Here is a 72,089-nt window from a genome sequence, read left to right on the forward strand (position 1 = left end):
CTTTTGAATTCTATTTGGTAACTGTGCCCTTCAAAAAACAAGGCTTAATGAGGAGTTGTTCTAAGTCGGGGGGGTGTCAAACGCGATTTCATTGAGGGCTGCTTCAGGGTTGTGTGTGACCTCGGGGGGGTTGGGGGGCATGGGCAGGATGGGTTTGGGCAGCTTGACATCACTTGTGTTGGGGGCGCCTGTGGAGGCCCGAGTGCTCTGCCAGCAAAAATGGGCTCCCAAGCTCTGTTTTCGGTTGGGACAACCTCCTGCAACCCTCTGCCAGTGAAAACAGAGCTCAGGAGGACCTCACGCTGCCCTCACGAGCTCCATTTTCTCTGGCAGAGGTAGTGAGGGACAGTCTTTTGCTGTTTCCAGGGTAGCCCTGCAGGCCAGATCTAAGCACCCAGCTTGCAGGCCTTGAGTTTGACACCCCTGTTCTAAATAGAATCCCCTTTTGTTTACTAAAGATTGACAGTATATGGTTAACAATTAGAGATATACTGATAGAAGAGAGTATTTGTAGCTCAGGGTTGAACTGTGGTGTTTTTGATGCTCTCTGAATCTGTTAACATGATGTCACCTCGTTTGATAATGAAACATCTGCAACAAAACCTCCAAGCTCAGAGAGCACCCAGGACCGCAAAGTCAGAGATGTGGTTAACAATTAGAGATGAAGGTTAAAAGTTTTATGCCCAAAAGCAAGCATGGTGATTCCCTATCTGTTTAAGTGTGATTCTTCTTTGCAGTTGTGAAATAACACAATGAAAAATTTATAATAGATTCACTGCCACTTTTCATGGTGATTGAGATAACTATAGAATACCTTGTTACGAGGCATCATAGCCCCACTTAGTTCATAATCCCACAAATATGGCCATCCTATGTGTTATCCTCTATTGCCATAAAAACTATAGTAAATGGAAGAAAAAGAAGAGATGACATATTTATTTTTAAAAACAAAAGCTGAGGGTTTTTTAATATAAACGTTGACCATGCAAAATAGTATTTCCATTACTTTGATAAAAGAATAGCTCATAAGCAGAGAGTGATTACTTTTTATCCATAGAAGGCAGTAAATCTTGGTGAGGTGCTAGTGCTTTCATTGTAAAGAGAAATCTTTTTTCTTTTACCTCAGTGCTGAATTAATTCTTCATATACAGAATAATAGAGTTGGAAGGCACTTTGGAGATCTTCTAGTCCAACTCCCTGCTCAAACAGAAAACCCTATACTATTCCAGACAAATGATTGTCCAATCTGTTCTTTAAAATCTCCAGTATTGAAACACCTACAACTTCTGGAGGCAAGTTGTTCCACTGGTTATTCGTTCTGTCAAGAAATTTCTCCTTAATTCTAGGTTGGTTCTCTCCTTGATTAATTTCCATCTATTGCTTCTTGTCCTGCCTTCAGATGCTTTGGAGAATAGCTTTCCCCCCTCTTCTAAAAATAGAAAAATCCTGATGCCTATTCTTTGTTTTGATCATTTTAATAGTAGAGATACTACTGTTATTACTTGCTTGTTGTTTCAGTCAGGAGGCCAATAAATGAATGGATTTTAGCAGGCCCAAAGTAGATAATGAATACAATATAATTATTCAAACAGTGAATCACCATTTTAAAAGATTGTGTCTTTCTTTTACCACTACAAATTTTGAAGACATATTAATCAGTTTTGAAGTTGAGATTATAATTTATATTTGCTTCCTTTCTTTCAGGGTGATTGAGAATGATAATAGAATGTTTCCATACTAGCTAGATATAAAACAATTTGTGCATAATATTTTAACACTGAAGAAAATTTAGACTTCAGGATAAGTTTTGCCCTTGATCTTTTATGCAAGTTATAAGTAGTGATTAATAATATTACATCTTTTCATTTGAAAAGACTTACATCCTAATACATGGTATTTTTAATAGGCTGAATGTTTTCGCAAATTTCATGTTTCACTCTTCTTGACATCTTCATAATTCCAAAGCTTGCTATGCTGCCAGTGCAGCTTGTTCAATAAAAGATAATGCACCATGGTGTTTTTCACAGCTTTTGATTCAATCAATTTCAATATGACAAATTTCACTCTGGATATGAGAAATTATCCCTTTATATCTGTATAGAATTAACTCCCATGCAGAACATGACTAATGTTCTTGAAGAGATCTGTACATTAAATTCCTTTCACAAAACATCAGAATTTTATCTCAGATCATTAATAAACAGAAATGCAACTTGCTAGCAGCATTCTGAATTAAATTTTAAATCTTAAGCCAATCTCAAATATGTGAGTTATGTTCTGACATTCGCTCACAGAAGTAGATTTATAGGGTGAGGCCTCCCCACATGCTCATATATCTCACTCTTACATATGTGAGCAAAGTTTGATAAATATGTACTTGAATAGTTGAGGCCCAGATTCTGAGAAGCTGGGAGAATAGCTTCTAACACTGAATATTCTTGCCAGATCACTCACTGGTTCATAGCCCTGCCAAGCACTATAGATAACAGATGCTGACAAAGCCTACATTTGCACAAAACTTACACAACTTTGGTTTCTTTAGCTGGCTAAAGCCTTTTTCAGGCTTCCGTGTTTTGCAACATTTTCAAAAATGTTGAAAATGGATAGCATCTACATATATGCAGGCTGCATGTAACCACATGCTCCTTATTTATACATTTGACCATAAATTTTGTTGCACAGTAATATTACCAGTATCAGCAAAAGTCCAATTTTGGGGGGGACTTTTAGTTGGGATCATATTCAAGCTGATTATCCAGCTTCCTGCTTCCACCCAGAGCATCACTAATCATTAAGACAGAAAATAATGTTGAATTGTTGTACTTCCTTCCAAAGATATTTGTTGCATTGCCTTCCATCAACCATAGAATTAGAATAGTAGTCAAACTCTACAGCTGAATTCCAGTTTGAATCAGAAGATTCACAGCAGCCATGGAGTGGAGTTATATATCAGGAGTATGTTGTTCTAGAACAGGGGTGTCAAACTCGATTTCATTGAAGGCCGCATCAGGATTGTATTTTACCTCGGAGGGCCAGAGTGGGCGTGGCCAGAGTGGGTGTGGTCGGCTCAACATCACTCATGTCAGGGGTGCCTGTGGTGGCCCAAACCCTCTGCCAGAGAAAACAGGCTCCTGAACTCTGTTTTCGGCTGCAATGGCCTCCTGTAAGTAACCCTCTGCCAATTAAAACAGAGCTCAAGAGGGCTGTGTGCAGCCCACCCGAGTTCTGTTTTTGCTGGCAGAGGCATCGCAGGCCAGTCTTTCACCATTTCCAGGGTGCAGGCCAGATCTAATCACCCCGCGGGCCGGACCTGGCCCCTGGCCCTTGAGTTTAACACCCTTGTTCTAGAATATGTTGGAAATAAGCCATGTAGCAAGAGTGATTTTTGTTGCAAACTAAGCTTATGCATACTCTATCTATTGTGTGGCCTTTTATGCTGTACAAGAACAAAGGTCTCTGCTCCAATAAGTTTATAATCCAAAATAGGGTTCATTAACCTGATTTGAACTTTGAGTAGCCAAAGAATCTGTGTTTGTATTATTTGCTACAGAATTAGACTAAAATTTGTTTTGAAAGTTTTGAAAGCAGACATACCAAAACACAACCAAATTGATAGGGTAGTTACTAGCTGCTATGGCCAGTTGACTAAAAGGTTAAGCAAGAATTACCTAAAAATATGCATATTAATATGCAACTTGTCTTCTTTTTTGAATATGAGATCCAGGAGCCCTGTTCAAAGTCCTCCATGGTCCTCCAGTGAAAAACTGTCCAGTCCAAATGTGATTGGAAGATAAAGAATCATAAAATGGTAAGCAAGGAGCTGAAGTATTCCATTATCAGGCAGTACTTGGAACAGCAGATAAAGCAATCATATAAGGCTCATCCCATATCCCTCTAACTTCAGCACAAAGATGCCTATGTCACCTCATTGTGGATGGTTGATGATGCAGTCAAGCTGGCATCTGCCTAGCTGTCATTGGCCACTTCAAACTATATGGGTATATCCACCCCCTCCACTTGCTCAGCAATACCTTCCATGGTCATTTTGATTTGGGCATAAAGACAGGATACCAGTTGTGAGGAAAGTAGTGTGTGGAAGAGAAGTTTTGAAATAATTCCTTTAGGAAACGGCAAGTTCACTGAAAGCTCCTCCTCATCTTCTTTCATTGCAACTCAACCCATCTTTTCTTGAATCCAGGTTCCAACCTCTGGCCACAGTGTCTTTCCTTTTCTAGCAAAGAACTTTCTTCCATGGACACTGTCTCCTTCAGCACCTATTACCATCAGGACCTGCTGATGAACTTCAATAATTCCTGCCAAAATTAATATTTTTTTCTTTATTTCTGTTGCTTGTCTTCCCAGAGATTTATTTTAAACATTGGTTTATAGCTATTTCAGAATAGAATGAATGGCTAAATCAGCCATTCCAGCCTCCATCAAAACCAACCTAGGAGTGGTTGGTTAGTCGATGTTTTCCTTGCTTGTTGATGATAACTAATGAAAGAGCAAATGACCCCGGGAGTGCCAATCAATAGCTTTCTTTAACTTGTTCAGGTCATTAAAAGACACACCCTGCTCTCTAGATTCATTCAGTAATGTGGGCAGTACAAAGTATGCTGGCTTAATGTTCTGCTGAACAAGGCATAGAAAAAGCATTTTAACATAGGTGTGGGGAAAATGGAGTTCAGCAGATCACAAACACCTACTATGTTCTAATGTGTTTCTATTTAAATGACATAATGCAATATATCTATTTGTCAATCAATAATTTGGCACATGGAAATATAAATCATCTCTTGCTGGTGCATTTTTTTAATCTTTTAGCAATTGTTAGATTGTAGGATTCTCTGGGGAATTGCTGCAAGATTAAAATCAGATCTCCAATATATATTCACATTCATTCATATTTTTGTACATTGAACAGAATTTATCAATGTATGCTGGCTAAGATGTGGAGTCCAATTCCCATCAAAGTTTTTGCCCATTGCTTATCTCTACACCAGGAAAAGCTTATGCTGGTACATTTAAGCTACTTAAATATATGACATAAAGAGACATATCCTACCAAATATGGTAATAATAAGACATCTTGTGAAAGTGTCTTGAACCTTTTATGTTGCACAGAAAATGAAATTCCAGCCTGAGGACTTTCTTATATTATAAGAAGGCCCTGAAGACTGATATACAATATATATAATTGTAAAATGAAGTTTTAAGAACATCTTATATTCACTGCCAAGTACATGCTAAATAAGTAGGTACTATTAAAATAAATCTGTGGCACAATAAATACAGTGTGTAAAAATATTTCATTTTTTCTTACTTAAATGATTCAGTCAAATATTTATTCAATAATACATTAATGGAATTTAGTTCCAAGCATGTGTGCTCCATTGAACTCTCTGCTCTGCTGCATCTTAAAAAAAAACCTGTACATCCTGACACTAGAAGACATGAAATCCATTCTGCCACAGTTAAAGCCTACTATTTTCAAAGCTAGAAATGTAGCCTTATGTTTAAAGCTCTTATTAAGGACCACTCAAGACAGAAGCACTAAAATTGTCTCCTTTTACCCATCCCATTTTCTGCTGTACTTATGTAGTTACTTGCTATAGCCTTTGTTTCATGTTACTTCTATTGCATTTTACATTATATTTTAAGGTATACTCAATGATTTTCCAACAGTAATGTTGATGACACAGCAGAGCAAAGGTGGAAAGATTTTTTTGTACATTGACTCAGTGTAATCATAAATGAAGCAATTCTTGTACAAAAGTTTAAGACAGGCACAAACAACATTTGGACTCAAAAGCTGCACTTTCCTTTTTTTTAATGGTCTCTGAAAACTACATTGCTGATGATACAATGATGTCATTAGGCTGAACTGACATATTGAAGACTGGGGATTCTGAAGAGGTTTCATTACAGGTATTTTTAACCATATACAGGAGGCAAAAGGACACTATGGACAACTGGTATTTTACTCCAGGATTTTGGCAGAACATAAGACAGGATGCAGATTTCTCAGAAGGAGGTTGAGGCTGGAGGCAGCTTACAGATCATGGGTTGGCCTTCCTGCTTTAAAAATGACATATCAATTTGTGAATGTCTCATGTTTTGAGTTTTAATTCTGTTTTTCTAAAAGTCTTAGAAAAGAAATAAACTTAAAAATGAATGCTCCTCAGACTATCAGATTTAAAAGCAGAATTAACAACCCTGTTGGATTTAACAAAATTAATTTAGGCCTTTCTACATGTTCTCCATTCTCATCATTGAAGAGGAATATCTGCAGAAAAGAGGCAAAGAATGAAAAATCAAAATGACAGCCTTGATGGTGGCTGCCATCTAGTCTTTTTTTAAATCCCTCCTGCAGACATTCCTGCTCCCAAGCCCTCAGGACTGCCCATGTGACACACCATCCTCATCATTATTGCCCACAAGAAAGCAAAGCTACTCCCTGTCCCAATGTTTCTCAACCTTGACAACTTTAAGTTGTGTGGACTTTCATTCCCAGAATTCTCCAGCCAGCATGCTGTGAATTGAAGTGCACACAACTCAGCCACAATTCTTGCTTCACCCCACTTGTTTGGCAGGGAGGAAAAGCAATCATGATCCAGGACAGCAGCAAAACTACTTCTACTAAGCGATCATGGAGACAGAACAGCAAAATCCCACGACCCTTTGACTTCAGGAGGGAACCCCAAAAGAAGGAAAGTGGGAAATAGGGCATTCTTGCCTTCCAAAGTCAACAGGTTGGCCAGATGTTCATGCTGGCTCCCAAATGCCAACCAGTAGGAAGGCAAAAGAACTCCGGATTTCTCAATCCATCATCCAGTATCTGAATTTGCAAGATCGAGTGAACCTAACAGTCCTGATTAATGGCTCTTAACAAGGGGGACAGGCCTTGATGTGCTGTTCCAGGTGCCGATCAGCCTTGCTTATTCAGTTTTGTTCTTACAGCACTTTTTCTGATCCCATTTGCAATTTATTTTTACTGTTTTTTCATTCTTTCAAAGCCCACCCACTGTTTTGCTTTGCTTTGCAGATATTTGAGCAAAAGAGTACCTGAGTTTTTCTCCAAACTCTGGAATTTTAGAGGAAAATAAACTCATATTCTATTAATATGCTGGTAGATTGCATCAACAGTAATTAAGATAGTGGTGTGGATAGAATTCCTCTGCAAATAAGTAAAATATAGATAGTTCTCAACTTACAACAGTTCGCTTAGTGACCGCTCAAAGTTACGGCACTGAAAAAAATGACTTCTAACCATTTTTCACACTTATGACTGTTGCAGCATCCCCATGGTCATGTGATTTATATATGGATTCTTGACAACTGATTCATGTTTATAACTGTTGCAGTGTCCTGGGGGGGGGGGTGTCATGTGATCACCTTTTGCAACCTTCTGACAAGCAAAGTCAACGGGGAAACTAGATTCACTTGCAATGAATGAATGAGCAGGAAGGGACCTTGGAGGTCTCTAGTCAAGCGAGAGAACCTATACCATTTCAGACAAGTGACTATCTCTAGACTCTCCTTAAAAACCTCCAGTGATGGAGTGCCCATGATTTCTGGAGGCAATGCCCCATCTCTCTATAGCATGCTCAACCAGATAACAGATAATCAGAGTTGGAAGGGACCTTGTAGGTCATCTAGTCCAACCCCCCACCCAAGCAGGAGACCCTACACCATTTCTGACAAATGGCACTCCAAGTTCTTCTTGAAAGTCTCAAGTGATGACGCTCCCACAACTTCCAAGGACAAGCTGTTCCATTGGGTAATTGTTCTCACTGTCAGAAAGTTTCTCCTTATTTCCAGGTTAAATCTTTCCTTGTTCAGTTTCCATCCATTATTCCTTGTCTGGCCTTTGGGTGCTTTAGAAAATAGCTTGACCCCTTCCTCTCTGTGGCAGCCTCTTAAATATTGGAAGACTGCTGTCATGTCTCCCTGGCCTTTCTCTTCACTAGACTAGCCATGCCCAATTCCTGTAACCGTTCTTTGTATGTTTTAGTCTCCAGCCCCCTAATCATCCTGGTTGCTCTTCTCTGTACTTTTTCTAGAGTCTCAACATCTTTTTTATAATGTGGTGACCAAAACTGGATGCGGTACTCCAGGTGTGGTCTTACTAAGACTTTATAGAGTGGTATTAGTATCTCCCTTGATCTCGATTGTAACCCTCTGTTAATGCAACTTGGGATTGCATTAGCTTTTTTGGCGGCGGCTGCACACTGCTGGCTCATGTTTAGCTGGTTGTCCACTAAGACTCCAAGATCCCTCTCACAATTATTGCTATTGAGCCTGGTTTCATTTAACAACCATTTTATTAATTTAACAACTGCAGCATTTCACTTAACAAATGTGGTCACAAAAGTCACAAAATGGGGCAAAACTCATTTAAGAGCTGTGGTGGTACAGTCGTTAAGAGTGCAGTATTGCAGGCTGACTTCCAGCAGTTTGAGTCCAATTGCTTCAAGGTTGAACTCAGCCTTCCATCCTTCCGAGGTCGGTAAAATGAGGACACAGATTGTTGGGGAAAATTTGCTCACTCTGTAAACCGCTTAGAGAGGGCTGCAGAGCACTGTGAAGCGGTATATAAGTCTAAGAGCTACTGCTATTGCTATTAACAAATTTCTCCCTTGGCAATATAAAATTTTGGGCACAATGGTGAGGACTAGCTGTACTTTCCTTATGTGAAGGTCTGATTGAGAGAGATTAAAGATCAGGAATGCCATTTCCTCTCTTTGTTTTAAAACAAAAGTAAAAAAAAACCTTGCAGGTAGCAAGCATGCAAATATTAAAATATGATTTCGTTCCTTTGCAAAGCCCAGGATATCATTCCACCTCTAACCCGTTACCAAATTCTCGACAGAAAGGGTTAACTCCGAAGAAGATCGGTAGGGGGCGTTAAACGGATGCTGACGGTAGCTGAAACTTTTAAAGTCGGTCCAAAACATCGAGGAGGGAGGGAAAGCGGGGGCGGCGGGGGAGAGCCCGCCGTGACTCGAGGAGCCGGGCGAAGGCGCGGGGTTAACCTGCAACTGCGCCTCTTCTGGAGGGAGTTGCTGCCGCTCGCTCTCCCGAGCCGCCTCCCTTGGCAGCTCTGCCTGCACGGGAAGGGAATCCCTTCGCCACCTCGCCGCACGCCCGTTGTTGGAGCGACGCAGGTAAGACGCTCCAGATTCTCCTTTTCTCACCAGCCCTTGCGGTAACGCGGTGGGAGAAGAAAGCAAAGCAACGCGGCGCGGTGCAATGTTTTACAGGTTGCACGGGCTGCTCCCCGCTCGTGCGAACGCGTGGGATGATCTTTCAGGAGGTCGCGTCGCGGGAGTGGTTTGCACGCGTGCGGTTTTCATATTTATTTATTTTTTAAATTTTCGGGTGTGCGTGGAATGGCTTGGAGGAATTGTATTGATGGCTTGCCGATCTTCGTTCAGGGAGAATAAAAGAAATGTAGGACCATCCAAGGAAGAGTAAATGCAGAGGATGCAGATTTAGAGGGGGAAATGTGCATTTTTAATAGCGTTGGGCAACTCTGCCGATGCGCCCTTCAACCGGGAAGTTACCGGTTGCAAAACTAACCAAGTCCGCTGAAGTGAATCCCTTTGAAATTAGCAAGTCTTCCTTTCTGACCCGGTGTGGGCAGCCTAGGAACAGGTTTCTGGGATACAGAAGATGGGACAGAAAGGATGCAGAAAATTGGTTGTTTATATGCCAGTTCGGTGGGGTTTCTTGTCCCTACATACAAAATAGGTAAAATCATTACTCGCGTTTTGGGAGTTGAAGGCAACTCTGCCACCTTTATTCTGAGCTCATCCATTTCTGCTGCCAGAGAGAAGTGGTCCAGTTGAGCCAAGTATTGGCTATTTTGAGCCTGGCAGCAGTCCTCCAGTTCTTTGGAGAATTCTTGCCCAATTTTGTTATTTGAGATCCTCTTAAAGGGAGATTTAGTCAAGGAGGTTGCCTTAGATCAAGCTGTTTGGAGTATCTCCTCTGATGGCATACAGGAGATTTGCACATTACTTAGTGCTTTTAACTGAAGAGGTCACAACTTGAACATACATGGCCAGCCTGCAGATATTTCTAGGACAGTCCTGCTTACACAGTCTAGTCTGCTCTGGCCAATGGTCAGATAAGAAGACTATTAAGGAACACAATTTCTGCTATCCTGAATTTCTTCACAAGAAAAAAAGTGGGAAGCAAACAAAAATAAAAAAATAAACACAAACAGGATTAAAAATCTCAAGGCACTTAATTACCACCAGTAGTAATTGAGTCCTCCCAGTCATCCAATAGGCAAGCAAGAAGGAACTGGGAAGAGGCAGTTGGATATTTTTAGATATAAAACTGGTTGGTTGGTTGGTTGGTTGGTTGACTTCAAGACAGCCATGATTCCTGGTGACTGCTTGAGCAAGTCCCTGCAGTTTTCTTGGCAAGATTTCAGAAGTAGTTTGCCATTGCCTCCTTCCTCGAGCTGAAAGGGGGAGAGACTGGCCCGAGGTGACTGGCTCCTTGCCTGGGATATAACTAGAACTTAGACTCCCAGTTTCTATCCTGGTTTTTTAACTACTTAGCTACTTCATATAGCCAAAACTCATCAGAAGGAAACGCAGCCCTGTGACACAAGCCCAAAATTTATTTGCAATCCATTAGTGAAATTTCTGATAGAAGGGAAAAACACTCCTATAACAGCTGTTGGGAAATATTACTTCCAAAAATCCGTGAAGGGACCAACTGATCAAAATGGAAGATACCATGATTCCTCACATTAGTTTTCATTCCCCCCTCCCCAAATGATTATTCTTTTATTCTTGTAATTTAAAATTAGACAAGAGTCCCAATAATCTTTTTCAAGTGCCAATATGCAAAAAACAACAACAATTGGTCAGTTTCTGTGGCCTATATAGATTTCTGTTCAGATAATAGTCTATATAGATACTTTAAGAGTTTACCTGCAAGGCTGTCTTTGGGCTATTTCACTCTTAGATTCTTGGGAGTGAATAAAAGTTTGGCTTCTCCATGCAGCTAAGAACAGAAGCTACACAGGCTTTCCCCATATAGGATGCAAAGAGGCCTAAGTAAGACATTATGTTAGAAATGGGAGATGCCTGAGCTGACACGTGTGATACAGTAAATTGCTCTGAGAGATTCTAGAATTGAATTGAGTTTGAAATAAAAAGCATAGCCAGTAAGCTGAACTTTATATGCAACTTGATTTTGCTGGACTTTTGTAGGTCCTTCTGATCCATCAAAACTGTTTTCATTTGCTAATATTTTGTAAACCACAAATAATAGAATAACAGAGTTGGAAAGGACCTTGGAGATCTTCTAGTCTTTTTGCTCAGAAAGGAAATCTTATACCATTTAAAACAAATGGTTGTCCAATCTCTTTTTAAAAACCTCCAGTGTTGGAGCATCCACAACTTCTGCAAGCAAGCAGTTCCACTGACCAGTTGTTCTAAGTGTCAGAAAATTTCTCCTTCATTCTAGGTTGTTTCTCTCCTTGATTAGTTTCCGTCCATTGCTTGTCCTGCCTTCAGATGCTTTGGAGAATAGATTGACCCCCTGTTCTTTGGGGCAGCCCCTTAGATATTAGAACACTGTCATGTCACCCCTAGTCTTTCTTTACATTAAACTAGACATATCTAACTCCAGCAACCGTTCTTTATCTGTTTTAGCCTCCAGTTTCCTAGATAAAGTAAGTGACCTCTCTGAAGTGCTCCCATGTCTCTAGTAGAGGTGCTGCTAATCAGAGCAGATACTTTAGCTAGATCGTTTTTATATCCAGGGGCACCCTTCCCTTTTCCTACCCCTACCCGGGGCAGCAAGATCCTATAGAAAGGGCAAGGGAATTTTGGAGAGGAGGGAGGATTTTCAGGATTTGGGCTTCTGGTCTTAGTTTAATTGAAGTCCAAACACATTTGTTTCTTTGAGGGAACCGTTACAGGAACAGGCAGTACATATCATTTCTGGATTAATAAGGCAGATCTGGAGAACTCCAAGGAGGGAAAAACTAGGGACTATATGAATATATATAGTATGATCTTCCTTGCTTTTTGATAGTGTAGCAGACTGTAGTGAGATTTGATGCTGAATTTCCTGTCCATTTTTCCTATTTAATATGTAGCTGTTCATCAATGAAGGCTGCATTTGTGAAATAGACATTGACACCCAAAATATTTGAATCATCATCTCTAACTGAACAATTTTCAAAGGGAGTTTGTTTATATCGTCGTTGAGGTCCCTTCATTAGTGAAACAATAATAAAACTGGCTGAGATTCAGCCTTCCCTCAATGGTCACAAGTGACGTTAGATAGAATTGTAAACGTCATCGTATTGTACATTGTACAGTTATTACCATGTTGCAGTTAAGTTGACAAGAGGGAAAGATGGAGCCTTCTTCAATCTGACTCCTTTTCCTCAGATTCCCATCTCACATAACTAATCTCCCTGCTGAGGAGCTATTATGGGTGTTTGTAGTCCTAATAAATGTATAAGGGAAATATTGCCTTATTATATCAGCAACTGATGATTCAAAGAAATGTCCAGATTCTGGTTTTCTCTTGTCCATTAGAGCCATTTCACACATTGCATAAGGTTTTATTTGTTATCCAATGAACTTAGGTATCAGTGTCTGTCAGCTCTTTGAGGTAGACAAGGTCAAAGCAAGAGTTTCAGGAATGTCCTTCATTGTATAGGATAGAATAATAGCTTCTGGAAAGCTTGTCCAAGTCTCTCTGCATCCTGTTTTATACTAAACAAAATGAGGGTGAGATTATTTTGAATTTCATTTCTTATTGCCAAGGTAAGAACTACATTCCCTCACAACCCCATTGTCAAGTGTAAGGCAACTAAAATTGGTTCTATGCCTCCAATGCCAGGGGGATTAAAATGTAGCTGGGACTAGTAGCTGCCATTTTAATTTCCTGCAATTCCTCCATATAGATGCTTTGGTGGGGGCCTTAAGGGATATTCAGAGCATTACTGCTCCCCCCCCCCCGCCTATCAGCTGGTATATCAAACATGAAAAATAAGGGAAGTAAAAGTTCTCCTTCAGAATTCTCAAGTAGTGGTAGGCAACCTTATTGGGTGTTCTGGCTGCACCAACAGAAAAAGCTAGTTGGCCTCCAGCAAGCTTTCTAGGTCAGAAGTTTTAAGAGGGAAGTTCATAAAGAGCATCCAAATCCACTGCAGTTTGGAGAAACCTGAACAAGAGAGGGACAGTTGCAGTTAAAGAAATAAATGCCCCTCTCTTCTCACAAATCAGAATGTAACAAAGAAATATTGTAAGGGAAAGGAGAAGAATGAATAGAATAAAGAACCCATCTGAGGTTTGGGCAACTCCTGCTCTTTAGAAGCTCTTGCTGTCTTGTGTACATCCAGTAGTGGGAGGTATATACCATCCCAAGTCTAGGAGATGTTCGTCAATCTCTGGAGAATCTGAAGGTAGCTTTACCTGCCACATGGCAAGAAATATAAACAATGATTCTTAATCAACAGTCCCTTCTTGATTATAGCAGCGGCAATATGCCAAAATGACAGTTCTTCTGTTAGCATATTGTTTGGTACAATTAGGCAGTTTCTCCTTTCTTTTCTGGTGAGAAAAATTCTTTGTAGTCATGTTTAACCATGTTAAGATTATATGATAGTTTGCTCTACTCTCTATTGAATCTGTAAGCAGAAAACAAAATATATTTGTTCTTCCCCTTTCCTTAAATTTGCCTCCAATAGGCTCAATAGAGACTTTTAATCAAGACCTTGGATTAATGTGCTTCAGGACCAGGGGAAACAATGTATATTATTATTATTGTTGTTGTTGTTGTTCATTAACAATCAGCCAGGTGTTTAGAACATTTTTATCCATCAAGTTCTTCCCTTGGACCTGGGGTAGGCAAACGTTGTTGTGTGGTGGAGTTAAAAGTATAATTGCAGGAGGTAAGCTATTCCAAATAAAGTTGCCTTTTGTAATTGACTGGGGATGATTTTGTCAATGCTGATGATGTTCAAGTGGTACTCCAAATATTTTAGGAATACACCCAAGGCACCTATTACTATTGATACTATCTTTGTTTTCTTTTGCCACAGTCACTCTACTTCTGGTTTTATGTCATTGCATTTTATGATTTTCTCCGGTTCTCTCTCCTGTGCAAGTGACTGTTGCAATTCTAAATTCCCAGCGCTTTCTAGCTTCTTCATTTTCTGTTACTTTCTCTATTTTGTAGTCCCACTAGTTCTTGCTTGCCTGCAAATGATATTTCTTGCAGATCTTCTGATGCACCATTGTTGCTATTTTGTCATGTCATCATTATTTGTGGTCAATCTGTGCAGTTTTCTTGCAGCAGCTAACTAGGTGGTCTACACTATAGTTCCTTCAGCTTCATTGGAGAGGTGGCATTTGTTGTCTGTGCTGTGTTCTCAAGTCTGGCTTTATATGCACTTAAAGCTTTTTCTAGGCAGCTAGAATTAGCCCCTCTGTCTCTTTCTTCAACTTTACTGCTCTTTAGTTATTGCCAGGTCTTATTGCTATCTGTTTTGCCTGCTATTGCTTTCTTCATGGTACACTACTTTCAGTGCATCTTCTTCACTTTCCTGGAGTGGAAGATGTTCTTCTAATTTTCTTTTTGCTTTTTTGCCTGGTGTACTTGCAACATTCTAGCCCACCTATTTTCCTTGGTAAGTAGTGTCTGTTAACATGATGAAGGATATGATTTATTGTCATTATTTTTCTGTTTTAGTTCTGTTTGTATCCAATCCACTATTCCAGCTGCGTATTTACTGACTGGAATTACCTAACTATTAATTGCCCTAATAATATTTTCTCCACCATCCAATCACTGAGTGACCACAGAAAGACACTAGAAAAACAAAACTTTTTGCAGCCTTTATATAGTAAGTAGCTCTAGTCCATCACACACACACACACACACACACTCCCTCTCAAATTTCATTCATGTATGTTTTGTTTTACATATCTTTCATTATAATGATCCCTACATTGTCTATATCTTTAAGCAACTCTTTCATAATTATAAGTATCAACTTTTCAGTTTATTGAGCAATTAAGTAATTGAAGGTCATAAGTTTATCCTTCCAACATTGAAGGACAAGTCCCAGAGCAGTAAGGGGCTGAAGCTTTGCACTATCGTGTGCCAGTTTCCTATTTCTAGTGCTGTCTTTGGCTCCTGACATAATTTCCTTTATTGGATCTCCTCCTGCAAATGGTATTTCTTGCTTCAGTTAAAATTAAGAGCAATGGGGATAAATGTTTTCTAAGTGTTTTTAAAGTAGATGACTTTCCCCCTTTGTGAATGTTTTAGTTGCCAATCATTTGTGTGATGTTCAATAATGTTCAGGGAGATGGTAAAAATATCAACATGTTGCCTGTGGAATTGAAACCCCTTTTGATGTGCAGGAAGAGCTTCAACTCCATCTTGTTTTCATTCCACCCTGCAAAAAGATGCCCCTGAGTTATGCCAACACTGTTTCTACCCATCAGCCCCAGAAGAACCATAAAACAAATATGTTTTTTTAGCCTCTTCTTCTTCTTGATTCTCACTTCTCACTTCTCATCAATTAAAGGTCTCCACTTAAATTTTTCCTACAGTTTTGCTTGCATATGGGAGTCAATAAGTAAGAAACACAACAGAATTTTGCCAGAGGGCCTGTTGCTATTTACAAACAATTATTTGGCAGTGGCTCAACTTGGATGGTAGAAAGTGGCTGAAGTCAATGAGAAATGACCTTCGGATGAATAAATTGTTTCATGAAATCACAAAGTAAATCCCTAAGGCCTGAAATGACACCACTTCGCAATCCTGGGCTGTTGCCTGTTCCTGTAACAGGACCAAAACATCTGTATATAGCAAACAGTTAATATTTGAGTCATTTAGAAACAGGCTTTTTCCAACATCTGCCTGCATGATCAATGATATATAAATGGGGGGAATGCAAGAGGGTGGATCCCCCCTTAGTTTTACACATCCTTCTTTTTAAAAACCCTTAGTTTTGCTTCCAATTCTATGTTACATCTGAAAAGTTGGTATGGAGATGTGATGGTGAGATCATATGTTTTTTAATCCAATTCCATAGCAATTCAGAAGTTCAGGCTTTAATTCCAGATGGTGTCAAATACTTTGAAGCTCATGAACAGAAAAAATATTTTTTCACAAAGTTTTATTTATATGTGTTGCTTGAAATCTCTCTCCCTACTTCTTTTTTCCAGAGAGAAAAGCAGTTTGGTGCACTTCATATCGTTCATTCAAACCACTTCACACATTGAAGGAATGCGTTCATACAAAGTAGCTCTGCCATCACTGCTACTATGAACTCTGCTAACCATTTTTTTAGAAACTAAAGGAAGGGAAGACTTGTTTTTATTGCTTTATCTTTTCATCAGTGTTTCTCAATCTCAACAACTTGAAAATCCATGGACTATAATTCCCAGAATTTCCCAGCCAGCACGTTTTCTGAAGAATTCTGGAAGTTGAAGTCCACACATCTTCAAATTCCTATGATTGAGAAACACAACTTTACATGTAATAGTCTCTAAGTGTTTTTATTTATTTCATGTACAGTTATAGTAGACCCTTGGGCAAATAAATATTTTTCATCAAGGGATATTCACAGTGGAGTAGTACTTTCCTACTAAGAAGTCAGTTTTGCTTGATTAGTTTTGCTCAGTTCAATGGCTTTTACTCTCAGAAAAGCAAGTATGAAATCACTGCCTATCATTTTAATCCACACCTTCATTTCAAAATGATACAGTCAGTACAGAGTAAGAACCAAATGTAGAAACTACTATTGTTGTTAGTGCACATCCACATCACTTTCCTAATATTTTAATCAGCTTTTCTGTGAGTCAAGGCCATTTTAAGTAATTACAACTAGATTAATTGTGGAAAAAGCAGTCAGTACTGTACTATATATTGGTAGAGTTGTGTGAAATGGTATTTGTTGATCCCAAAAGCAATCCCTGCAGCTGTGGGAAAGCACTGGGATAGGAAGAAGAAAACTGGATATTGGTAAAGGTGATTTTTTTTTTAAATCCCATAAAGTCTTGCTATGTTCTGGGAATGAAAGAAAATGAGATTGATGGCAGGAAAGCAAGCATTGTATCTGCCCACCAAGGCAAGCATGTGGTCTTTTTTAACTGTACTGGAAGGGTGGATTGTCAGTGGAAAAGAAGCTCCAAAGAGCAGAAGCAGCCTAATGGCTCTGTACAGTATGCACAACATGCTGAAATTGACTCAGAGGGCAAAGTTAGTGTGTCCTGTAAAAGTGGCAAAGCCAGGGAGATGGGGGATACAAGGTGTTATTAATTACATATTTATTTGAAAACATTAAGGTACAATTGAAACCTTGCAATTGAAACCCTTTTATTGTACCTCTTGATTTATTTATTTTTCATCCCTGCCATGTACATACCATGGCACTTTGGTCTTCTTTGGCAATGCCAGTAAGGAGTGGAGAGCTTTTGCTTAGTTGTTATGTGCTAAAGCCCCAGTGCCAGCTGGGTGTTGTTGATTTAAAATGTGTGTTTCCTGTGCCTTTCTTATGTAAGCCGTTTTACTTATTTTTGACTCTCAACTTTCAATTGCCAGGGAAGACAAATTCTATAAACAGAATTCAGAGGTGGGATTTGAATAAAGGCAGATCTTGAGTTTTCAAAGCCATTATTCCCCACAAAGAACTAGTTTTCTCTCTGATTATATCTTTTTTTAAGCACTTCCCCATTCCAATCCTATTCATATTTCTTGGGAAGTAAATCCCAATGTGATCAGTGGAAAGGCATTTTTATTTTATTTCATTATTTTATTTTATACCCTACTTTACATTTAGGTATTTATGGTGTTCCCTTTTCCTAATTTTTCTGCAGCCACAATCCTATGAGGTACTTTGGAGTGGCCGAAAATCACCAATTGAGCTACCGTGGCTTAAATTAAAACCAGAGAGTTTTCTTAATAGTACTGAAAGCTTTTGGCCAACAAAAGATTAAATGATTGATTTCATTTTTGTTCTTTGGATTGTTATTTTGTGTTTGTTTATATTTGTGGTAGCATTTATACTACCACATTTAGAATGATTCCAGGTGTTTCATTTGTTTCCATAATTTAAAAAAAATTAACTGTTTAAAATGTCTGGATTTCACAAAAGTGCTTTGTGGCTACATAAATAATGTTGCTTTAAATAAGATTAAATAACAATAATATATTGGCCACAATCTGTTTTGTTTTATTATAATGCTCATGTTTTTATTTCTAGATCTGGAAAAATACTAGTGCCAACCTGCTTTAGGTCTACATACTTTGGGACCCTTCCCCTTAATTTATCCAAGCAGCTCTGCTCTGTCCTCTGTCTTGGGGGAAGTTTCATAAAATCTCCCAATATTTGAGCAACAGAATAATAGAGTTGGAAAGGACCTTGAAGGTTTCTAGTCCAACCCCCTGCTCAAACAGGAGACTATACCAGTGGTTGCCAACTAGTGGGCCAGGGACCACTGGTGGTCCGTGAGCAAATTTTGGTGGTCCCCAGAGAAATGTCACCCCCAAAGCAATTAATCCAGGCTATGCGGGAACACAAGGCTGTGCCACCCACATGTCCCGTGGGAACACAAGGCTTGTGTTGCTTGCATTGTGAACCACACGAGGTAATGAGGGAAGCGGGGAAGGGACGGGGGGAAAACTTGCCCCACATGCCTGGCCTGGCCACTGGGCTGCTTCTTTCCGCTTCTTCTGCACTCAAGGAAAGAAGCAACAGTCTTTCTTTCTTTCCCCCAAACTCTGCTAGAAATGAGTCTTTGGGACCCTGCAAGGCATCCTGCTCCAAGAGGTTGCATCCGTTCTGGTGGAGTTTGTGGGAGACAAGAAAGACTTCTGCTGCTTTCCTTGCATGAAGTCAAAAGTCTCCCTCTCTGAGAACGGAGCTGGAGACAGTATTCTGCGATCCCAAATAAAGAATGATCAATCGGTAGGAAAATGGGATGGGGAATTTTCCTGCAGAGTTTTTGGGGGATTTTCCCAGGGTTTCTGGTCTGCAGGATTTAAAATTACCAGTTTGGTGATCCCTGAGGTCCAAAAGATTGGTGACCCCTACTCTATACCATTTCAGTCAAATAGCTGTCCAATCTCTTCTTAAAAACCTCCAGTGATGGAGCATGTCATATCTGATGGAGCACATCAGTGATGGAGCAGGTCATTTGAACATTGTATCTGTGTGTGTATTTCTGTAATGTTAACAAAGTGGAACAGTCACCTTTTAATTTGTTTAGCAGATAGATGCTATTTTGCAGCAGCATTGTTAACATTGTGCACTTAAATATAATTAGTAGACAGGTTGGGGGTTCTTTTGCCTATGACTGGACATCCAATAATCTAGCTTTTCTTTTTTTCTTTACAAAACCTGAATTCAGAAGGGTGCTTTTAGCCATACTCTTCTTCTTGTGACATAATTCTTAGTGATAAAATCCAATTTGGGGAAATTGCACAATTGAGTGGATTTTTGTTCTGATAATTAGCTGCGTGTAGAAACCTAGGACCTTTCTCCTTGAACCTTGTTTTTCATGTAGGTAGAGGAGAATAATTTTACACAGAGACTGTTCAATCCTAAAACATCCTCTTCCCTTTAATCTGAAATGCTGCAGCCTAACTAATTGTTTTATTGAATAGTAGGGTACTTGTAGCCAAACACAACAGGGGAAGTGTAGAGATGTCTTCAGATATATGTTTGTATGAGTATATATCTCATATTTTTTTAAATAGATTTTATTTCTTTTTAGATTCATCATGATCATCTTTGCTGTCCTTGCTGCTCTGCTCCTCGCTACAGGACAATCACAAGAAGCAGACGAAACTATCACATACACGGTAAAGATGATATTTTAAAGGGAGGGAGGAAAAGAGAGAAAAACATAGTGTGTTGGAGAGTTTTCAAAAATATTGTTTTTTATTCATTCAGAAAATCTGCAGTTTTCAAGGAGATGATGTGGAAAGCCTTGCCAACAAATAACTCTGTATCTAAATCTCACTTTTACTAGACCGTTATTATTTCAGTTGCTAATTAGTTCCAGACATAATTCAGAATGTTGGTTTCCACTTTAAGTGCCCTAGATCCAATGTATCTTAGAGCAGATTCCTGTGTCCTCCAGAAATTTGGGCTGCAGCTCCAATGTATCAAAGGATAACAAGGACTACAGTCTAGTTTAGTAAATGGAAAAGATATGTAGAAAGCTGCTTTAGGGCAATACTCTTTTAAAACATTTGTTTATAGAGCACAAAGCAAATTTTATATAATTCCTGGGATGAAATATAAATCAAATGATAACACCAAACTCACCCAAGGTAGTCCAAGGAAAGTTAATTGGAAGTTATGACAGGGACAGTTTTTCCAATCTGCTGCCATCTTAGTATATGGATATATGGATTATAATTCTCATTAGTTTTGCTATTTAATAATTATGAGATACTTCTCAAAGTTACAAGATTCCCTACTAAAATGGCAATGGGAGAAGTCTGTTCTAATGTAATATACTGTGGTCTCTGTGGCACATTTAAAATGGAGAAAGCAGAAATTGAAACCTTGGGCTTTTTCTAAGTAAAAATACCTTTTCCCTTTCAAATCTAGGAGGCTGGTCTAGGCTAAGTGCTGGCACTAAACTGACATGGTTCTGATTGAGATAGAAGGTTTAAGAAATAAAATATTGTAAAAAATGATTAAAATACTGAACTCCCTAGAAAATAATTATGGGACGCATTAATGATAGATGAATCTTTGATTCCTCAAATAAATTAATTAAAAAGTATTATCAACAAAATTTCAGCAAGATCATGCAGCAGCCTAGATGTTATAGAGATTTGTGGCATATAAAAAGATTGAATGCAGAATTCCGCAGTGATAATGTTTTGTTAATTGCTATGAAAGACTGCATTTAATCTATTTTTCTTGATTTTGTTTATTTTCTATTCAGCAATGCACAGATGGTTATGAATGGGACCCCATCATGCAGCGATGCAAAGGTACATTTGGGTGTGCATTAATATTTTCATATCTATCAGAAGTACTTAGAAGCCAGATCTTGCAGATAGTAAAATTTCCTCCATAGTTTCCCCAGTGGAAGCTTTTTATAGAGAAGACAATGAGGAAAATGTAGAGGTTTTATGCAAATTTGGAGTTATATCTTTAATAACAGTAGTTGTCCCAATTGTCTGTTTTGGGTCATCTCCTGATATATGTTTTTTTTAATTTTTTGATCCAATGAGAATGATCCATATGGGTTGTTCTGTTTGGATCGTACAAGTATAAAATTTGATAAAATACATACACATGGCTGAACAGTTCATCACTCCTGTCATGAATGATGTATTTAAATAATTTATACAGCTGCCCAACTCGTGACTTGTTAGCTAAGGGAGGATTAAGAACATTAAAAGAAAATATAATAAAACAAAAACAGAACCACATTACATACAACAAAACCGAGACCATATTTCAAATATATTCCATATCATTACAAAACACACTTACATGGTGGAATTCAGGTTTTCAAGGTCTTACGAAAGACTGACAGGGTCAGGACCATCTTAATCTCAGAGCATATGCTGTTCCAAAGGGAAAGCACTTGATAGAGATGATCTGCTTCTTGGATCCCACAAGGTGACTTGTCTCATAGAAGGGATCCAAAACATACCCATCTTGCCAGATCTAGTGGGACAAAGACAAATGGAGACAGTGGGGTGGGGAGTTCTATAGATAACCAGACCTGTACCATAAATAGCTTTAGAGATAGTAGCAAGCATCTGAATTGAGTCCAAAAGCTTATAAGGAGTCAGTGGAGCTTGAAAAATTAGAAGTGTTACATGAGCCACCTCTGGCCCATGCCAAGAGAAGGCAGATTAAAGTCACTCAACACTATCAGTCTTGGACTCCATTGCTTCGACAAGGAAGCTACTATGTGGCAGGAAAGCTGGTACAGTGGCAGCATCCCATCTGATCCTTCCGGGTGACAGCTGATTAGAAAATGTATTCCAGGATTCTACCTCTCCTTCCTTCTTTCATTCTAAAAAATAATTAGAAATGTTGTAATAATTAAGTACATCTACTCCTCTTTTTTAGAGTAGTGTTCATCTTCCTATATACTGTAGTTAGAGCACAGGTATCCAACTCAAGGCCCGCGGGCCGAATCTGGCCCTTGACATTGGATCCAGCCCGCACGGCCATCCTGGATATTGTAGGGGGCCAGCCCACTTCACTTCAGCCTGGCCCATGCTCTTCCAGCAGGTGCATGTGCATACAGGAGGCAGTGGGCACACACACACACAGGCCCAGCCCACCCCATCCTGGCATGCACATGTGTGCATAGGAGGCAACGGGCCAGCATTGCCTCATCCATATCTCACCTATCAGCCACCACCATCACCTCCTCCTCGTGGATCAGGAGACACAGCCGCCACTGTTGTCAACAGCCCGCTCCCCCTCTCTGGCCACTGCCCTGAGATTCTTGTCCTCCCCAGCTTGCTCTGCACCCAGTAGCAGAGGCCACTCCAGCCGTAGCCTCATGGCTATCCAGCGGCCTCCCCCTCTTTGCCGCCCCCACCACACCAGCCTTCACCTGGGTGGCCAGCCTGAAGTTCCATTCTCCAGTCACTGCCCCACGATTCTCACACTCCCCAGCCTGCTCTGCATGGAGGCTGCTTCAGCCACAGCCTAGGGGCTCCCCAGCAGCCACAATGCATTCCACCTCACCCTCTCCTCGAGCAGGGGGCTGCTGCCACTGCCAGCATATGCGCCTGTGAACTCCTCCTCCTTCCTGCCACCGGCCCACAGAGGACAAATAAAACACTGGTCCAGCCTATGGAAAAATCAAGTTTGACACCCCTGAGTTAGGGGGACACTTATTTACAAAATCAAATATGTAGTTTAAGAGTGTACTCAAAATCAGAATGCATTGCCTGTCTACTGTATTACAGTATATGCAGGGTTTGTTATATTACCTGTTTAAAACCATAGGCACATCTCTAAATAGGGAATGTGAACTTGTCATCTGATGCTGGCTTAATTTTATACTTTTCATTCATCACTCCACTTTTTATACTAACTATTGATAATTTCTTGAACACTACTGTTTATTTGAGATTATTATTCATGACAAATAACACAGAGCTCACTCTGATTAATAACTCCTTTACTTTTTGTCATTAATAATCACAGATATTGATGAATGTGAAATTGTGCACGAAGCATGTAAAGGCGGAATGAAATGTGTTAATCACTTTGGAGGATACCTCTGTCTGCCCAGAACAGCCCAGATCATTGTCAATAATGGCCAAGAAGAAACAGCATCAGACACTGGTAGCAGAAATGGTAATCCCATCATCCGTCGGACACCTCCAGATCGGGTACCATCTCAGATACAGTGTGCAGCTGGGTACGAGGCAAATGATCATAATGTGTGCCAAGGTAAGGAAGCTGTTTCATAGCTCGGTGAAAGAAAACTGGAGCAATAATAAATGTGGCCCTAGTGTATAATGAATTTAGGTGATAAAAATGAATGTAGGGTAACAATCAGAAATGGTACAAAGAAAAACAATATAATTAGTATTGCAGCATGTGGTTGAATCATATCCCCACATTTTAATACTGCAGGTCAAGACACTATATACAAAGGTATTCCAAAATCTAGAACCCAGATAAACATCCTCACTGATGAATAGTCTGCCACCTAGACGATAGATGGTACTGATCCAAGGAACTCATCTGTGTTACAGAAAAAGAAAAGTAGTATGGGAAAAGTGGGAGATTTCAAATACTAAAAGAGCTGTAGTTCAGATTCTAAAAGAACTGTGGTGGTACAATGTTCAGAATGCAGTATTGCAGCTGACTCTGCCCACTGCTGGGAGTTCAGTCCTGACGGGCTTGAGGTTGACTCATTCTTTCATCCTTTCAAGATTATAAAATGAGAATTGCTGGGAGAAATATGCTGACTCTGTATTCATAGGTCACACAAGCCTACCATGTATCATGTTCTCTTATAACTATGGGTTATAATTACACCGGTTTTAAGATGAGTTAATGCACTCAGTTTGGGCCTGTTAAATCATATTTAAAGGCAAAAGGTTGAGATTTGTGAAAATTATTCAGGTGTTAAATGCAACTTATTTTAGTATAAGGAATCTCTCTAAAAATTGTAATTTCTGCTGTTAATTTAGAAAAGTGTAAATTAATTTGAAAATAACTTTTTGCTAAATAAGATTTGCACTGTAAAGAAGGGTACAAGAAAACAAACTACAACAGTATGAGATTTTTTTTATATTGCACTAGATAACCTCTGCCCATTATAATTAGATGTGGAGATATTGAATTTTGAGTTTTGTTTTTCTCAAGCCAAAGAATGAAAACGAATAGCCTGAGATTTGGATGGGTTGCTGATGTTTGCTTGGATCCCCATTGGCTTTTCTTCAGCAAGTGTTTATGAATCAAAAATGGAATTTGGCTCCAGGTCTTTTCTTTCACAAAACGACACACACTGTGGGAACAGATGTTGCACTATTTATACTATCAATTAAATGGGAAACAGCCTCCAGAGTTTCCAACAATTTTGCAACCCTTATTCCTAATTGTGCAACCCAAAAAAATTGCTAACATCCTGGGAATTTTGGAAGGAAAAGTGATAAAAATAGATTTATGTACTATATACACTAACAAATGTTGGTTACCTTTTTAAAATGATGGCAGGCTTTAACCTGGATCCAATTGCACAGATATGAACAAAAGATTAGTGCCAAAGCATAGTAGCAGAATAGGATTGCTAATACCAGAGGTCAGAGTACATAGTCCAAATTCAGTAATAGAACCTCTGCTTACAAGTTTAGGTAATGGGAATGATTATTCTCTGAGCTTCTAGCATTGCTTGTCACTGGACTAGATAAATGGATAGATAATGGATAAATTGTCTGACTTGGGAAAAAGCAGCATTCATGTTCCACCTACCAATACATAGAAAAGGTCCAGAGGATATCAGAAAGTAGGTCTGAAAGAGTCTACCTTCAGCCAGTAAAGACAGTCCTAAGCCACATAGTTCAATATAATAAAAGGTACCTCCACATGTCATAGTGTCAGAATCATTAAAAAAACTAGTTCTGAATATTAAAAAACAATGTTTCCTTTCCTTTCCTGTCCTGTCTTGTCCATTGCATTCCATACCGTCCCATTCCAAAACTTGTGAGGTGTACCTCCTATCTACATTGTACACTTTTATTGATTTTCAACAGTAATGTGTCCCAACCCCCCTCAGATATACTTTCCTCAAGAAAGTGTCCTGTGGAATTTATCTGGGCAGGGATCAGGAGACAGGCCGATCAATCACCATCAGAATAGAAGGAATAATTACCAAAATAGTTGAAATGTGTGACATTATCATAGTAATTGCTATTTTTCTTAATTGCTTCACAATGTGAGCATGAAACTTCAGCATTATCTGTTTTATCAACTACAGCTCTACACCATAGCACCCATACTTAAATAACTTCCAGTGAAGTCATATAATTATGAGCCGTGGTGGCGCAGTGGTTTCCATGCAGTATTGCAGGCTAATTCTGCTGACTGCCAGGGGTTTGATCCTCACTGGCTCAAGGTTGACTCAGCCTCCCATCCTTCCGAGGTTGGTAAAATGAGAACCCAGGGCTGTAATGCACTGTTAAGCGATATATAAGCCTAAGTGCTATTGTTATATAATGCTCTTCACACGTGGGCTGGTCTTGACACTCTTTGAAAGCTTCACTTAGCCAAAATCCAGCTGCAAGATTTCTGACTGATTGCTTCAGGTGATGTATTACATCTGTTGAGACTTGAGTTGACTGCCTATTTTTTAACAAATTACGATCAAACTTTTGATGTTTATATTTCAGGCCAATCATAGGGAAATTGGAGTGGGGACAAGAAGGGTGAAATATATTGGGAGATTGTGAGCTGCCATCAGGAAATGGGATCTTTGGCATATTTATTTATTTAGTAAATCTATAGGTGACCCCATTTCATATACATGACTCTGAATAGCTCACAATTAAAACAAAATAAAAACAAAAAGAAGCATAATTAAAAACAATAAAAATTACATTAAAATAGTAATACTCTTAATCACTCATAATGGGCTCACCTGTGCTATCAGGGCTATTAAATGAATTTGGGGACACATAGATTGTTGATAAATATAGGGAAATTTATGGTAAAAATAAAGAGGGGCAAATATTAGAAGAAAAGTAATGTTAGGTGAATATATGTTGAAAGAAGCAAAAATGCCTGTGTATCACTTTTTTTAGATAAGCAAGAATTGAATATGTCAGAGAAAAATCAGTTAGAGTACTTAAATCCATGTGGTAAAAGAAGAAACAGTCAAGAATGAATGGGTACTAAATATAGGTCAAATATAAAAGGGAGCGAATATTGTGACTCAAGTGCATTGAAGTAGATTTGGTTATATAGACAGAATAAATCAAGATCAAAGCTGTTTTTCCTGAAAGTTAAGAGCATGATGAGCTCTTAACAGTTGTTAAAAACTCTTAATGTTAACAACATAAAATGTATGGACAAGATGTAAATAATAGGCTAACAGCTGTTAATAACCCATTCACATACAGGAAGCAAAATAGTAGAAAATCTTGAAGTTACACAAGTCCTTGAAAGCTTCACTAATTGTTCATATAATAAAATTACCGCTACAAACACATGATTTTTTTCAATTACGAAAGATCAGACTTCAACAGAAAATGCTAGTAACATAGAAAGCACTGAAATCATTGTATAAGAAATGAAATAATAAATATCAACACTTATGGAATCAACTCATAAAATTAAGTTTTTAACCAATGGTTGGAAATCCTTTTTGATGGCCAGCTGCAGACAATCTCTCAAAATTCAAATGTTACAATCCTAAAATCCTTTCAAAGACTCACTTGCAACTGATGTACAGTATGTTCTAATAATCAGAATGGATAAACAAAAATATTGTGTACATATTTGAGAAAGGTATATTTTCTATACTGTGAAGAGTTACATTTTACCTTATCCAGTATAGGCTTGTATGAACTAAAAATACAAAAGGGATTTGCAAATTATAGAGTGATTGGGCAGCTTCATCTACACATGGTAATTATGAAATAGCTTCTGTACTAATTAACATTTTTGTGTTTCATTTGTGTCATCTTGTTGCTCTCAAACTGTAGTAAAAGCATTATCTTATTGTAAGTTTAGTGGGGCTATTTCCATTTTTTGTTATGTACAATTAGATAATATTGTGCATAATACTGAAACTCAAAAAAGATGCCATGGAAAACAAATGGAAAGAAAGAAACAAATTGAACTAGTCGCTTATTTTTATAAATTACAGTGATCCAATAATACAGTATCTTTGAGCAATTGGAAGGCTTTTCTACTCATAATGAAAGCTCTAATGAAGTAGTGAATTGAGCAGTGCTAAAAGGACATCATAATGAAATTAAGGTGTAGTCAGTCCATAATATTCCATTTGGTTTTTCACTACTATGATCAAGCTATGTTGAACTGCCCCGGGGACTGTATTTGGGTCATGAGTTTTTTTGTTTGGTTGGTTTTGTACTTTGGCACAGCATATTGATTCCCCAAGCCTGGCCATCTTTCTGTAAGAAGGGCACTTTTTTGGACACATGAAATATGAAAAAATGATATGGTAATAAATCTTACTTACTTTACTTTACATAATATGCTTGCTTTGTTTTTGATCTAAGGGCTCCTGCTGTTTTACTGTTTTGTGCCCAGAATTGCTATTACAATATGGACAGCTATATCAATCTTTTAAATATAAATAAATAAAACTAAAAAATCTCCTGAATGCTGCAATCCAGCGACATGGTGTGTGAATTATTGTGGTGAAGCTCACACAATCTGATGACCTTTCGAATCTAAAAGGTCTATTTTAAATCTTCAAATTCTAAAATAAACTTTCAGGTGTTTATCAAATTCCTTAAAAACATACATAAAGATTAAACTAGATGGCACATTCTGTTTTTAGATTTTCTATGCATGAATTACAACAACCATAAATTTGGATGCCTACTCCAAGATATTCTCATTGTGGCAGGGTAGTGTTCCTGGGAGGGATGATCTTTACCTCAGCTTTTATCTGAAATAAAATAATTTGGCAGCTTAATATATTCCATTTCTGAAAACATCAAACCAAACAGAGCAAAACTGTTGCAAAAATAGTTTTTAAATAGACACAATAAAGCAAACTATGTTTAAAAACAATTTATAAAAGAATTAAAAACAGTTCAGTAAAAATACCAAGGAAAACAATAGTCAAACTTAAAAGCAAAGCAGCGGTGGCAGTGAGATATGTCTTCCTATATGCGTCCAGTTGTTTTCTAGAAGCTAATATAGAGACCACTTGAAAGGAAGTTCCATAACTGGAACACTATAATAAAGAAGGGTGTACTTCGGCCACCTTTCTGTAAATCTACTTTCTGGCTAATTGTTCATAAATTGTGTGGTATTGGGAAAAGCAAGTTTTTAAGTACTTAGCTTTCAAGACCGTACGTGTTCGTATGTATGCTTTTGAATCAGTATAAATCCCTTGTCACTCCTTGGACTGGTCCCTGCAGTCTTCTTGGCAAGATTTTCAGAAACGGTTTGCCCTTGCCTTCTTCATAGGGGTGAGAGAGAAGGCTAAGAACACACAGCTGACTTCATGCCTAAGGTAAGACTAGAACCCACACAATCTCCTGATTTCTAGCGGGTGCCTTAACCGCTATCCTAACGTGGCCCTCTTTCAAGACTAAGAGAAGCATACTAAAGAAAAGAGGTCCTAGTCTTACCTTTGGGACATTAAGCAATAAAGCTGGAAGATCTCTTGTGAACTGCATTGTGCAGCACACAATTGGAGAGTGTGAGGTACTGGTGAACTTCCAGTCCCAATCAGTTCACATGAATAGGAATTGAAGCTGGAGAAAATTGAAGATGCTGAAAGATAATGGGGTTTCTTCAAGTAAAGATGCCTATTGTGTGGAGAATACATCTGACTCTGTGTATGTAGCATGATTATTAAGTTATTTTCCACAGTGTAAATCTCCTGTATACTAAATCAGACAGTACCAAGTCAGATGCTTATAAACTTCAGGTGATATACAGTTTCTTCCCCATATTAGTATTTAAGATTTGGTAAATGCAGTTATTAGGAACTCAACCTGGAACACTTTGTATGCAATGTATGCATAGAGGTCTCTTATTGAGCTATTCCTCTTATGCTCACTTCAATGTAGATTTTAATAATAACAGCAGTAGTTCTACAAGCATCCATATTAATTATTTTGTTGCAAAAATATTGAACCACAACTCTTTGGTTATGGCATGAACCTATTTATTTAAATAATTCTTGCAAGACTCTTCTAGGATTGACTTATAGCGGCTCTATTTTTCTGCTGATCAAAGCTGTCCTTTCATAAGACTTTGGAGCTGCATTGCACAATTGTGGTGAATTTCTCTTTGCTTTTGTTGGCAACCAGTTTACTCTACCATTGCACCCAGTTAATAAAATTACAGAACATCTAAAGTACATGTTAGCCTCTGTTGTTTGAATCAAAGCTTCCTAGTAGGTTTCACTTAGAAGTAATATCAGACACAAAGTCAACTGTGCAATGGTTTTATTTATTTAAGTATTCTGACTGAAATACTCACTTATAGGTCCATCTTTGGAGACTTTTTGTGAGGCTGCAATACCATGCTTATTTTATTCAGGAATAAGTCCCTTTAAAACTTTACCTGAAAGACAGTTCTGTTAAATTCAGAGGAGCTACAACCAAATCTTATGCATGATTTTACTTTCAAGAAATGTCACTGAAGTGTTTGTGGTAAATATTTAATTTAGTAGAATTGTCTTCTAAGTAAACATCTAAGTGAAAGCAGTGGTCATTTCTACATCTTTTGGGAGAAAAACACATTTAACTGCATGTTGCCTGAAGAAGTACTTGTCCTGTGTTTAAATTACTGCCAATTTGTTTTCACTGAATCATCCTGAGTTCACTTATTACAGAAAACAGAAAAAAGATGTAACCCAACCAAAAAATCCTTAAGCGTTAAACTTTTTTGGACATTTATCTCTACATTTACCAAGTAAAGATATAGTATCATTGCCTTATAAATAGCTTCCACGTTCTTTGAACTTTAACTTAATAATGCCAACCAGCATGATTGGTGATGTTTTGAGGAATGGGGTTATTTCCTATTAAGGAGTCTTTTCCAATCTTCTAATCTTATTCATTTGAGTTGAATCAATTCATACATTGATCATGTCTTTTTCAGCTTTTGGGGTTATGCAAAATATTTATCCTTTAAATCAGGGATGTCAAATTCGCATCGTCATGGCGGCATCACAAGACATATTGGGACTTTTTTTCCCCTTCAGTAAATAGGGCATGGGCATGCCCAGCATGTGATGCATCCGGCCCGTGGGCTGCAAGTTTGACAGCCATGCTTAAAATAATGATTATTGTCCACTTTTATATAAGCTTTTCCAACAAAAATGCGCCCCCTCCAATGCCCCTGAAGAAAACAAACATCACTGTGGTGAATGAATCAAGTAAACATATAAATACTATAGGCAGGGGTGGGATTCTACCAGTTCGCACCTATTCGCTAGAACTGGTTGTTAACATTCTAAGCAGTTCGGAGAACCATTGTTAGAAGAAATTACTGGCCTAATCCTGTAAGGAAGGCAGGAAGGAAACATTCTGGTGTTGCTTACAGAAACTGCCTCTCCGTTAACCCTTATTACATTCTTGGCAGGACTAGACTTGCTGTCTCAGGAACGTCTCTGAAGTTTTTTTCCCCTCCTTTGCTGGTACTTTGCTAGTGTGGAGTGACCATTCAAAGTTACAAGCGCACTGAAAAAAGTGACTTATGACCATTTTTCACACATACAACTGTTGCAGCATCCCCACAGTCATGAGAGGCCAGGCGAGGAGATGCGTGCCTCGATGTGAGTGATTTTGAGTTGGCCATGCTCAGCCAATAACATGACCACCAAGCCATGTCCACCCAGTCACATGACCACCAAGCAACGTCCACCAACTAAGCCACGCCCACAGAACCGGTTGTTAGAAAATTTGAATCCCACCCCTGACTATAGGTAAGTAAGTTCTCAGTTGTAACCTGGACTACTTATGGTAGAAGACTGGTAAAGCATAAGTATTTTACAGAATTGTTTAAGAATTGATATGCTAATGTAGTGCAATGGCTCCTATCTCCTTTTTGTGAACCTTAGAACCGCATCAGGCCACCACTGCCAAAAATCAGTGTTGTCCTTTTGGGAGAGAAACAAACCTGCAATAAATATGGGCTAAATTTAGTTACAATAAATAAAGAAAATCTCACAAGAGAAGACTATTATTGAGGCATAATGTAGGAAGTTCATGCTAGTTCCAAATTCCTTTAATACATCTCATGCTAAAGCTACTTAGTAAATATCCTGACATGTTCTGAAATGCTCCCTGTTTTTGCACACTATTCAGATTGTTAACTTGGGACATGAATAAATCTCAACTACGTTCCTTATCTAACTAAGGACATACCTACCTCTGTGCTAGAAGTGTGCTAGAGAATCACATGGACATCTTTGATTGGGGAAAATCACCCTGGCTTGTTCCTGGCTGAGCCCTTCAAAGGCATATTTTATAGCTGGAACAGCATCAGGAATCTACTTATTTACTCAGGGAGTTGTAGAGAAAGGAACCTGCTGCCAAGAGATAGCATGATTACAGATGGAAAACAATATCCTGGTTCAGATAAGTCTTCCTCTTTTGATAGCTGTCACTGAACTCATCTTGAACTGCATTTGCAGCCTGTAAACCACAAGCCTCAAAAGAGCAGAGGACTTATTCAGAGGGAAAGTTGGGGGCTTGAGGATAAAATTAACTTGAGTGGGTAGACAAACTATTGGTTCAGTGTGGTAGGACCTATGCCAGAGCTCCAGGTAAAAAGGACCTTTTAGATGGCAATGAGAAGAAAGACCTAGGTCCCTGGAAAATTGCTGCCAGATTTGGGAACATGGGCTAGAGGGACAGAGTAAGGGCTAAAAGGAAAGTAGCTTCCTATATAAAACAGTTTACTCAGCTAACACAGTAAGTTTTAATCACAGCTATATCACTCAGTAGTAAATTCTCCTCTTTTCTCTCTATCCCACCATGAATCACCAGTCACTAATGCAGACAGCTCTGAGTCATGGCTCTTAACATTAGTACTTTTGGCACATTCATATTACAGGTTTAAACAAGCACAGCTTTATTACCTCTTCTCGGGGAATTCTAAGAATTTTATTTCATGGGATAAGAAAACAAAGATTTCTGAGGGCAAATTATCTGCACCAATTCTCTGAATTCTTTGGGGAAAGCTGGAGCAACAAAGGAAATCAAAAGATAACTGTGAAATATGCTCGCATTGCAGAAGGAGATATAAATGGCCTTAGCCTTGTTGTACCTGCAGCCTGTAGCCAAGCAGAGACAAGTTTGTCCATCATTTCAGTTCTTGATCTAGAAAAGTTTTGCTGGCTTAGCACTGAGTGGAAAGATGGTATCTGTAATGGGCAGTAGGAATAACCTTGAGAAGCAAGACGAAGAGCTGAAACCAAGATGATGGTTGGATAAAAAAGAGTTGAGTCCCAAGCAAAAATGTAATTTGAGAAAAATGTCTCAGGTTTGATCTCCCTAGTTCTCTTTAAGTTAAAGGGCGGGCGGAGAGGCCCATTCAGAATTATGATATTCTGTTACTGTAACCATATAATAAAAATAATATTAGCATTCATAGATAATATTTCCTAGTCTGTTCTACCTCAAAGGGCTGACAGTGTCAGAGGTACAAGAAAGAAGCAAACCAACTTTAAGAAAAGTGAATGTAGGGTTGTCATTCCTGAGCTGCAGAAACCTAGCAGTGATCATTGGATGAAAATAACAGATAAATAAAAATCCACTTCTTTGTTGCTAGCTATTTGTTACCTGATTTTTTTCTTGCTCAAATGTTCTTGCTGGTCTAGCAATAAGTCAAAGGGATACAAATAATTGGAATGTCCTTACTTAACTGATAAATGTAATAATTCAGAATACTTTGTAGCTCTAATGGGGAAAATACAACCTGCCATTCCCAAAGCTTTGGATAGTTCTCTCTGAGCCTTTCAAGAAGCATTTATTTAATATAAGGTGGGAATATTAAATGTAGCAAAATTAAATCAAAGTTATTTTTCCCCCGGATCCACCCATTTTAGGGTGAACTATTTTTCAGGATTGTGGCCTGACCTATACATGTATCAAATAAGATAATAGAAAATCTAAGATGTTATCATCTACAGATAGAATATCACATTTTTAATGTTAATAGAGGAAAAAAAATCTCCTTGCAATTAGAAAATTAGTACTGCAGTTTATACATAATATTATGTAACTAGCATACATAATAACTATGTCATTAACATTCTCCTTTTTATTCACTTCTTATGTCAAATCACCATCCATACTGTTGCCAAGGAAAAGACATAGACGTAGTCAGCAAGTATCAACTTCTTACTATTATTGCTTATAGGAAAGGTACATTTACTCATTCAGAAGCACTCATCTATTAATGGAAATGTTGTAGAGTATCTTTGGTGCATAGCTCTCCCTATCAAAATAATTGGGTCACAGCCACTCACAAGATGCCTTACCAAAGCACAATAAAAGAATCATTGCAGTCTACTATGAAAGACTGCAAGCTCTTCTCCATGTTTTGATTAAAGTGGGCATAAATGATATTTTGAAACTCTACTTCAAATTTGTAAACAATGAAATTAGGTGAACTTTTTTTCAAAATTCTCCAATTTCTTATCATAACACTTTGTTATAACAGTTACATCAAAGTCCAGTGGTAGACTTTTCATTTCTTTCTACTTCATGACTAATTTATGGAAAACAGGGTTCACAGAGAATTTTCCTGGATTACAAAGGAAATTGGGAAAAGAAATATATGTGAAAATGTCAATACCAAACTGTAGGCATGTTTGGTAATTTACATGGAGGACACTGAGACTTTCATTGTTGCTGTTTTTCTCTGGTTAGAATAAAAGGAAACGGTTTTCAGTGTTTTGAAGACTTTCAGGTAGAACATTTTAGTGATTCTTCTAGCCTTGAAGAGGAACATTTGATTTTCCTGGATACTCAGTGAAAACTTGAAATGGCAGTAAAGAGTGCTCTTGTGGTCTTGGCAAATGTTTAATCTTGCTACCCTTCAGTTTGATTGTCAAGTACTTGATAGGTCAAAATCCATAACTTAAATTTGTCACAATTTGTGCAAGCTCTACCTTCTAGATTCCCTAGAAGTGAAATAAGCAAAACAAAAATGGTTTGCAACCTGGAAATATTTTCAAAAATCAGCATTTTAGATTTTAAAAATGCAGATAATTAGAGATCCAGTTTGGTATAACGGTTAAGAGCAAAAAGCAGGAGACCATGACTACTACTCATTGTCTCTCAACCCAACCCACCTCTCAGGGTTATTGTGGGGAAAATAGGAAAAGGGAAATGTGTTGAATAAACTGTATTTGCTGCCTTTAGTTATTTGTAAAAATAATAAAGATAGGATAAAAATAAATAAATAAAAATTCCAGACATGAGATTTTTTTATTCCTTTTCGGGAAAGAAAGCAGCTTCATATCCAATGCATACTTACTTGATTTATGTTTCCCTTATCTCTTGATTTCTTTTTACAATTGTTGAGGTGATGAACCTGAAGGTTAATTTAATTATTTTACTTTATTTGACTGTCCTTTTGCTTCTTCATTTCAAAAAGATTTTTAAAACTGCCGAAAATGGTAATGAAGAGAATACATGGAACAGTTCCATAATAATTCTGAAAAATGATGTGCCAGAAAAGGAAAAACACTTTTTTATCTGTAATTATATTTTTGAATATCCTCCAAAATTCATTGGTCATCATGGGTGGGTTATTGCTGTCCATGCATTGTATTAGTTCGATGTTTGCTTGATATGGAACAGGAACATAAAGAAGTAACTTGGAAAAGATCACCACAGTTGGTATAATCTGTTACAATCCCATTACTGCCTTGGTAACTAATGTCAAAATACTGATTAGAACACTTGGTAAATATATCAGATTCATTTCTTTTATTAAATGCAGGCCGTACTTTATAATTTCCAATGTTTTATCTTATGAAATAATGGTAACAATCTTTCCAAATATGCTTTCCTGCAAATGTGTTGTGATTACAATTCCCAGAATTCACAATATCATGTGGAAAGATAACCAAAAACTTTAAATAGTTGTATCCCGTTAAGTGTAATAAAAAGACTTTGAAGTTGTGTTAAAACAGTAGAAATACTCCTTTATACTGTTGTAGCTAATTATGACTTAAGCCAGTCTCACTCATGGAATGGGGATGAAATAATGCAGAGGTGTCAAACTCAAGGCCCAGGGGCCAGATCCGGTCTGCAGGGTGCTTAGATCTAGCCTGTGGGGCCACCCTGGAAACAGTGAAGAACCAGCCTGCGGTACCTCTGCCAGCAAAAATAGAGCTCAGGAGAGCTACATGTGCCCCCTCCCGAGCTCCATTTTCATTGGCAGAGGGCTGCAGGAGGCCATTGCAGCTGAAAACAGTACCTGGGTGGGCACATGTGCCCCTTCTGAGCTCTGTTTTTGCTGGCAGAGGGCTAGCAAAACAAATTACAAGCAAAAGAGCATTTGATCACAAGACAAGGAAGCATCAAGAAGTTCCTCTGCTAGAGACAGTGGAATCTCCACAGCCCTGCCCGGGCCACCACAGGTACCCCTGACACGAATGACATCGAGCTGGCCACATCCATTTTGGCCATGCCCTCCCCAGCCTCCTAAAGTCAAACACAACCCTGAGGCAGCCTTCAATGAAATCGAGTTTGACACCCCTGAAATAAGGGAAATCATGGGGACAAGATGGAAAATTATGTTGTCAGAGCATAATTATACCATGATTCATGTTGGTGACCTGTGATTTAATCAAGCATGCATTGAATGCTGTTGTTAAAACATTAGATCCTGGGCAACAAGGTCTTGGATTTTCCCAATCCTACAACCAGCAACCAAGAGTAACAAGTTCCTAGCACAACATGCTTGGATAGCTAGGACATAATGCTCTGTAACCACGGACCGCAGATTGTCAAAAATTTAACAGGACATCAAGACAGATTGTGGCTTGTTACATAAAAGAGGCTGTTCTAAAGGAACAATTGCACTGAAGTGTAAAGGGCTGGTGGGAACCACGCTGAAATGCCAAGTATGGCTATGATTATCTAGTTGTAGGAAGTGCAGTGCTGAGATTAGAAGGTTACATAAGGAAACAAGTTAGCCGAATGAGTCAGGGGTTTGGGGAAGAATGAGTCACAGTCAGATGGAACCAAGCTAGGCATGCAAGTGGAGAATAGAAGGATCAAGGGGAAAAGAGAGATCCTAAGCCCCTGGTTTAAAGCCACTTCCAATGAAATCTGTGAGGCTGGAATGCACAAGTCAGTCAGGTTTGTTTTTAGGTTTCAGAGGGAATCAAGTGGTCACGAGCAAGGAGGGGAAGCTGCAGCAGATGCCTTAAAAGAACAGTTTGCTTCAAGAAAGGGTCGTTTGGGACCTCAAAGCAGCTCACCCAGCATTCTAGCATAGAACAACAAGCATTCTGCCAAAGTCAGCATCAGAAGGGACAAAACAGTATAAATAACTTCTCAAAGAATCACTGGGTACATTTTTTGGCAAATGCAGAGAAATCACTGGCAATTAATGAACCTGACGGGAATGAGGACAATGAAATGCAAATTGATCTGTATTCAGCAGGGGGAAAAGCAATATGCTCCCTTCCCCCCATAGCCACATACCTTTTTTATATTCCTTTTGGCTATCTCATAAATCTTAGCACATAACCAAGCAATTTCAAGAGTACTTTTGAAACCTGTTCTTCATGATTATTTTTTAAAAAAACGTTTGTGGGGTGGATGCATCTTAGGTCTTGCATTGTTACAATAAAGCATTCATCTTGCACTGCGTTATGGGGTTTTGCAGTGCGTGGTGAAACCTATAATAGCACTAAATGACCCTAAAGTTATAGAGAACGAAGCAGTTAAATATCTCTGGCTTGCGTTAGCTGAGCTGTTAAAATTTTTAAAAAGGTATTAAGAATTTTGCAAAGATACAAGGAAAGAATTAGAAAATGTAGAGCTATAAAGAAGGAAAAATAAAAGGGAGACACATGCTGAGAAAAATAGAAGTTAGGAAAAGAAGATACAGAGTTGCTCTACTAGTGAGATGGGCAGCATTAAAATGTAATAAAAGATGCAAGATGGAAAGAAAAGACAGAGAATTAGAGATGTTGAGGGGGTGGACTTGTCTGAGCTCATGATATTGTCACTTTGATTATTGAGACCATTTATTTTTATTCTGTTCCAGAATACATATTGAAAATTGTAGCAGATCTGATATTTCCAACCTGTATAAATGGCTACATGGCTGCATAATTAGTTGGTGGTTTATTTTCCCACTAGGAAGAATTCTTCCTTGTCTGTGCTCAAGCCAGCCATTATTTTTCACTCCCTCCTCTCAATCCTGAGTTTATTTATCTCTCTCTTCAATCCATAGCATCCAACAATCAATGTTAAAACCATTGGAAAAAATATATGGCTGACCTCCCCACACATACTATTTTTCATCTTTAGGATCTTTTAAATGGAAGAGAGGAATAAGCACCCTGTGTGGAAGAATTTTCTCTTGATAGCAACCAATTGAGGGGGAAAAATATCACCGAACAAATGTATATAATATATACTGAAAAATGTCAAACAGAAATTAGCAATCATTTATTTTCATTTGAGGCTCTTGTTTGTTTGTTTCTCCAGATATAATGGAGTAATACTTCCTGTATCCGATTTTGATCTACTTACCATGGATTCTGGTTCCTACCATTTTTACTTTTAGTCCCAATTAATTTTTCTATGAGATATTTAGACTGTGTGGAAAAAATATTGCTTAGCTGTCACTAAAATTCTAGTCTAGGAATTTTGAATCAATTTTACCTTGGTGACATCACTTGATTAAATAATTAGAAATCAACTCTTAGATAAGCAAGCGGATAAACATTTATTTGTCATTCAAACATATTATAAGAATTCTTGATACAATGGATGTTGAGTTATAACTTATCTTTACACTTAGTTAACAGTAATAAGAGTAAAATAAAATAAGAAAATTAACAAATGGATTCAGCAACCTGCAGACTTATCAGCCTGACATCAATAACTGAAAGGATTCTGGAAAATATAATCAAGCAACGAATCTGTGAACACTTAGAGACAAACAAAGTCATAACCAGTAACCAACATGTGTTTGTCAAAAACAGATCATGCCAGACAAATCTTATTGCATTCTTTTATAAAGTAGCAAAATTAGTGGACCAGCAAAATGCTGTGGATATAATTTACTTGGACTTTAGTAAAGCATTTGATAAAGTAGACCACAGTATATTTTATAAGATAGAAAATAAAAAAATATTAAAAGTACTATTAAATGCACATTAAAAACTTATAGACACCAGCCATAAAATTGAATAATTAAATCATTTTTTATGAATTAAAACCTGCCTGAATTAAAACAAGTTTGCCTGACAGGAGAAAGAAAAACAGTAGCCTAGCCCAGGAGTGGGATTCAAATTTTTTAACAACCGGTTCTGTGGGCGTGGCTAGGTGGGTGTAGCTAGGTGGGCATGGCCATGTGACTGGGTGGGCGTGGCTTTTCTTTTTCTTTTTTTTTTCTTTCTTTTTTTTTTTTGCAGTAACTCCCCTTCTTTTTTTGCCTTCGGGAAGCCTTGTGGGGGGGTGCATTTTTGCTCTCAGAGGCTTTCTTGGGGCCCAGGAAGGCAAAAAATGGAGCCTGGGGTGTGTGTGCCAGTATTATCCCACCCCTGGCCTAGCCTCCCTTTACAAAGAATTCCACAACATTTGTTTCTCTTTTATTTCTGAACATTTGAGATTTTCTAGGCAGCAGTACTGCCATAATATCTTCTTTAATAAAGACTTCTAATGTTGTAATATGTGACCTCCCTCAAAGACTCTCATAATACATGAAATGAATGGTTTCATTTGAATGATGATTAGGCAAGAGATAAATAGTCCATACTAGTTTTTAATCCATAAGTCAAATAAAACAGTTGCAGAACCTTGTGACTTTATCAAATATTTCATCGAAAATGAGCAACAACCAAAACTCATAATTTTAAATCATAGTTTCAATAGGAGAGATGAGCTTGCTTACTTGTACCCAAATCCTAAAAACTGGATTTTGCTTTGGGGACAGTCAAGGTCCTGTCATTCACTTAAATCAAAAAAGGGAAGACTTTTTCCTGGTCTGAAATCAGCTTAACTTAAACTGTTGCAACTTGTAAAACACTTAACAGTGCTCTTGGTGCTCTTTTGCTCCCTCTTAGTGTCTTTTCTTTTCATTATAGCTTACTGCTTATAACATCTAGACACAGATACTTGGCACTTCATTCCTCATAAGACTGCTCCCTTTATGTGTGTGTGTTTTCAAAGTCAGTGTTGACCCCTGGACAAAATTTGGGAAGTTGTCTGCCATTGCCCTCTTGGCTCATGGATCTAGACTGATGCCTTAACCCAAGGGTCTTCAAACTTGGCAAGTTTAAGACTTGTGGACTTCAACTCCCAGAATTCCTGAGCTAACATGACTGGAGGAGGAATTCTGGGAGTTGAAGTCCACAAGTCTTAAAGCTCTCAAGTTTGAAGACCCCTGCCTTAACCACTACACCAAACTGATTCTCAGTTGAAATCTATCTTCCTGGAAACCATTCAAGTTTGGAAACACACAACTCCTTCAGTTAGTTTCTTTTATCTCTTTTAGGAAGGCTGTTTAAACACCACCTCAGAGTTAATATTATTCCTACTGCTCCGAATGGTGTTGATTTTTTTTATTGTCAAATTGTTTTTTCTGAATTTATGAGTTTTGAAAGTGTTTTGACTGAACAGTACAGCAAGTGCTTCACAAGACAATGCAATTCAATTAATGTCATCTGTCTTGAGAAATTGTTTTGAGATGTGATTTATGGAAAATAGAAATATTCATGGTTATCAATGAATGCTTTCAATAGATCACTTTAAAGGGGTTGGAGGAAAGGAGGGCCAAGCCTTACCCTGCTATAAACTGCTGGCAGGCATCATCTTCTCTCTTTCTAAAGTTGTTTCGCCATCCTTTTAGTTCTTCTTTCTCTCTTTTGTAGTGTTTGTCCATTTGGATCTCTCTGCCAAAGCTGAGATGGGAGAGAACAAAGAGCCACATGCAGCTGTTGCTTAGGAACAAATGCAATGTGTGAAGTTTTAGTTTTTTATATTTACAAAAACAGATGATTCAGAAGGACAGGGTGGTGTGAAAGCAGAAATAAATTTGTGTCTGAGAAAGGGGGAGGGTGACAGAAAGAGGAAGACTCTTCACTAACCTTTCTCCTTTTCTCATGTTAACTTGCTGGTGATTCTTATCTGTTTTACTTTCTCATGCACACACACAGATACTATTATCTTTACATATAGTGGAACAAGATACTAGATTTCTGTGAATTACAAAAAAATAGTATGGGCTGCATATGAGAAATCACTACTATGTTGTTATTAATATTCTCCTACATAAAAAAACATTCATGTTGCTTGAAAACAAGCATAATAGCAGGAAATAGGCTAAGCTAAAACTTGAATATGAGCCAATTTGGTATAGTGGTTAAGGATAGAAACCAGGAGATGGTGAGTTCTAATCCCACTTTAGACCTGAAGTCAGTTTGGTACTCTTGATTCAGTCATTTGATGTGAGTCCTAGGAGGAAGTCAATAGCATACCATTTCCAAAAATATGCCAGAGAAACTGCAGGAAGCACAGCCACTCCAGGAAGCCTCAGATGCCTCATCCAAGCCCAGCAGCACAGTACAAAAGGTTGGCATACCATGGCTCTGGAGCTGCATGAAGCCCCTGAGTCACAGTATAGTGCAAATCCCTTTGCACTCCAAAGCTCAGCCCAGGAACGCAGCACAAAGGGGTGTCTTAATGCACTGGGATTGCAAGAAGAGCACTGATGACATGAATTCCAGCACAGCATGAATTCCTTTGTAATATAAAGTCCAGCTCAGCCCAGCTCAGCTGTGTGGTGCAAAACTGTAGTTGCCACATGAAGCTGCAGCCACTCTAACGTAGTTCCCAGACACTCACCCTCACAACCCTGCACTCAGAGATTCCTACCACCCTGTGCTTTGCTGCCCCAGCTGACCTTTGTCATCTTTGCCGTAAGTCCCTTCATTTAGCACTGCCATAAATTTGAATGGTTGCTGAACGGTTGAATGGTTCATAAGTTGAGGACTACCTGTACATGCATGTGCAGATGCACCAATATGTACTGCGGGGGGTCAAAATGCAAGCCTTTATCTTCCCCAACCCTATTCATACATGCAAACATACTAACTATATAGTGCTTGCTTGCAAGATACATTCTCTCTCACTGTTTATCTCACGCTCAACCCACCTGAGATATGACAGGCATTTTGCAAGTTAATAGAAATTCTGCATTCCCCCATCTGTCATCTTTGAAATTTTTTTTTAAGCAGTACACCAGCTTTTAAGAACTGATAACAGCTATCAGTTCAAAGACCAAGGCAGGTCAGAAGAAAATTTATATCAAGCTGTCAGTTAGAAAGGAAGCATGTTGGAAAATATTTGGATATTTGAAGTGAGAACTGGAGGGGAGAGCAAGTTTATGGTCAACATTGTTTTCATTTTGCATGAGAAAGAATCCATTTTTTCTTTTCCATGGCTCCACCCGGAATCTGCCACTGGTTCCCAGTTCCTGAACAAAAGTTCAACTGGGATTTGTAAACTAGTTTTAAGGAATTTGTTTATTCAGCTTAGAAACTTCCAGTTGGTGCTGAATGTCAGAAGGAAGTCATGTCAGAGTACTGTATTAGATTATAGGAGGCATAAAACTGGGAAATCACCTACGACCCACTACAGAGATACAGTCTGTATTAGATTATAGGAGGCGTAAAACTGGGAAATCACCTACAACCCACTACAGAGATACAGTCTGCTATAAAGGGAAAAGAGGAGAACAACATTTTAATCCATTAAAGTGATACTATTCCAAAGGGAGGATGAACCTCCAAAATGCTTCAGTAATCCAACAAATCTATGCCTGCACTTTCAGGGAATAGTTATATTTTGTCCATTTCCATAACTTCAAATATCGATCTGCCTTGGAGAATAATAAAAGGAAAGATGCCACTATACCTTCTTTCCCTCACATCTGAACACACTAGACTATAAACATAGCCGGCATTGTATTTCTGTGTTCAGGTATGACTGCAGAGAAAGTCAGCCACATCTATCAAATAAGATCCAGAATCCTACTTTCCTTGATCAGTGTGCTCTGAATAAAATTGCTTGGACTGTTTCATTGACACAGATAGTTATTTTTTCAGGTAGATTTTATATACACCATTTTGTTTTATGTGGACCTTCTTAGCTACTTTGAATCACCAATAATTGACAGGTAAGTTGGCAAGTTATTACCCCAAGAAATCTTGGTAGAAATCTCTGCCTACATCATCATTTTATGAAAAATGATTTAAAAATTGAAATTGAGAAAGTCTACAAAAGAACTGGCAATGTCATAGAAGGACACAGAAATAGGCTGAGGAATGATTTATTCGGGATGACTATTATTATTTTTTTCCACTAACATTGGAATCAGACCTTGATAGTAACGTCTTTGTATTTTGAAGAGAAATACAAAAGTTATGATGACCTTTCCAAAGTTCATAACATACCTTTTTTCCTCTTTTTATTAAAAGATATTGATGAATGTACCACCAGTGCCCATACGTGTAGATCAGATCAGGTCTGTGTCAATTTAAGGGGATCATTTACCTGCCAATGTCGAACTGGGTATCAAAAACGAGGAGACCAGTGCTTTGGTAAGTACCACACCGCAAAATGTATTTTGTGGAGTTTATATGTTTTCTTGTTATGGAATGTTACTGTTAGCTGCCTAGATTATCATGTACTAGACAACCCATGCTCCATTGGTTCATTCTTCTGGATATATTTCCTTACCTAAGCAGAAATAGAATGACTATAGATTAGCAAAACAGCAGTGAGAATGGGAGCAACTTCTGACTTTCTGATGGCTTTCACATTGAATTTCCTTGTGGGAAACTGGTAAAAGCATTGGAAATCCTTCCTTCCTCTCTTCTTCCCTCTCTCCTTCCCCCACTCCCTCAAATTTCTGATGGCCTCCCTGTTTACTTTGCCTCTGGAAGGCTGCCAGGGGATAAAGCAGCAGGAAGTTGCAAGTTCAAGGCCAACATGAATATAAGTGACTGCTGTTGGGTGGGGGAAATAGTGAGGGGAATAGTGAGGGGGCTCAGAACAGGTACAAGAAGTACCATGCAGTTTGGGAATGGTACATGGCTTCTGTAAGAGATGTTGCATAGATCAGAGACAGTAGGTGGGTGGGCAATGTGAGTCAGGAAAAGAGCATGAGAGGTGTCACATGGGTCAGGTAGGGCACTGAGAGGCAGGGTGGGTTGAGAAGGGTGCCTGAGGGTCATAGGGATATGTAAGAAGGGCCACCTGGGTTAGGAAGGGTATGTAGGGGGTGGCACAAGTCAGGATGGGTGCCTGGGAGAGCTTAGGAGTATGAAAATGTTGCTGCACAGGTTAGGCATGTCACAGAGAGACTGCATGAGTTGGGGAGGCTGTGCAGGGCAGGTATTGCAAGTCAAGGGAGGTTGTATGGATCAGGAAGGGTTCATAGGAGTGTTCAAGAGGTGTCACACAAGTCAGGGAGAGTTCATTGAGGTGCAACATAGGATGAGATGAGCACTCAGGGGTGCCACATGAGTTGGCGAAAGCATGCAGAAGATGTAGCGTGGATCAAGAAGGGTGCACGGAGGTGCATGAGTCAGGGAAGACTTGCAGGGGCAGCACAGGTCTGAGAGAGTGTGTGGAGCTACGGAAGAGGTGCTGCACAGTTGGAGAGGGCTTGCAAGGGCAGCTGGGGCTGGGAAGGGTACACAAAGATTCTTTCCTTCCATTCTTCTTTCCTTCTTTTCCTTCCTCCCTATTCCTCCCTCCTTTGCTTCCCTCACAAACTGGTAGGTAAGTGGTTGTTGCTGGGAGAGTGAGGGAGTGCATGAGTGGCCAGGAAAATGTCACAGAATGTTGAAAATGAGGATCATGTGACTGCAACAGTCTGGCTGGGCTGAAGTAGCAGCAGCAGCCCAGCAACACAGAAGCATCCACAATTCCCTGGAGAGTAACAGGTCCCAATATTCTGTGAGTTATCCCATTTGTTAACAAGGTTTTTCCCCATGATGCCGCATTTCACCCAGCGAAAAGTTACAGACATGGGGAGTTTTAGTAATATATAGTAGAGGTGGCCATGTATAAGTTTTTGCAATGAAATAAATAAACAAACAGACACACATGTGGAAATAACAATGTCTGCTGTTACACATCCTCCACAGCCAGCAGTGTGGTTGCATTCATGAGGACGATGAAAGTTGCAGCTATCACACGAGAAGGATAGGTAACCGTGAAAATCTACTACAAGGTTTAAGATGGAAAGCTTGTAAGAAGACTGTGCACTGAAACATTTGAAAAAAATAAGTTCAAAATGTAGAAGCCCCGATTTTCAAATAATTAAAGCAGTCATGTGGTCTCTCTACATGTTTATGCCTGCACATAAGAGGGTAGCTGCCAAACCAGCACATGGACTTTGCAAATGACAGACCCAGATGTGTTACCAGTTCAGAAATAGGTGCTTTATATGCTGTCTCATGAATTATGAAATACATATGTCAAATATTTTGCCTTGCATCTCTCTGATCTTTTTGATGTTTGGGGATAATTTTAATTTTGGGGTTTTAAATCCTATGATTTTTTTTCATTCAATGTCTGAACTTGATGCATTTCAAGAGAAACCAATCAGAGCTAAACAATGACTTGACTGGCATTTACAGAATGATCCCAGATCTAGCCCTTTAGGGAAACCCTCCTAGTGGGAAATTCCTCGTTACCCTCTCTGACCAGCACTACCACTCTGCTGTTCCCTATCAGTCTTTGGGTTTCTTTTTTAAGGATTTTAGGTAGTCCTCGACTTACGATCACAATTGAGCCAAATGTATGCTTAAAATTAAAGCTGGTGTTGCACATCGTTTTTTGTGGCAGTTCATGTTTGTAACTTTATTTTTGGAATTATTTTTAAAATACTTCTGTTCTAATGGCAACATAGACATTGATGAATGCACGTTCCCTTCCTTTTGCCACCATCGGTGTGTGAACAGTCCTGGTTCCTACCACTGCCATTGCAATGCTGGCTTTCAGTTAACACCTGACAACCGCACATGCGCCGGTAAGCACATTTCAGAACATTTCTGTAGAAACTGTCATACTTATTTTTTTTACTGTCATATTTTCTAATTATATAAATGTAAGTTGCATGGAATCCAATGAAAATAGACATTTATGTGATATGTAAAATGGCCAGTCACTTCAAGAAATACAATCATCAAAATACTTTATATATTAGATTTTATGTTTGTTCTTTTATAGAATAATAATAAAAAAGAAAAGGGGCTCGATATTAATAATAGTGATTTAACTTAGCATTTTCATTAGTGTGGACTGTTAAATTCATATTTGCTTTAAAGTATTGCTCTAATCCTGCCTTTGTGTGTGTATGATGCATTTCTTAATTCAGTATCAAATATCTTTCAGTTAAGAATATTTTAATTGATTTTGTTACAAACTTTTAGGGAACTAATTCAAGAGTAGTTATAGAATTATAAAAGTAATTGCTAAAATCTGCCCCCTGCAATATCTTCACCCAAAGTAGTGTTGTAATATTAATTTTTCCAGAGTTCATAGAATTATTTCTGAAAAAGCTAACCAAAGGTCTCCAGTATTGGGAGAGCCAATGGATATGTTTGAAATATTGAAAGTCTGTTGTGGAACATTTAAAGAAATGAGGCTTTCCTATTCCAAAAAAAGCAAAAACACAGAGGCTAGAGGGTTGCTCAGCACAAAACACCCAGATAGACTTGTATACCTTCTGTATTTTGGTCTAGCAGTTCTCTCAGCTCATCCTAGTCTTAAACTTCCCCTTTTCCTATCAATGGGTAACTTTAGAGAATAAATATAGGCGTTCAAGATGCTTAGGAAGCTCCGTGTCACATCGTATGAGAGTCAAACATTGGGAATATTTGAGATTGGGTATAAAGTATATATAGAGCCAGTTTGTTGTAGTGGTTAAGGCATCAGGCTAGAAACCAGGTGATTCTGAGTTCTACTCCTACCTTAGACACAAAACCAGCTAAGTGACCTTGAGCCAGTCACTTTCTTTGAACCCCTGGAAGGCAGTAGCAAACCACTTCTGAAAAACCTTCCCAAGAAAACTGTAGGGACTTTTCCAGGCAGTCTCTAAGAGTTGGCTATGATTGAATGGAAGAATAAATGGATATAATCACATATAACATGGATGTAATGCAGTTTGCATATGAATACAGACAACATTTCTGTAGAAAGGAGTCTGCTTTCTTTATATCTGAATAAGGTATGTTGTTTTAGAAAATCTTTTTTCCATCGCAGTTCCATTCAGATGCTCGGATTTCAAGTCCGAACCTGTTATAAATGCAATTATTGGAATTGAAATAGTAGGGAATGACTCGAGACTTTCATAGAAATATAGTACTCTTCTAAATCTTTATAAGCACTAATGTTAAAACTTAATAGATTTTGAAAAAAAATCTTCTGTTCATTTAAGAAGTTATTTTCTAGTCTACATACTAAAACTAAAATATTTAACGAAAATGCCAACACTTAAAATTATTAATGTTTTCAAATACAGAGATAAAAAAACTAACAAAAATATAAAAATAAATAAAAATAAAATAAAAAGAAGTGCAAAGAAAAAGATATATTAAAAGGCTACTCCCCTTTCCTCCATACAAGTATAAATAATTCAGTAACTTAACACTTAACAAATTATAAAGTTAAGTTATATGTTACCTTATAACATGTATTTATCACTAATAAATTATTTAATTCTTATGCCTAACTTGTTGCATGGTTCATCATCTCAGGAAGAAATTTTATACTAATAATAAAATCTATACTTTTTTTAAAGTTAAGTTTAATCCTGAAAAAAACTTTATTTAAGGATGTTCTATGTTCTCCAATAAAATAGCAGTGAAATACCAGAAACAATATATAATCCTCCCTCAACAACAAAATATCATGTCTTGCTGCTCTTCTTTACTGTCTACCTATTACTAAGAAGTATGAAACAGACCTGGTGAAGAAATTACATGGACTTCATTTTCTTAATTCTCTTTATGAAATTGTCTATAACCTGTATGTGGACATTAACTTTATTATATATACCAAGTTTGGGGAACTTACAAAAAATTGTACACAGAAAATTGTTCATGTTACTGAAAAAGTCAGCTTGGTTTCTAAAATGTACATATGTAAGTTTAAAATATATGTAGATCAAGGTTCATGCAAATCTAATGAATATACATAAATTACAAAACAAATTTATTACTGCATTCTTATGGTTTGGAAATTATATGGTTATTTGGCAAAAACCCAGACAGCAGGTGCTTAATTTTTATTATATTCTTCTTCACTATCCAATAATATGTTTAGGCTAAAATCCAAATGTCTTAAACACTTAAAACTACATTACAGCTTAGTCACCACTCTTAAAATAGCAATTAAATTAATTAGTTTGATTAACATTTTTATTGGACTTTATTGAGATGACAATTAATGACAAAAACCAAATCACAACTTAAAGTAAAAAAAAAAGTGATCATGACCAATTTGTAATTCTCAGAGTTCATAATAATCTTAGTAAAGCTCTGGAAATGAGAATTAGTAAAGTTCAGGAAATTATATGGATTTTTGAGTTCCATTTTGTAGTTATGCCTTATATCATAGAGAAATTTGGGTGAAATTGGGGAAGATGACACCCAGTATACCTGAGGTTTCCCTTTAGCAGAAGACTGCCATTTTATTTTTCATGAAAATATTTAGAATGCTATATTCCAACAAATTCTCATTTCAAAACATTTCTGGAAGTAGAAACTATAGTATTTGTACTTCTAATTCTCAAAATTTGCCTTATCTTAGCTCAAATATAGAAGTAGAATAGAATAATAAAATTGGAAGGGACCTTGGAGTCCCTTCTAGTCCAAACCCCTGCTCAAGCATTATACCATTCAGTCATCAGACAAATGGCTGTCTAATTCGGGTTTGGTTATGTTTTTGTCATAAACTTAGGGTTCTCCTTGGCAAGCTGGACTGAGGCAGATAAATAGATATAAGGATACAAAAATTTAACTGTAGAAAAACTAAGAAGCCACCACAAATGAATACCAAGGATTGATGTGTTGTATGCACAAATCCATAGTATAACAAATAATATGCAAAATTCAATTTAAAATAAAAGCAAGAACATGTTTGTGGTTGTGTAGGTATATGTAAAATAGCCATAGTAAATAACGAAGAGTAAAAAAACCCCATTCCTAGCAATTAAAGCAATTAAAATGCACAATAACATTCAGATTAATTACCTAGCTAATTAATGTTATTAAATGAGTATGATGTTCCATTGATATTAGTATAATACCAGTAACACTTCAGCAGCACTTCAATAGCTACATATAAAATGCCACTAGGCTCTCATAGACTCTCTGGAACAGCTCCTTAACCACTTTCTGGAGGCACCACATTTGAAGCTAACCTATTATTTGAAGAAGATTGATCCATAATGAATGAGTGAAAAGCATAGTTAAGTAGCTTCATGAAAATGTGAGTATGTTAAGACATTTTCAATGCATTAAGATTGCATTGAAAAGGTTGATTCTGGTTAGAGAAGGCAACCTTGAAGGTATTTTGCTAAGACCTAATAGGTTAAAACCAGCACTTTGAATTGCACTTAAAAGCCTGTTGGCAACCAATGCAGAACAATCAATATCTCCCATTAAGCAAGCATTTCCATTTGAATCAATTGTAGCTTCTCGTGGTCTTCAAGTTTATATTGCAGTAATCTAAGCCTGTGATGATGAGGGCTTGAATTACTGTTAGTCTTCATGCTTCAGAAAAGGGAATAATCAGTGCCCAGCCAGAGCTTAGCAAACACTTTCCAGACTACAGCTCCCAACTGCAGTAATTGCAAATCCAGAGAAAACCCCAGGTCACGGACCTCATCCTCGTGTTAATGCCTCTCCCGCAAGAGACATCACTAAACTAATTAGAAACTTGGTTAGACTTCATTTTGCTTGGGTTCAACTTTGGTTGTTTCATTCCGTCTAGTTCCTGCCAACCTCCTGACACTGGGACAGATCACCAGGTCAGACAAAGGGTTTTGTGTTTTTGTGCTTTCAGTGACGACTCCTGGTAGCTGCCTAGAAGGTTTCCTGCAGTTTTCTTGGCAATATTTTAGAAGTGATTGGTCATTGTCTTCTATCTGAGGCTGAAATAATGACTGGCCCAAGGTCACTCGGATTTGTGCTTACGGCAAGGGCAGAACTCATGGCATCCTAGTTTCTAGCCTTTTGCCTTAATCATTACACCAATATCAAATCCAACTTATGACCTCCCACAGTAACTTCATGTAGATATTAAACAATAGGGAAATGACAAAATCCTGCTATATCACACAAGAGAGAAGCCATGTGGCTGTCCTTTCTTCCTCTTATCACCACTGAGTGAAAGCATCCACTAAAGAAAGAACAGAGCCATTGCAAATCATTGCCTCCAATCCCCACTGCTGGCAGGTGGTAAAAAAATGATGCAGTGGTCAGTAATATCAATGCCATTGATAATCTAGAATGAATAGAACAAGAACACTACTTGCATCTAAATCCCAACAAAGATTGATCCTTAGGGTACCCAATGCCATTTCCACTCCGTGGTGAGTCCTAACTAAAAAGCATCTAGCTAATCCTCTTGTAGCATGGTGCTTTGTGGACCAGGGGGTCTCCAACCTTGGCAAATTTAAGCCTGGCGGACTTCAACTCCCAGAATTCTGGGACTTGAAGTCCGCCAGACTTAAAGTTGCCAAGGTTGGAGACCCCTGTTGTAGACTAAATTCCTATCTTTCAATAACTTTTCCCCAAAAGATAAAGTTGGAAACTGGTTTTTAATTATCCAGATTGGCTGCATCCAGTGAGGGCCCCTAAAGGGAGGGGACACATCATAACTTTTTCCTCAGGCTACAAGCACCATCATGTTCCCTCTGTCCCCTATAAGATCCAAATTAGGCACAGATATAGCCATGAATGGCAGAGTGTATACTACATAGTGTCTTGGCCATTTTATCAGAACCTACTAGGCCAAAAGGAGTCCCAGCCAATGCCACAAATGATATCTCAGCCTTTATAGAGAATAAGGAAGAAATCTGACAAAAATATTAAGGTATCTTTACCGAGGCAAAAGAAGCTGAAACATTTTTTAAGCCTAAACAACAACATAACATTTGGAAGCAGCTCAGGAACATGCCTCTTTAATTCAGTGATGTATAAGAAGGAGGATGAGGTAAAGAACAATCAGACTTTATAAGGTTCTGTTATTCAATCTGCTATCCAATCTTTAGTCTTCCTGTGGTGTTCATTTCCTGGCATGGTCTACTTAGTGGGAATGTCAATTTCCATATACACTAGAACCCCTGGTCACAACCTTAAATCATTCCATAACTTTGATCGCAACCCAATTTGGTCGTCACCTGAACCTAATTTTGTAAATTCGGCGTTTACCAAAAAAAACGGTAAAAAAAGGGGAAATAGGCTGCGGGGGCGGGGGGGGGGAAATGTGAATGTTTTTTTGGAACCCGATTTGGTCACGATCAGAAGCGTTCATGACTAGAGGTTCTACTGTAGACCTTGCCCAAGAAGAATCAAAATAGAGCAAATCTAAGTGATTATTTCAGCTAAACATTGGACAAACTGGTGATAGACTAGGGAGACAGAGAAAAAAACTTTGTTCACTTTTCCTAAGAAAGGAGCTCAAAATCATAACAAAACTGCTGATCAACAGCCCACTACCACACTAAAGGAAGAAAATGAAAAGCTTTTGGCTCTCCTCCAACCACAGAGTTTGACTTGAATATGGGCTTGTGTCAATTTTGGGCGTGACAGGTACCCATGCTCAGTCAGCTTTGGGTTTTGTGTTCCTCCATCATTGCTTTAGGTATCATATTTGGTGCTTCATCTCCAATAAACCACAGAAAACTGGGGTGCAGTGAAAAACCACTGAGGTACACTCATCAGCCCTGGTTATTTTCTGTTGCCAGTAGTTCGCTATGCAATGAAACTGTCAGCTTTAGAAGCCATATTTTACTTAGAAGCTTCCAACCTGCCACATCTTAGTACTTGGGCATTTGGGAGGGGGGATTTCATGAGAGGAGGAAATTTAGACATAACAACATTCTTCTCATAAAGTCAAGGACAAGTTACTCTGCACCTAGAAAGGAGTGGTTGGAGGAATGTCTTCAGTTGGAACGATGGGTGATTGGACCATGTGATGGACTGGTGGGTGCAGGGGATGGGTTTTGATTTTCAATTATGGAGGGAAAACCCGGAACTCTCAGATTCAGGTTTTCCCAGATGTGCCAATATGACTTCTTTAATAATTTCTTACTTGGATGAACTTTGTTTCTGAGTGCTAAATGAAATGGGAAGTTTCATTGTAACAATGACATTAACTATCAAACTGCAGGGGAACCTCCTCAATGCTATGCTTGAAGCTATTCAGATCCATAAAGCACTAGGATCAACTTTATTTCTAATTATATAAGCCACTGTTTGTATGAATAAAATAGCTAGCCATTTTTATTTGTGGTATGGAGCAAAACTAAGCAGAAAAAATAGTCCAAACTTGAGAGGCTGGAGTTGCATTCCCTGTCCACATAAATTGATTTGAAGTGAACAAGCATGGATAGTATACAAAGAATATGGTGAATATGCTCTAAAATGGTTCAAGAAAAGATAAAAATGCCACATTTTCTTGTTTTCTTCTCAGACATAAATGAGTGTGAGACCGGCAACCCCTGTGCCCAACTGTGCTATAATATAGTTGGTTCTTTCTTATGCCAGTGCAATCAAGGCTTTGAGTTAAGCCCAGATAGAATCAGCTGTGATGGTGAGTAGCTGTTTAGTTTGAAGAAGTTATCAAAAACAGGGATGGGAAGGAACCTTTTGAATAGAATATGTTCACTGTTAGTAATGTGTAAAGAAAGTATCTTGCGGCTTTATTTCTTCTTCCTAATCAGAAGCTTTAATGCCTTCTTTAGACAATAGTAATATCTCTTATCACATACAAGCAAAGGGAAGTACACTGGAGTCTTATAACCTAATTTGTTCATGCTATGATTTCAATGGCCATGGAAGATAGACACTAATCTGGAAACAACTCTACACATGTTGAAATTACAGTTTCCAGAATTCCCAGGAATCACCACTTGAGAATTCTCAGAAATATAATTTTGGTGCATCTTGGAGTTTTCCCACGTGTTATCTCCTAGGGAAGAATAATTCTTCCATGGCAAAGAAATTAAAGCATGAGCAAAATGGGTTAGAAGCAAGTAGAAAAAAGACCACTTCTGCACATTGATTTTCCCATTAACATTGTGCTGAGCTCCCACAATACTATATGTCCAAAAATAGACAATCCATATCATGGCTTAAAATATTGTGTCAGCCAGATTAATACATTAGGCTCACATTCTCTGGCAAACTTTCACAATTTAAAAAAAGATTTTAGAAGGCTGATTCTTTCACTAAAATCTTGCTCTTTGAAAGCTCTTTTTGCTTTCTACTTGGTAGTAGTGATTCTATTTCTGTTCGTACACCTCATTCTTGCAGGCAGATGCAATTTCCCTCCAAAAACTGTCAGAAAGCAGGAAGGAAGGAAGAACCATTTGTATTTTGCAGCCCAAGTATCGAAGATAATAGCCAAGGAACAATTTCAGTGTAAAAGCAGATGCTGAACCTTCAATAACTGGCTTAGAAAATGCCTCTGTTTTGCAGATGTTGATGAATGTAGAGCTTCTAACTTCCTGTGCCAATATCAGTGTGTCAATGAGCCAGGAAGATTCTCCTGCGCGTGTCCAGATGGATACCAGCTGGTCAGAGGAAGAAACTGTCAAGGTAAGTTCACATATCTGCAAAAGTAATGATAATATTAACACTATTTTTTTAAAAAATCAAATCATACAAGTGATAAATCTTTGCTTAACACAAAACTTTCTCTCTGTAATATAAAATCAGGGCTGTCAAACTCGCAGCCCGTAGGAGGGATGCGTCATGCGCTGGCCATGCCCCGCCCATTTTAGCAAGGGAGGGGGGAGTTGTGATATGTCATGTGACATAATAATGCAAGCTTGACATCCCTGTATAAAATAAAATTCACCTAAGAAATGCCTGATTTAAACCAGGCCTGGCAAAAATGTGCAATCAACATAAACCACTGCTCTCCTACAGCATATTGAAAACCTTAGTTGTTCATTTGTTTAAGACTGCAAAAATCTGGGATGGGAAGGAGCAAGGAGAAATCAAGTACAGTCTGACCATTTAGTTGGGGAACTCCACTTAAAAATAGATAAAAATATAGACGATATAGATGTAAAAATAACTATAAGAAGCCTTGCATTTCTGAGATAGACTATAGTAGGTGAACGATGGACAACCCTTAGATCTCTGAGATCTGCTTTCTTTTTATATGTACTTCATGATCCGCATACAGGAGCTACAATATGTGCAAAAGAGGGGCTAAGAAGATAGTTTGCAGACTACAAAAAATAATTAAGCTCTAACTACTAAGATATTTTACAGATTCAAAGATGCTTTTCAAAGGGCAACTGGACTTTCCTGGGTTTTTTTCCCCTTGGAAACATTTTGCTTCTCATCCAAGAAGCTTCTTTAGTTCTGACTAAATGGTGGGAGATCAAAAGAAAAGGGAAAAAAAAAACCAGGAAAGTTCAGTTGCCTTTTGAAAAGCAACTTTGAGACAACTGTGACCTGGATGTTTCAGAATTTCCATAGACAATTGTAGATTCAAGTGTTTGAACAACTCCAGACTCAAAGATTGCAAATAGCAGAATTGTAGAACATTTTTCCTTTTTTTCCCTAATATAGATATAAATGAATGTGAAACACGCAATGAATGTCGAGAAGATGAGTTGTGTTCTAATTATCATGGTGGCTATCGTTGTTACCCAAGAAATCCTTGTCAGGACCCTTATGTGCTTGCATCTGAAAAGTAAGGGAAGTTTGTTTATTTTATTTTATTTTATTTATTTTATTTGTCAATTCCTTACAAGATAGTTTGGTGCGGTTAACCTTGAGTTTGTATCTATTGTGTGCTCTTGTGTTGTTATGATTGAAGCTGAAGTATTCATTGACAGGTAGGACATTGCAATGTATGATTTTATATACCATACTTAGATCAGACTGAAGATGGCGTAATTCAAGGTTTTCTAGGTCTAGAATTTCAAGTCTGGTGGCGTAAGGTATTCCACAACGAGTAAAGGAGTGGAGAACTCTTCTTGCAAAATATTTCTGGACTTTCTCAACTGTGCTAATATCAGATACATAATGTGGGTTCCAGACTGGTGAGCTGTATTCGAGTATTGATCTAGCAAATGTTTTGTATGCTCCAGTTAGTAGTGTGATATTACCAGAGAAAAAGCTACGTAGGATTAGGTTAACAACTCTTAATGCCTTTTTGGCTATGTAGTTACAGTGGGCTCTAGCACTTAGATCATTAGAGATGAGTATTCCAAGGTCCTTTACAGAGCTTGGATCATCAACAAGATCTTGACTATTCGGCTTGTATTTTATTTTCTGATTTTTTTTAATCAATAAGTTACCAATAGAGTTCCAAACCGAACACCAGTTTGTAATGGAACAAGGATGTTTTTCAATCATTGTGCTTTCTTTTACAGTCGCTGTATTTGTACAGTGTCTAATCCTCTTTGTCGGGACTTGCCATATTCCATTGTTCACAAATATATGAGCATCCATTCAGAGAGGACTGTGCCATCTGATATCTTCCAAATTCAGGCAACCACAATTATCCCCAATACAATTAACACCTTCCGGATTAAATCTGGAAATGACAATGGAGACTTCTTTCTTAGAGTAAGTATTCTGTATGTTCTTCTGAAATTTCTTTGATGCTGAAAATGGAATTCAGCAAATATAATACATGCCAAATTAAAGAGGATAGAATCAACAGCTTCATTGTGAAGAACTCTTTTGTCCCATTGTGTCATCTGATCACTGCTAAAGACATAATACATGTTTTATCTTCTTACTACGTTTTTAACACAAAATAACTCTGTTGTCAGATCTCAGAAATGAAAACACACAGTGATTCTTTAAAGCAGATTTCTTTATTGTCCCACACCTATAGACAAATCTTGCAAAACTGAAACAGACTGCTACCTACATCAAGCATATACTCCGGGAGGTATTAGGAAGGGGCTGTTTTCACCTTTTTTCTCTTACATAAACCACCTGAACTAAATTGCCTCTTACTCCTCTTGAATGCTTTCCCTTCCCTCCTGGGAATCCAGACTACATTCCATCACATCTATGTTGGGCTGACCCAGAGATTCTCAATAAACTTCCATGGCCAAGGGAGAATTTGAACCTGCCCTTGGTGGTCCTAAGTTTAACACCTTAACCATTACAATATGCAGATTATATCTCTCTGTGTGAATATCTATATAGGAGTATATACACTGACAATGATTTTGAAGAAATGCTTCCAATCTCATGCTAGCGTAACAAATCTGTTATTAATTAAGGAAGCCATATTTTAGAGTCATTAAAATGACCTAAAGCAGTGGTGTCTTTTTGCGGGATCACATTGAAGCCTGAAAAGGGATGTGATTGCTTTAATTAGTAGAAGAAAGAAAGTTGCACTCACACTTGTGTAAGCTCTGAAATATATTTTCTAAATAATTTTCACATAAGTACGTATCCTGGGAAATTATTTGTGGGTGCGTTGGCTGTACATTAACATTTTTTCCTTTCTTTCTTTCAGCAAACAAGCTCAGTGAGTGCAATGCTTGTGTTGGTCAAGCCATTAACTGGTCCACGAGAACATATCATTGACCTGGAGCTGTTGACGGTCAACAACATGAACTATCGGTCAAGTTCAGTACTAAGGTTAACACTTATTGTGGGACCTTACTCTTTTTAGTTACTGAAATTAAGTAATTTGAAAGCACCCACAGCAACCAAAGAAGCTTTCTTTTGAATGAAGCACTTATGATTTTATTTATAGATTTTACATGGTGTTTTTTTAAAAGAAAAAAAAACTTTATTAAAGAAATCAGTAGTTGTAACCATGCTATTACATAATATAACCTGGATATTGTCACCTTCTGTTGAGAAACTGCACCTCTTTCATACTTACAATAACTTGTAATTATTGCCATCCTATAGCATAGCAGCTCTTTTCTGGAAAAAATGCATGGAGGCAATGAGTCAAATTACATTCTTACTCAGCTCGTGCTTCTCTCTGATCACTAGAAGTTGTAATCAGAACATGAATAAGCTGTGTGCCTATTTGGGGGTCTTAAGCAAACAGAATTTCCAATTTCATAGAAACATCTTGTTTTTGACACATACATACTTGTTCATACAATGATCATAGCTGAGTTGTGGGGTTAGACCATAAATATAGTTTATGTAATTTCAAAAGAAGCCTTCATACATTTTCAGAATAACTTGGAAACTAACCTTGTTTTCAGTTGTGATTTTTCAGGGCATATGTGCAAGTATTTAACCCAATATTACAATAGTACCACTTTTATCCACTGAAATAATGGGCATCGTAATCCAGTATGCCAATCCTTTGCTTGCAAAGCTCCATTTATTTCAACAGAGAAAATCAATCCATATGTGTATTTTTCTCTTTAAGAGGATGGAATAAGCCAGCTGTTAAGAAAAAGGGCTTCACATGGTCTTCATGATGTGGTCCAGACCAAAAAGGGTCATTTTATTATTTATTGACAGTAAACTCAATAGGACCCTGATAGGAACTACATCCACCTGGAGGGAAGTAAACAGTGGGATACCCCAAGTTTTTAGGTCCAATGCTCTTCAGTATCTTCATAAATGATCTAGACAAGGGAAATGAAGGGGAACTCATCAAATATGCAGAGGACAGTAGGCTGGCAGGAGTAGTTGACACGCCAGAAGACAAGCTCAGACTTGAATACTGGGCCCTATCCAACAAAATGAAATTCAACATAGACAAAAGTAAGGTTCTATACTTAGGTAAGAAAAAAAGTGTAAGGTTTTACACTTAGGTATAAACTAGGTGAAACTTGGCTTACTGCCAATAACTGCAAGAGGGATCTTGGACTCCTAATGGACAACTACTTAAATATGAGCCAACATGGCGTGGTAGCAGCCAAAAAAGCCAATGCAGTCCTAAGCTGCAGTAATAGAGGGATAGAATCAAGATCAGATGAAGTTCTAGCCTTTTTAGATGACACTTGGACCATGCTTACATCCAGTGCTGTCACCACAATACAAAGAAGAATATAGAGAAGATCAAAAATGATTAGGGGGCTGGAGGCTAAAATGTGCAAAAACCGGTTACAGGAATTGAGTATGTCTAGTCTAATGAAAAGAAGGACTGGGGGGACATGATAGCACTATTCCAATATTTGAGGGGCTCCTATAAAGATGAGGGGGTCAATCTATTTTCCAAAGCACCAAAAGGTAAGGCAAGAAACAATGGTTGGAAATTAACCAAGTAGAGAAGCAACCTAGAGCTAAGGAGAAATTTCCTAATAATGGGAGCAATTAACTGCTGGAATAACTTGCCTTCAGAAGTTCTGGGTGTTCTGTCACTGAAGGCTTTCAAAAAAGAGACTGAAAAAGCATTTATTTGAAATGATATAGGGTCTCGAGCAGGGGGTTGGACTAGAAGACCTCTGAGGTCCCTTCCAATCCTATGTTCAAAGTTACTAAATTGCTACTGAATTAACTACCAGTGTCAGTAGTACATACATATAAATAGATATACACAGACAGCCACCCAGTGCACAAGGTTCTATGCCTTTCCATTCTCTCACATAGCAAAACTAGGAAATAAACCCTGCCAGTGACACTCAAAATACATATTGGGTTACATGGACAAATTCCTGCTTCATATGTGAAGGAATCACATATTTTTCTAACATAAGTGAAAGGCAGCAAATCCCCAATAGGGATAAGTTAAAGTGCTTCTAGAGAGGAATTATTGAAGTACTGTATTCCTTTGGGGCCCTATAGTGGAATATATAGACTCTTCTCTAAATATTAACCTGCATATTAAGGACATTTGAGTAATGTACATCCCTTGCTATTGTTCTTTTAAAGTGCCTTACGATTAAAGAAAAGCAAGAATTCTGTAGAGAGTTATTTGTTTTCATAGTGGAGGGTTTTTTTAAAAACCCATAAAGATTAATTGGAATGATAAAAAGGAAATAGTTAGCACTTGGTGTTTCCTGAGCAAAAGATATAGACAAATCTTTTCTACTTAAACATACCACTCGTTGATATTTTAACTTTTCCAAAAAAAATAGGACATAAGGAGAGAGGTATTTGCCAAACATTAGTAAGCCTCTGAACCAAAATAATAACAATCATTTGGAGAAATCATTTTGTATAAGTATTATGGTTTGTACAGGTAGCCAACCATTCAAATCTCCAACATAAAAATGGGGAGAAGTAGATATGTGTTTGTAAACTAAAATCCTCCAATCTAAAAAACAGCTGTTTTTATATTATTTCTTTTTTAAAATCATGTTTGGCTCTGGTTTTTCTGTTTTTAAATTTGAGGTCCAAGAGTTAACTTCTCTTGATAAAGCTTTCTACAATATGACATTAAACTTAGTCAACCAATATATCTGTTTTATAACTCAGAATTGTGATTCTAAATGTAAGGTGTTTAGCAAAAGAAAACTGTAATAGGACCTCGAGTTAAAAGCATTCTTTTGTATTATGTAAAGACTTCTCTTGCTTCTTATCTAAAAATCATAACAAAGAACTCTTTGATGTACATTTTTCTAAAAAATAAATAAATAAAAGAACATATCTTTTAGTGGATTCATTTTGTCTTGCAAGTTATTTTAAGCTAAAGGACAGCTCAAAGAAACCAGATCAGTGACTGGTGTATGTCATTAATTTTACAGGGATGCACAGGTTCACACCGGCTATTGTCTGTCATTTAGTAGCAGAACACATATTCTCATGGAAAGTGGAAAAAAAAAAGTTAAAGGGAGCATGGTTAGAAAAGTATCTATTGAAGTATGTGCTATCTAAACATTTTAATTCAAAGAATCATTAATACTTTGTAATAAAATATTGTTTCCACTAACCTATCTGAATCAGTTCAGATTGTTGCTCTAATTCAGCAATAGGCAGCATGATGCCCATCACTTTAATGGGCAGAAAGCAATTCCAAATGAAGTGCTGGCTTCTGGCAAGTATAACCTTTGTTCGTTGTGTGAATTGCAAAAAAATAAATAGGAAGGCCTGCACATTATTATTATGCAATTACATAACATGAGAAAAAAGCAGGCTGAAGTGGGGGGGAAGGGAATAAGAAATGGATGGATCCAAATACCAGATCCTAGTGAAGGGAGAAGCATGGGAATGGCAGAAAGGAAGTCAAGAGAGCACTAGACACATCTGAGAGGAGAATCAGAGGTTGCTAAGGAAAGGAGGAGCACTAGGCTGGGGGAGAGCTGCAGAAAACCAATAGCATCCAGCAAAGAAAGTGGGCATTTGAGGGTCAGCCTGACATGATGGAGAGAACCTGGGAAAGTCAACACTGATTGAAGATAGCTGCAGAGATGGAAGGATGGAGGAAGAAAGCATTGAAGGTATATGATTGTGTAATATGGCAACTGATACACGAAGGATGAACATTTGATAGTGGAGTGCAGCCTTTATTTCAGCAAATGTTTGGATGCCTTTTCGTGTTTTGACAGCAATTTTCTTTTTAGGGTTTATTTTAATTTTAAAAAGTAGGTTACACCCATTTTTGCTTGTTCATATCCCACCTCCCAATATTCTATGAGACTTAGCCGCAATTGTCAATTTTAAAAAGACCATTCCCTTAGGCCATGGGTATCAAACTCACATCATCGCAGCTGTGTCACATAACATATCAGGATTTTTCTCCTCTTCACTAAGCCAGGATAAGAATTCTTGCCCCTTATGTTATGCTTGCTTGGGGGGAGTTGCCACTCAAAAATCTGGGTGAGCCTTTTGGGCTTCCATCATGCCCAAAATCCGTCTTTTAGAGGCAGTTTGAAGATTATTTGCAAAAGAAATCAATTCCATAAATTTTATGGGATCCAATTCAGAGCAGTTTTAGATTAGCACAGGGTCCTCACTTGAGGGTGTCCTTGTGGCTCAAACTCTAGGCTGGAATGGTAGAATGTGTATCTTCAAGTACCAGATAAAATCTGGCTCTGTGCTACTTACTCCTTTAAGTGACTTAAAGAGTATGTGCAATTGACCTGAAATCTGCTCTGTGCTTGCAACTGTTTTGAAATAACATAAAATTGTCCCTGAAGTACAGCATCTTCCCAGAAACCTGGATCGTGTCAGTAAAAAAAAAACTCTTCAGTAAACAAGCCTGCTGTGGGCATAGTAACCAAGTTCGTTCACTCTTCAGGACCACCTGAACATGAGTCCAGTGGGATTATTATGTTTGGACATCTTTAAAAACAGGAGTTTACTGTTGAAATCCATCACCATAGTAGCAGGCAGTTGCTTATGTTTTGAAAAGGCCAACCACTTATAGCTCTTCAACTCAAATACAGAACAGCTGCTTAACTGATCATATGCTATGCGTATGGGGGCCCACTAGGGATAAAGGCAACTCTTCATCAAATAACATTTAACGCCCTCGCATTTCCATCAAAAACCATAAACTCTGCTAGATGGCAAATCTCCACATTTCCCAGGTGGGGGAACACCTGCCTGGTACAAAATTAAAGCACACAGCATCTGGTTGCTGTGGAGGGGGAGGCGAATCGTATTTCATCTGGCCCACAGAACAAATGATGGTTGCTAGTGAAAGGAGAGAGGGTAAAAAGTCAAATGCTTTTTATAGTTAGGCAAAAACAGATGTTAAATGGAGCTGTTTATCTTGTATATACTTTATGTATATGTTAAAAGAGACAGACCCTTTTAATAAAATATGAGTTCAAATTGTCCAGTTCAGAATAGTATTCTGAGCATTTCACAGTTAATAATTTCGGTAATATATTTCCACCTACCATCACTCCTGTCCCAATCATTACTAGTGGACACAAGCTGAACAGGTTGCAATAAAGGACTTTTCCCAGCCCTTTCTGTTCCCTTACTCTCAACTATCATAATTTACAACCAGTAATACTGAGAATGTTGATAAGTGTGAACCCATATATAAACCCATATAAAGTGTGAACACATATAAGAAGCATCTGAATGGAGGAAGTAACCCTAAGTCATATACTGATTGATCTTCTATTTTGCATTATGAAATACAAAACAAAAAACAAATCCCCAGTCTCTACTGCAACTTTTATAGAACGAGCCTTCAAGAAGCCTTCTGGGTAGAGCCTCTGAACACCCCTTGTCCAATAGGTCTAGAACTTGAAAGGTCTAGTCAGGATTGGCGCTACTGTTGTGCCCCAGCAGTGCCAATCCTGGTATCTTCTATTGCAGGGGTTTTCAAACTTGACAGCTTTAAGACTTGTGGACTTCAACTCCCAGAATTCCATCTACAGTCATGTTAGCTCAGGAATTCTGGGAGTTGAAGTCCACAAGTCTTAAACTTGCCAAGTTTGAAGACCCTTGTTCTATAACAAAACAGTAGAGTACATTGGTCACCAATTCCACTTGAAGAATGGAATCTTAATGTAATAGTTGCATGCTCCACACACACATCCAGGACCTTGCCCATGCAAACAGATTTATCAGTTTGCTTAGTGAAATGTCAGCATTTCTCTGAGAGTACATTTCATTTTTAATTTCCTTCTGGAGGACAATTGGCAAATAATTCATATTTTCCATATGGCAATGGCATACCTAGCATATTTGGGCCCTAAAGCTGATGGGGTGGGGGTGAGTGCTAAGCACAGCTGCAGGAACAGGAACAGAATGCAGGCTGGTCCAATCACATTACTGCCAGCCTGCCCTTCTCCATCTCAGTTGCCTTTGTCCTTGCAACTGTTTGATGTGCCGGCAGTGGTGATCCAGCTTCCCACCCATGACCACCATGTTCTGGATAGGATACCATCTTTGGATAATGTAGCTCATTGTCGGTACCTGGAGTAGGCCACTCCCACTGCCTTGCCTTGATATGCCATTAAAGTAAATCTATATTGTAAAACAGCAGTTCAACACTGCTGGTCATTCTGTGCACTATACAGATCGTCCTTATTTAGTGACCACAACTGAGAGCAGCAACTTGGTCATTAAACAAAGCAACTGCTAAATGAATTCGTGCTTATAATCTCACTTCAGTTTTCCTTTGCTTTACTAACCTGCAAGGACTGTAAATGTGAGGATTGGTAGTAAAGTTGCTTTTTCATCACTGCTGTAAATGCAAATAATGATTAAACAAACCAATCGCTAAATGATGGGTAGTTGCACTGCCAAATTGTTGGATGGCATTCTATCACCCAAAGGAGGCAATTGTGTTGCTTTGCAATTAAGAACCAGGATTGAAAATCTTCCACTTAGAGGTATAGAGAGCTTTGCTTTTAAAACATGAAAGGTTAGGTCAGGTTAAAATAAAAAAGTCCATTGAGTACTGTGAAGATATCAGCAATGAAGTTAGTCACATAGCAGTGCAAAAATGCTTCTGAGATTGTGGAGGGAATGAAGCCAGCAAGTATGTGGAAGTACTCTGTGTCAGAATAAGAAATACAGTTATGTATGGTGGGCTAATTAAATGGAAAAAATGGATAAATGTGAGCCTAGAAAACAGATAACAATGTTGTGCAAACATTGCAATTTACATATGAGCTTCTGGAGAACCCTAAGGAATAACTGTACTAAATTACAAAACACACCCACACACAAAGACACATTTTAAATGTTTTCCAAATATATTAATGGATATTGTTAAAAACAAAGGATATAGGAAAATGGATCTTGATTTGTGTTTGAATGAAAACCAACTAGGTAGACCAATCTGATCTATTCTGACTTTTATTAATGAAGAAAGTAAAGTATGGTAAAAAGGCAATTAAGTTCAGAAAGAAGTGTTTAACTGCACAATACTACAATTCTTCCACATTTCTGAATATTAACTGCTTTTTCAGTGGCTTGTTGTTGCATCTTGGTTAGGGTATTTAATTGAAATATATTTGGATATATTACTATTATTACTATACAGCCAAAGACATGCTGTCCAGCACCATGAGCACTGTATTAGCTGAATCCATACCATTTTAGAAGTCGCTTAGAGAACTCAAAACATCCAAGGCAGATACATGTTTTAATTGCATCTTGCAGGAACTTCCCAAATTCATTGCAAAGCCAGTACCAACTTGATTAGTGAAACAGAGTTCAGGCTTGTCAAGTGAACATCTGGGCATGACTTCCTGGCCCCAGATAATTGTGACTGTATGTATGTGTATGTGTGCATCTATAATCCTTCCAAAATTCAATAGGGATATATATATATATTTACTTCAAATGATTTCTATGAAAGACTGCAACCAGCCATTTCATTCCTGTCTAATCAAGAACTGAGCTTTATATCTTAGAGTCCTTATCTTTTAATCCTAATGTTTAATGAGGCTATTTTGTCTTTTGAGAGCTAAAAAAACCCACAAACAACCATAAAGATCTGGCAAAGGGACAGAGTGGGTAAACATGAAGAAACATGTTGAGGACTTTACTGAGAGGCCCGACTGTTTTATTCTTTCCCAAGTCATGAAACTCAAAAATAGAAACATGAAACTTTAATGGGAAAGAAGAATTCTGTCTTTGCTCTGGAATGCTTAAAAGGGGGAAGCCCTAAATTATCCAGTGCAATCTTCAACCAAGCACTAAATTTCATGGAATTTAGAAAAGTCTGTTATAGAGCCAGAGATCTATTTATTGTTTTTCCCTCTGGATTTTTTTTATAACCATGCATAAAGTTTTCTTTTGAACCATGTTCACATAGTTCTGTCAGCAGGGCAGTTCTAGAGGTAAACCAGGAAACTCCCTTGAGTGTTCACAATCAAGGAATGCCTGATGAAAATACACAGATGTCTTGGAGAAGACAATCCTGGACTTTGAAGAGGTGCAGAATGGCCTCATAGCAGCTTATTGGCTGGGAGATGACCTATACCTTCCAAGGGACCAGCTAAGAATCTCCAGTGTTCAGAACACCATCACTTATGACATTAGATCTAAATCATAGGCATCTTCAGCCAACCATGTTAACATCAAATGATGAAATGTATTTCACACCAATCTTTCATAACTGTGTTGCAGTGTTAAATGCAGGAGCATGAGGTGGAAATTATGTTGTGACACACATTTCAATATGTGCTCCCTTCTCTTGCATGGATTCCTATGTAAGAATGGACATGTAATGCCACTGCTCTGTAGAACAACTTTTTTCTATCAAGGGCCACATCTCCTCAGAGGTCAAGATTTTGATGCCAAATCCCAGTGTAATCAAAGGGAAGTACAACAAAATGGATGTGAGATACATATCTCCACCAATCCAGTTCTTTCTTTATGGGGAAAGGAGAGACAGATTGTCAGAGGTCTGGATCAATTACTTTACGGGGTTCTCCAAAACCCACCCAAACCTGTAAAAGCCACCATATGTTTGAACTGTCATTGAATAAGTAGTTGTTAAATGAAGATCACTAGTAGCTGCTTCGCCTGCTTTTCCCTGTTATTCCATATAAATGCAGTGAAGCAATGCCATTTTTATATACCTATATTTTTATATACCCTATATCACCAGGCTTGAGATTTTGGGCTTGGACAACCTTGAATTACACCGCCTACAGTTAGACTTAAGCGTAGCACAGAAAATTATCTGCTACAATGTCCTACCAGTCAATGACTATCCACTATTGACCTCACACCATCCCATCCCTGTCCTATTGTCCCCATTTATTCGTACCTATTTCCTGTATTCTTACTCATGTTTATACTTATATCTATTATCTTGTAAATGATTGACAAATCAAATAAATAAATAAATAAATAAATAAATAAATAAATTTTGCATATACTTCCAGGCCCTACAGCCAATTGCTGCCAGAATTCCCTTGCAACACTTATTGATTTGAGATCTTTAGGAATTAAAATAAAATTGACAAGAATTCTGCCAGCTTCTCCTTCTAGCCCAAGGGACAGGAAGAATGATGCATCAGTCTTCTGTAAGGTTAGTAAACCGTTGTCCAAATATAGCCAAGCTGACAGATATAGAAACAAATCCAATCTCTAACCAGGCAACCCACATTGATAGAACACCCTTTTTGGGGAATCTTACAAACATCTGACTTGAAAGAATTAGGAATATCTGAGTATGTAGTCTGGATATAGTTTGCATATATCAACCTAAACTACATTTCTAGAAAATGAACAGGCTTAATTTATCAGCCTGTAACACAGAAATGTCTCTATTTAGTAAGTCTATACTACAACAGACTTCACATGAAATAAACCAAACTTCTATGATTTATGCCATTGCTATATTTATTTCATCACCTAAATGATATAAATTGATACAAATTGTATTATTTTCATGTTATCATTACACAAATGGTGCAAATTACATAATTTGCACAATGTACATAATGACATAATACAAATTACATGAACTGATAGGATAACACACTTTCGTATGTAACAGGCATTCATTGTAACAGACACCCTCCGTTAGTGTGGTAAAACTAGGTTTCATTGTAAAAAGATTTTCTGTGACCTTGGAAACAAGCATCCAAACATAAAAATACACATACGTTCTAGGCCAATCAATTCTTTAATTCTTTTGTGGTTTTTTTTATTTAATTTATTTAATTTTTATTATTTTACAAATAATAATCCCATCCAATCCAGAACAGCCAAGTTCAGATGCCAAGTTAGTTCAGTAGCATGTAATACTAAAGGATTTTAGCTGATACTGTGACTAATTTGGAATGATGTTATTAGATACTATAAAAGAAACAAGATTTCAGGCATAATCTGAAGACATATTCATCTAAGAATTTTTCTGAAGCTTGAAGGTTTATGAACCATTTGAAAAAAAAATCCAGCAAATAGGAAGGTCGGTGACAAATGTCCAGGTTTACAGAATGGATCCTGTGTGGATTACTCTTTCCAGGAATCAGTGGGTGCATATGCACTGGTGCATTTCAGAATAGTTTACCACTGGTTTGGTGGGTATGGCTTAGTAGGCACACTTTGTGCACGTGCACACTTTGCGTGCATGCACCAAATGTGCACTTTGCGCAGGCACAGAGTCTTTCCAACTCACCTCCTGCAATCCTGCACTCTTCCTGTCACTTCAGCAGCTGACTTGCGGCAATCTGCTGTGCCGCGCAAAGCAGCTGCGCTTCAAAAGCAGGGAATAAAGGTGAGTATGGGAGCCCGGGCAGGCAGGTGGGCCCAACAGCAGCCCCTCAGAGAGAATTGGTTCAGTCTCCACTGATCTTCAGCACTACCGGTACTGCAAAACCGGTAGATTACCACCACTGTGCATATAATACTTAACATCCTAAAAGTAAAGTGTTTTTTGCATTAGGCTGAATACCTAAAGGCTGCATGGAAACCATACAGTTTTTTTGGCAACAGGATAGAAGTGGTTTACTGCTGCTTCTTCAGATGGGCTTCTGCATTCTAGTCTTAACCCCAGTGTTCCCTGGAAGTACCCAATCAAAAGCCTAACCAGAACCCACCTTGCTTGCCTTTTAAGCCCAAACAAAGTTATCTATGAGCTGTGACTTGATAATATGAACAGCTGTTTGTGATTGTGATTGTTACCTTTGAGTCAGTGTTGATTCTTGGCAACTGCTTGGACAAGTCCCTACAGTTTTCTTGGCAAGGCTTTTAGGAGTGTTTGTCATTGGCTGCTTCCTGGGCTAAAAGAAAGTGACTGGCCCAAAGTCATCCAGCTGGTTTTATGCCTAAAATAGGATTAGAACTCAAGGTCTCCTGGTTTCTAGCCTGGTGCCTTAACCATTAAAAATACTGACTCTTTTTAACAGTTTAGTGTTCTTCTAATGGCACAGAGCAGCTTAACATTGATTTATCTTTGCTTCTGGTTTCTCCACCCTTTGGGCTTATAAATAGAGATAGGCTAGGTGAAAAGCGATCTTCCTCTTGATTAAACTTTGCCTTTCTGCTAAGTTCAAGAGTTATCCAGAACTACTGAATCTCTAAACTCAGCTTCCTCGTTGCCGATTCCTATTTGGTCACTGCAAGAATGATGCTGTCCTTACTGATTGTGGGCAAAAGTAAGAAGAAAGATTGGTGGATGCTGTGGGTTTGTATCAGTTCAGGCAACAACTGCCAGATCTTATTAATCATGAGAAGAAGCACAAATAGATAACCTGGAATAGCAGTTTAGCCACCTGGCAAGTTGCCTAATTAACAAGTGGTTCCCCTCTCACCAAAGGCAGTCTAAATAACCATGAGCAATCGAATAGCCACAGGAACTGCAGCTGTATGAGGTGGGCCCAAGAAAATTAATTGCTAAAGAAAATAGTTGTAGCACTCATTGCAAACCCTCAGGAATAAAAAGTAGTAAAAACAACAAATAAATGCTACCAAGCAAAAGCAGCAAACTATCCCTCACTCCCTTAATAGATTTAATTGTGATATAATTAGCAGCACCCACCAAACAGAATTGGGTTCTCTGAACTGGTTAATATCACCATTCTGGACAAAAAAAGATTAACGTGTTTTCAAGAAACTGCAAAAACTATTATTAAAAACAGGTGCAACATTCTTTGGCGGAGAAAAAAACCCAGTAAACCTGTGTTGGCATGGAGCACAGTTAAGATCTGATACTGGGAAATGCCAATCAGGAAATACAAAGACAGATATCTCTGTGGAGGCCAGTTGCACAGTGCCTTTTGAAGCTCAAAGCAAAATCTCACAGACAACGTTTTCTAATGACCAGAGGAGAGGGCACATAGATACTGCAGTGACCGGTGTGGTCAGGAAACTCCTTGGCAAAAGTTGAGCTCCCCAAGTTCCAGGCAGAGATTGCGGCCAAAGTACTGCTAAACTAGCCAACTGTAGATGTTGTTATGCCCATCAAAGAGCTGACTAAGACCAACTGGCTAATTGGAAAGTTGGCATGGATGCAGGTAAGTTGGCCTGTGGCAGGTCAGTCATTCCTCTCTGCTGGCTGGTAAACTGACTGTTCCTTCTTTGGTTTCCTACCCAAGCCAAGACATTAATAACTCTCACATCATTTGGAAGGGTGGAAGAATAATCAGAGCTTGAGTTTGGGGGAGGTAGAAAGCTGGTTCTGCCTGGCAGCAGTCATGCCAGCACTGTCTCTTCCAAGGAGGGACTTTTAGCCATGCTTCTGTTTTCCTCACAGAGAATTCTGTATAGTTGATTTTAGGATAATGCAGGCATCCTGGTACTGTTAAATAATTTCACATTTCTATCGAGCCCTCAGAAGCTGGCAAGCTGAGAAAACAATAAACATATGAATTTCTCAATTACTTATAGAGTAATAGAATCTTGAAATCTTACCAAAGTAATTCTCTGCAGAGTTTACAGCTAGGGTAATTAAGGCAGAGCTATTATACTATATATAAATTGTACAGGGAAATTTCTGTGGTCGGTTTTCAAGATGTTTGAAGAACTTTTGTTGTTTAGCATGGTTTGAATGTCAACTAATCATTTGAAGGCAGTTATGAACAAAAGTTTTGGAGTTCCACACTGCATATTTACAAATCCTAGCATTCCTCACTACATGTCACACAGACTGGATTCCATCTATTAGGTACTGATTAAATGTACTATTAGATACTTATTAATACCTATTTTCTATTAATACAGAGAAGTAAAATGGCTTTCATTATTTCAATATGTTTAACTTGATAACATTTTTTCATCCCTCTTTTTCTGTATCTTTTGGAGATGTTCATAAGATTTCTCTTATACATGCATGAGAAGAAAACAATTTTATTCCTTCTCTGCTTGGTAATCTGTCATTCAAACTATATCCCTCCCTTCTCTTAAAACCCATGGTATGAATCTGCCCTAAGGAAAGTAAAGGCTTGATGTATCCCACCTTTGTTTGTGGCATGTATTGTTTGCTTTTTAATAGTTCCTATTGACATGTCCAATAGTTAAATTTTGAAAAGGAAAACAGTTTCCTACCATCTTTCAGTCCCACCCTGCAGAATGGAGGGCAAACATTTTTGCCTGGCAGGTAAGATTTATGAACTCTCCAGGGTCTAACAAATGGCATTTATATTTTGGCACATTGCTCATGTGGTGGCTTTGGATTAGTTTATATTGGAACCAAAAGCAAACCTCTTTCCTATGTCTCTGTTCCTGGTCTAATGAAACAAAAGGGTAAGGCAGACACTATGCATGTGTTTGTTTAGTTAGCTTATCATTGTAAGTTATTGCTCTATTTACTTGAGCAATTTAGCTTTGTATGCCAGTTTCAAAGGGACACAAAGCCTCATTCAGTTATTATATATGTCTTTTTTCTGTATTGTGCAATACTTTGCCCCATTTTTGTTTGATGTTGTATTTTATGTCTAATTAATGCAGCAGCTTTCAAATGCCCATGCACTCAGCAGAAGAGAGGTTTATATAATATTAACTATAACTTCTCACCTGAGAATCTGAAGCTTGGATATAATGGCAGGTTTGAAGTGAAGGTGCCAAAATGTTCATGCTTCTCATCTCATCACCTCCAGATAAAGGTTCTATCCAGTGGTGGGATTCAAATATTTTTACTACCGGTTCTGTGGGCGTGGCAGGGCAAGGATACTGTAAAATCTCCAGTCAGAGGTGGTATTTGCCGGTTCTCTGAACTATTCAAAATTTCTGCTACCAGTTCTCCAGAACTGATCAGAACCTGCTGAATACCACCTCTGGTTCTATCCCAGGAACTAATTAGGATGTCAAAGGACATCATGTTTGGGTCTTGTAATAGCTTGAAATCCTCATATATATAACCAAGGTTCCCATGGTTGAGTAACTTTCATTTCAAGGTAGTTGTACTCTCTGAAACTGACACTCCAAATAAATAAAATCCAGGTGCTGGGAGAGTTTCAGCTAGTCTATAGCTGAAACTGGGCAATTTTGCCTCTACTTGCTATGTCTAAGCAGCTGTACATAAGTAAAATATTGCAAGGAAAGGGACACAAGGAACAGATTTGCAAACAGTGGTAATAGATCAGTCTTCTGTGCATTTTGTACTGGAATCTGATGGGCTGGTCATCTGGTAGTAGCAATAGCACTTCGACTTATATCCCTCTTGACAGCCCTCTCTAAGCATTTTGCAAAGTCAGCATATTGTTCCCAACAATCTGGGTCCACATTTTACCCACCTTGGAAGGATGGAAGGCTCAGTCAACCTTGAGCCTGGTGAGACTTAAACTGCCAAATTGCAGGGAGTAAGAAGAAGTAGCCTGCAGTACTGCATTCTAACCACTGCACCACATCCACCATAATTTATCATTTTCCATGTACAGTATTCTAGGAGGGATCCACATAACATCATTTCTACCCTTCCTCATTCTTTTCACCATTTTCTAGACAAAAATATTAAATCAAAATAAATGGAATTAAGTAAATGGGAATTGATTATTTCCTAGTTAGAGATGGCAATTCTAGGTACTTGGACCAGTGCTCTCTGACTCATTTAAGGGAACAGCCTTACTGTGTTTGTTAAATATATCAGGCTCTAAAAGGTAATCTCAATCTTATCTGTAAGGACAAAACATTATAAAACTTTTAAAGATTGTTATTTGCCAAGCCTAGTCAGAAAACAGCTAGCGATGTAACAAAAGAATTCTACATATGAAGACTTTGTGCAAGTTGACATCTCTGGATTGTTGAAATACTCCTAGTTTTAAATTATTTTCAAGAAATATCTTTGTATATTTCTGGGAACTTTGTATATGTCAACAGCTGATATAAATTTATGCAATGTGTAAACTAGAGTGAAGACCTCAGAGGATATTTATTAGGTTTCTTAAACTATTTGTGGGGGAGGGAATCTTGTTGAGTACAATTTTTAAAAATACATTATATTATATAAAATATGTACACTATAAAAGGTCTAGCAAATACATATTAAGAAAATGTAAAAAAATAATTTACAAAAAAGCATAAGATAAAATAGCTAAAAACAAACCAGAATTTAAAAAAAAGTTCTTAAAAACCTATCCGCTTTTATTAAGTTGAGGTTTATACCAGTATAAAGGCCTCCAAGAAGAGCAATGAACAAACCTTGTTTAAATCCATAGATATGACTAGGCTTGAAAATGGGAACCATGAATTCAAGTACTGTCTTAGCCATAAAACCTGATTGGGTGACCCTGGGCTAGTTACACTCTCAGTCCAATCCATAATCACAGAGCTGTTGTTGTGGGAAAATAGGTGTGTTGTGTACATTCACCGCCTTGAGTTATTTTTAAAAATAATAAAGTGGGATACAAATAAATAAGATCACTTTCCTGTTAATTGTACGTTCTAACTGGAAGTAAGACCCTTTTATTTAATTTCAGAAATTGGAGGTAAGCTCTAGTTTTAAAATTTTAGAAAGCCTCTCTACCTCAGCAACCTTCAACAGATAGCTTTTTCCAAGTTGTTCCCTCCAACCTACTTGTTTGGCTGGCAATATGAAGGTTCTGAATGGATATAAATAGTATGAGCTTAATCTATAGCTTGTGCCTCATCAACCTGCTACATCTCTACATTCTTCTTCACTTGACCTCTCATATTTCCAATCAGGAT

General features: G+C 38.1%; 1 protein-coding gene across 1 annotated transcript; it reads left to right on the top strand.

The window, feature by feature from the left end:
- The first annotated feature begins 8,963 nt into the window (after positions 1–8,963).
- On the top strand, positions 8,964–59,234 carry EFEMP1 (EGF-like fibulin extracellular matrix protein 1). The gene is made up of 11 exons (XM_026696052.2): positions 8,964–9,167; positions 19,776–19,863; positions 20,964–21,012; positions 23,204–23,452; positions 42,906–43,028; positions 45,350–45,469; positions 52,144–52,263; positions 53,151–53,270; positions 54,258–54,381; positions 55,067–55,262; positions 56,173–59,234. The coding sequence occupies exons 2-11, from the start codon at positions 19,783–19,785 to the stop codon at positions 56,329–56,331; spliced, it is 1,341 nt and encodes a 446-aa protein (XP_026551837.1). The 5' UTR covers positions 8,964–9,167; positions 19,776–19,782; the 3' UTR covers positions 56,332–59,234.
- The last annotated feature ends 12,855 nt before the right edge of the window (positions 59,235–72,089 follow it).

The sequence above is a fragment of the Pseudonaja textilis genome, chromosome 1 (genome assembly GCF_049901715.1).
Source record: "Pseudonaja textilis isolate UNSWEBS1 chromosome 1, rPseTex1.2, whole genome shotgun sequence".
Taxonomy (NCBI): domain Eukaryota; kingdom Metazoa; phylum Chordata; class Lepidosauria; order Squamata; family Elapidae; genus Pseudonaja; species Pseudonaja textilis.

Coding starts and splice junctions, on each gene's coding strand:
- EFEMP1 (XM_026696052.2), top strand. CDS start 19,783: ATGATCATCTTTGCTGTCCTTGCTGCTCTGCTCCTCGCTACAGGACAA. Junction 23,453..42,905: donor TGATCATAATGTGTGCCAAG/GTAAGGAAGCTG, acceptor TTTTATTAAAAG/ATATTGATGAATGTACCACC. Junction 43,029..45,349: donor ACGAGGAGACCAGTGCTTTG/GTAAGTACCACA, acceptor ATGGCAACATAG/ACATTGATGAATGCACGTTC.